This window comes from Aquarana catesbeiana, linkage group LG05 (genome assembly GCF_042186555.1).
Source record: "Aquarana catesbeiana isolate 2022-GZ linkage group LG05, ASM4218655v1, whole genome shotgun sequence".
NCBI classification, from domain to species: domain Eukaryota; kingdom Metazoa; phylum Chordata; class Amphibia; order Anura; family Ranidae; genus Aquarana; species Aquarana catesbeiana.
The window spans coordinates 339,471,173-339,543,261 of NC_133328.1; positions in this window are offsets into that span (position 1 = coordinate 339,471,173).

Genomic DNA, 72,089 nt, shown 5'->3' on the forward strand with positions numbered 1-72,089 from the left:
AAGACAAAAAAATGGTTAACAATAAAACACAGTAAACGGTAAAGTATAAAAAATTGCATACCTGAAAAGCAAACATGATAAAACATAATAACAATAAAACATTGCAGAATAGAATACAGTAAAAAAGAGCAGAACAGTAGAGAGAGAATAGAGAGAGAGAGAGCAATAAAACGACAGCTATTTTTTTATATATATATATATATATATATATTTTTTTTTTTTACACTTTTTTTTATAACTAACTTTTATAACTGTAACCGGTTCCAGGTTCGGGTCTCTCAAAATGCGATGGCATCTTGGGAGACCCTGTGAAAGTGTGCCTAGTTTGTGCAATGCTGTACCCTACGCTAATACTAGTGCATGGTAGCGTTCAAAACATTCACCAATGCAAAGACCAGGATTGTCAGGACAGGAGGGACAATAATAGCGGGTGTCACGCCTATATCCGCGCTTGCTGCAGACACAACATCTTTTTTGGTGGGGTTCGTTGGGTAGGGGTACTCGGGAGGACATAAAGAAAATGCCTCTCATGCAGCCGGCTTGGGTGGGTTCCCAATTATTACGATTGGCGAATGCAGCAGGAAGGGCATTATGGGCACGACGGGCCCGTGTTTTTTTTTATCTTCTTGGTGGCAGCGGGACACTACTTGTGCTTGCCACCTCACCAGCTTGAACTGCACTTATGGGTCTTGCCACATCATTACTGCAGTGCTGGTCTGACTACGACCGGGGTGCACTAGGCCGCTGGTGCTTACCAGTTCACCAAAACGCTACCAAAAAAACTGTAAAGCGATTGCAGGGATCAGGCCTGACTCTGTGAATGCTGCAGTTATGTGTTTAGTGTTTTGTAAGTGACAGTGATCAATCGATACTGTACTTGGGTGGGCTGGGCTGGGCTGGGCCGGGCCGGGCGGAGGGGCAAAATGCAGGTGCTAGCAGGTATCTGGGCTGTTCCCGCTAACACTGCGTTTTTGGGAACCCTAAACTGCTGGGGACGCTAGTATAGATCTGATCGGATCAGATATCGATCCGTTCCGATACTATACCACTAAGGGAGGTGTACAGTGCGTGCGTGGGTGTTAGCGGTACTGGTGCTAACCTGACGCTGCTTGGGGCTGGTGCTTGCCAGTTCACCAAAACGCTAACAAAAAACTGTTAGCGATCGCAGGGATCAGGCCTGACTCTGTGAACGCTGCAGTTATGTGTTTAGTGTTTTGTAAGTGACAGTGATCGATCGATACTGCACTTGGGTGCGCTGGGCTGGGCCGGGCGGAGGGGCAAAACGCAGGTGCTAGCAGGTATCTGGGCTGATCCCGCTAACACTGCATTTTTGGGAACCCTAAACTGCTGGGGATGCTAGTATAGATGTGATCGGATCAGATATTGATCCGATCAGATACTATACCACTAAGGGAGGTGTACGGTGCGTGCGTGGGTGTTAGCGGTACTGGCGCTAACCTGACGCTGCCTGGGGCTGGTGCTTGCCAGTTCACCAAAACGCTACCAGAAAAACTGTTAGCGATCGCAGGGATCAGGCCTGACTCTGCGAACACTGCAGTTATGCATTTAGTGTTTTGTAAGTGACAGTGATCGATCGATACTGCACTTGGGTGGGCTGGGCTGGGCGGAGGGGCAAAACGCAGGTGCTAGCAGGTATCTGGGCTGATCCCCCTAACACTGCGTTTTTGGGAACCCTAAACTGCTGGGGACGCTAGTATAGATCTAATCGGATCAGATATTGATCCGTTCAGATACTATACCACTAAGAGAGTCTTCCTCTTCCTGCCTCTGTTCTGCCTCAAGTGCCCTGTCCATTATTCCATGCAGCGTGTGCTCCAACAGGTGGACAAGGGGGACAGTGTCACTGATGCATGCACTGTCACTGCTCACCATCCTCGTGGCCTCCTCAAATGGTGACAGGACAGTGCATGCATCTCTGATCATGGCCCACTGGTGTGGGGAAAAAAAACAAGCTCCCCTGACCCTGTCCTGGTGCCATAGTCGCACAGGTACTCATTTATGGCCCTCTGCTGCGTGTGCAGCCGCTGCAGCATGGCCAACGTTGAGTTCCACCTGGTGGCATGTCACAGATTAGGCGGTTCTTGGGCAGGTTAAATTCCTTTTGGAGGTCAGCCAGCCGAGCACTGGCATTATATGACCGGCGGAAATGCACACAGACTTTCCTGGCCTGTCTCAGGACATCCTGTAAGCCTGAGTACCTGCCCAAGAACCGCTGCACCACCAAGTTAAGGACATGAGCCAAACAGGGCACATGGGTCAGTTGTCCCTGTCAAAGGGCGGAGAGGAGGTTGGTGCCATTGTCGCAAACCACCATTCCTGCCTTAAGCTGGCATGGCGTCAACCACCTCTGAACCTGCCCCTGCAGAGCTGACAGAATCTCTGCCCCATGTGGCTCCTGTCCCCCAAGCACACCAGCTCAAGCACCGCATGGCATCTTTTGGCCTGCGTACTTGCGTAAACCCTTGAATGTCTACGGCGCACCACTGGTTCCGAAGACAAAGCACAGGAAGAGGCCATGGAGGAAGAAGAAGAGGAGGGGGTGGAGGAGAGAGGTGTGTCAGAATCACCAGTAGTAGCATTTTGGAGGCATGGTGGCGTAACAACCTCCAGCACTACTGCACCTTGTCCTGCATCATTCCTAGTTGCCAGCAGAGTCACCCAATGCACCGTGAAAGATAGGTAATGTCCCTGTTTATGTCTGCTGGACCATGAGTCAGCGGTAATATGCACCTTACTGCTGACTGCCCTGTCCAGCGAGGCCAAGACATTGCCTTCTACATGCTGGTAGAGAGACGGAATCACCTTCCATGAGAAAAAGTGACGTTTGGGAACCTGCCACTGAGGAACCGCACATTCCACAAACTTAGGGGGCAGAGTCTACCAACTGAAAAGGTAGCAGTTGAAGTGCTAGCAATTTTGCCAAGCTAGTATTCAAACGCTGGTCATGTGGATGGCTGGGAGTGAACTTCTTTCTGTGGTGCAGCAGCTGGGGCAGGGAAATTTGCCTGGTACAATCTGACATCAGTGTACCGATAGCAGATTGCCCGCAAGTACTTGGCTGTGACACACCTAATTCTACACCTTCATTCCTCTCAGTGCAGGTCTCAGAGAGGACTGAAGGTATAGTAGGGTTGGAGATCCCAGCTGATTAGGAGCAAGGAGAGGTCCTCTTTGTTCTTTGGTGTGGGTCTTTTTCGTACGTTTGCCAAGGAACTGCTATTTGCAACATATGTCTGGTCAAGCATGTGGTATCCGAGCGGGAGATGTTTTGGCCACGCGAGATACGCTTGAGACATATGTTGCAAATAGCAGTGGTGCGATCTGATGCACTCGTCTCAAAAAAGGCCCACACCAAAGAACTTTTGGAATAATGCGCAGAGACAGCAGTGCCCTGCACATGCTGGAGCTCTGCAGTATGATGCAGTCAGTGTGCTGCCCTTAAGCTGGCCCCTGGAGGGCATCCTGCCTCGTTGGTGATGTGCCTCCTCCTCCTATCTTCTATCAGGCACCCACATGGAGTCAGTGACCTCATCATCCCCTCCCTTCTCATCACTGGAGCAAACCTGGCAGTATGCTGCAACAGGGGGGACATGACTGCCAGATTGCTGTCCTTCTTGGGCACCTCCTCTGTCTGGGCTCACGTTACTGCCTTCCTCTAGCTGAACACCATCATCGGAGCCTTCAAAATTATGGGAATCCTCCTGGAGCATGTACCCAACACTGTGGTCAAACAGTTCGGGGGACTCCTCGGGAGGACTTGGTGGGGCTAGGGAAGGAGTGACTGATGCCATTGAGCCGAAGGCAGGGGCCGCATTGGCAGCTGCTTTGCCAGACAAAGTACCCTGAGCCTGGGTGAGAGAGGATGAGGACAGCTTGGTCGTCCACTTGACCAAGTCTTCTGCATGTTGCGGCCCAACACGACCAGCTGCAAAAAAAAAGGCCAAGCGTGTCCCACGGCCACATGCTGATGAGGATGCACCGTGTTCACAACCAGCACTGTTGCCTCTAGACACAGAGCCTGCTTGCCATCTTTTATTGGCTTGCGACTGTCTGCCTCTCCTTGTTGGCCTTCCAGACATACTAATGGCCTGCAGTGAGATGTAGCTGCACAAAACTGGGATGTATATATATACCGATTGTACTGCAGCTAGCAGAATCAACTGCCTGCCTGTAGTATTAATAGTATGAGAACACCTGCACCTGTCTTCTGGTAGCTATACTGTAGGTGCAACTGTGCAGGGTACACAGTACACTAACTGGAAAAACTTCAAGAGCCTGCCTGTGGTATTAATAGAATCAGAAGAAGCACACAATCACTTGTCTTCAGGTAGCTATACTGTAGGTACAACTGTGCAGGGTACACAGTACACTAACTGTAAATACTTCAAGAGCCTGCCTGTGCTATTAATAGGATCAGAAGAAGCACACAAGCACCTGTCTTCAGGTAGCTATACTGTAGGTGCAACTGTGCAGGGTTACACAGTACACTAACTGGAAATACTTCAAGAGCCTGCCTGTGCTATTAATAGGATCATAAGAAGCACACAAGCACTTGTCTTCAGGTAGCTATACTGTAGGTACAACTGTGCAGGGTACACAGTACACTAATTGGAAATACTGTAAAAACACCTGCCTGCCTGTCCGTATATTAGGAAGAGAATAATAGGAACAGATCTGGCAAACTGAATACAGTGTATGTGTGTATATATATATATATATATATATATATATATATATATATATATATATAACACCTGGGATGCATATATATATACACAATACACTGTAAGTGCAGCTAACTGACTCAACCTGCCTACTCTATCTAACTTAAATCAAATGACACTGTCTCTCTGTCTATCTATCTCTCTCCACCGCAACACACTACACAAGGCCGCCACATAGGCGGCCTTATATAGTGTGGGGCATGTACTAAACCCCCTGAGCCATAATTGGCCAAAGCCTCCCTGGCTTTGGCCAATTATGGCTCTCTGTACACACGGCGCTGTGATTGGCCAAGCATGTGGGTCATAGTGCATGCTTGGCCAATCATCAGCCAGCAATGCACTGCGATGCCGCAGTGAATTATGGGCCATGACGCGCCACTTGAATTTGGCGCGAACAGCCCATAACATTCGTAATTCGTCGAATGGCTGAACACACGATGTTCAAGTCGAACATGCGTTGGACTCGAACACGAAGCTCATCCCTAGTCAGGACTTTGTTGAGCTTAACGTATTTTACTATGAAGTTTTTCACTATAAAATTTGAGAAACCCCCACTTTACAGTATGTATGTTATGTGTTCCAATTTACACAGCATTCCTAACTATATATATATATATATATATATATATATATATATATATATATATATATATATACATACAGTAGGGACGGAAAGTATTCAGACCCCCTTAAATTTTTTACTCTTTGTTATATTGCAGCCATTTGCTAAGATCATTTAAGATAATTTTTTTTCCTCATTAATGTACACACAGCACCCCATATTGACAAAAAAACACAGAATTGTTGACATTTTTGCAGATTTATTAACCACTTAAGGACCGCCTAACGCCGATTTACGTCGGCAAGGCGGCACGGGCAGGCAAAATCACGTACATGTACGTGATTTGCCTCTAGCGGGTGGGGGGTCCGATCGGACCCCCCCCGGTGCCCGAAGCGGTCCCGTTCTGTTCCCCGGCGATCCGAGATGAGGGGGAGGCCATCCGTTCGTGGCCCCCCCCTCGCGATCGCCGCCGGCCAATGGGAACACTCCTTTGCTGCTGTATGCTAAACAGCAGCAAAGGAAATGATGTCATCTCCCCTCGGCTCGGTAGTTTCCGTTCCAGCGCCGAGGGGAGAAGACATCAATGTGAGTGCACAACACTACACACACAGTAGAACATGCCAGGCATACAAAACACCCCGATCCCCCCCCCGATCGCCCCCCGATCCCCCCCCAATCATCCCCCCCCCCTGTCACAAACTGACACCAGCAGGTTTTTTTTTTTTTTTTTTTTTTTTTTTTTCTGATTACTGTATTGGTGTCAGTTTGTGACAGTTACAGTGTTGGGACAGTGAGTATTACCCCCCTTTAGGTCTAGGGTACCCCCCTAATAAAGTTTTAACCCCTTGATCACCCCCTGTCACCAGTGTCGCTAAGCGATCATTTTTCTGATCGCTGTATTAGTGTCGCTGGTGACGCTAGTTAGTGAGGTAAATATTTAGGTTCGCCGTCAGCGTTTTATAGTGACAGGGACCCCCATATACTATCTAATAAATGTTTTAACCCCTTGATTGCCCCCTAGTTAACCCTTTCACCACTGATCACCGTATAACTGTTACGGGTGACGCAGGTTAGTTCGTTTATTTTTTATAGTGTCAGGGCACCCGCCGTTTATTACCTAATAAAGGTTTAGCCCCCTGATCGCCCGGCGGTGATATGCGTCGCCCCAGGCAGCGTCAGATTAGCGCCAGTACCGCTAACACCCACGCACGCAGCATGCGCCTCCCTTAGTGGTATAGTATCTGTACGGATCAATATCTGATCTGATCAGATCTATACTAGCGTCCCCAGCAGTTTAGGGTTCCCAAAAACACAGTGTTAGCGGGATCAGCCCAGATACCCGCTAGCACCTGCGTTTTGCCCCTCCGCCCAGCCCACCCAAGTGCAGTATCGATCGATCACTGTCACTTACAAAACACTAAACGCATAACTGCAGCGTTCGCAGAGTCAGGCCTGATCCCTGCGATCGCTAACAGTTTTTTTGGTAGCATTTTGGTGAACTGGCAAGCAAGCACCAGGCAGCGTCAGGTTAGCGCCAGTACCGCTAACACCCACGCACGCACCGTACACCTCCCTTAGTGGTATAGTATCTGATCGGATCAATATCTGATCCGATCAGATCTATACTAGCGTCCCCAGCAGTTTAGGGTTCCCAAAAACGCAGTGTTAGCGGGATCAGCCCAGATACCTGCTAGCACCTGCGTTGTGCCCCTCCGCCCGGCCCAGCCCAGCCCACCCAAGTGCAGTATCGATCGATCACTGACACTTACAAGGCACTAAACGCATAACTGCAGCGTTCGCAGAGTCAGGCCTGATCCCTGCGATCGCTAACAGTTTTTTTGGTAGCATTTTGGTGAACTAGCAAGCACCGGCCCCAGGCAGCGTCAGGTTAGCGCCAGTACCGCTAACACCCACGCACGCACTGTACGCCTCCCTTAGTGGTATAGTATCTGAACGGATCAATATCTGATCCGATCAGATCTATACTAGCGTCCCTAGCAGTTTAGGGTTCCCAAAAACGCAGTGTTAGCGGGATCAACCCAGATACCTGCTAGCACCTGCGTTTTGCCCCTCCGCCCGGCCCAGTCCAGCCCACCCAAGTGCAGTATCGATCGATCACTGACACTTACAAAACACTAAACGCATAACTGCAGCGTTCGCAGAGTCAGGCCTGATCCCTGCGATCGCTAACAGTTTTTTTGGAAGCTTTTTATTGAACTGGCAAGCACCAGCGGCCTAGTATACCCCGGTCGTAGTCAAACCAGCGCTGCAGTAACACTTGGTGACGTGGCGAGTCCCATAAGTGCAGTTCAAGCTGGTGAGGTGGCAAGCACAAGTAGTGTCCCGCTGCCACCAAGAAGACAAACACAGGCCCGTCGTGCCCATAGTGCCCTTCCTGCTGCGTTCGCCAATCCTAATTGGGAACCCACCACTTCTGCAGCGCCCGTACTTCCCCCATTCACGTCCCCAACCAAATGCAGTCGGCTGCATGAGAGGCATTTTTATGTGCTCCCGAGTACCCCTACCCAACGAACCCCCCCAAAAAGATGTCGTGTCTGCAGCAAGCGCGGATATAGGCGTGACACCCGCTATTATTGTCCCTCCTGTCCTGACAATCCTGGTCTTTGCATTGGTGAATGTTTTGAACGCTACCATACACTAGTTGAGTATTAGCGTAGGGTACAGCATTGCACAGACTAGGCACACTTTCACAGGGTCTCTCCAGATGACATCGCATTTTGAGAGACCCGAACCTGGAACCGGTTACAGTTATAAAAGTTAGTTACAAAAAAAGTGTAAAAAAAAAAAATATATATATATAAAATAAAAAAAAATAGTTGTCGTTTTATTGTTCTCTCTCTCTATTCTCTCTCTCTATTGTTCTGCTCTTTTTTTACTGTATTCTATTCTGCAGTGTTTTATTGTTATTGTTATTGTTATTGTTATTATGTTTTATCATGTTTGTTTTTCAGGTATGTAATTATTTATACTTTACTGTTTACTGTGCTTTATTGTTAACCATTTTTTTGTCTTCAGGTACGCCATTCACAACTTTGAGTGGTTATACCAGAATGATGCCTGCAGGTTTAGGTATCATCTTGGTATCATTCTTTTCAGCCAGCGGTCGGCTTTCATGTAAAAGCAATCCTAGTGGCTAATTAGCCTCTAGACTGCCTTTACAAGCCGTGGGAGGGAATGCCCCCCCCCCCACCGTCTTCCGTGTTTTTCTCTGGCTCTCCTGTCTCAACAGGGAACCTGAGAATGCAGCCGGTGATTCAGCCAGCTGACCATAGAGCTGATCAGAGACAAGAGTGGCTCCAAACATCTCTATGGCCTAAGAAACCGGAAGCTACGAGCATTTTATGACTTAGATTTCGCCGGATGTAAATAGCGCCATTGGGAAATTGGGGAAGCATTTTATCACACCGATCTTGGTGTGGTCAGATGCTTTGAGGGCAGAGGAGAGATCTAGGGTCTAATAGACCCCAATTTTTTCAAAAAAGAGTACCTGTCACTACCTATTGCTATCATAGGGGATATTTACATTCCCCGAGATAACAATAAAAATGATTTAAAAAAAAAAAAAAATGAAAGGAACAGTTTAAAAATAAGATAAAAAAGCAAAAAAATAATAAAGAAAAAAAAAAAAAAAAAAAAAAGCACCCCTGTCGCCCCCTGCTCTTGCGCTAAGGCGAACGCAAGCGGCGGTCTGTCATCAAACGTAAACAGCAATTGCACCATGCATGTGAGGTATCGCCGCGAAGGTCAGATCGAGGGCAGTAATTTTTGCAGTAGACCTCCTCTGCAAATCTAAAGTGGTAACCTGTAAAGGCTTTTAAAGGCTTTTAAAAATGTATTTATTTTGTTGCCACTGCACGTTTGTGCGCAATTGTAAAGCATGTCATGTTTGGTATCCATGTACTCGGTCTAAGATCATCTTTTTTATTTCATCAAACATTTGGGCAATATAGTGTGTTTTAGTGCATTAAAATTTAAAAAAGTGTGTTTTTTCCCCAAAAAATGCGTTTGAAAAATCGCTGCGCAAATACTGTGTGAAAAAAAAAAATGAAACACCCACCATTTTAATCTGTAGGGCATTTGCTTTAAAAAAAATATATAATGTTTGGGGGTTCAAAGTAATTTTCTTGCAAAAAAAAAAAAACTTTTTCATGTAAAAAATAAGTGTCAGAAAGGGCTTTGTCTTCAAGTGGTTAGAAGAGTGGGTGATGTGTGACATAAGCTTCTAAATGTTGTGCATAAAATGCCAGGACAGTTCAAAACCCCCCCAAATGACCCCATTTTGGAAAGTAGACACCCCAAGCTATTTGCTGAGAGGCATGTCGAGTCCATGGAATATTTTATATTGCGACACAAGTTGCGGGAAAGAGACAAATTTTTTTTTTTTTTTTTTTTTTTTTGCACAAAGTTGTCACTAAATGATATATTGCTCAAACATGCCATGGGAATATGTGAAATTACACCCCAAAATACATTCTGCTGCTTCTCCTGAGTACGGGGATACCACATGTGTGAGACTTTTTGGGAGCCTAGCCGTGTACGGGACCCCGAAAACCAAGCACCGCCTTCAGGCTTTCTAAGGGGCGTGAATTTTTGATTTCACTCTTCACTGCCTATCACAGTTTCGGAGGCCATGGAATGCCCAGGTGGCACAAAACCCCCCCAAATGACCCCATTTTGGAAAGTAGACACCCCAAGCTATTTGCTGAGAGGTATAGTGAGTATTTTGCAGACCTCGCTTTTTGTCACAAAGTTTTGAAATTTGAAAAAAGAAAAAAAAAAAAAAGTTTTTTCTTGTCTTTCTTCATTTTCAAAAACAAATGAGAGCTGCAAAATACTCACCATGCCTCTCAGCAAATAGCTTGAGGTGTCTACTTTCCAAAATGGGGTCATTTGGGGGGGTTTTGTGCCACCTGGGCATTCCATGGCCTCCGAAACGGTGTTAGGCAGTGAAGAGTAAAATCAAAAATTCACGCCCTTAAAAACGCTGAAGGCAGTGATTGGTTTTCGGGGCCCCGTACGCGGCTAGGCTCCCAAAAAGTCCCACACATGTGGTATCCCTATACTCAGGAGAAGCAGCTAAATGTATTTTGGGGTGCAATTCCACATAGGCCCATGGCCTGTGTGAGCAATATATCATTTAGTGACAACTTTGTGCAAAAAAAAAAAAAAAAAAAAAAAAGTGTCACTTTCCCGCAACTTGTGTCAAAATATAAAATATTCCATGGACTCAATATGCCTCTCAGCAAATAGCTTGGGGTGTCTACTTTCCAAAATGGGGTCATTTGGGGGGGGGTTGTGCCACCTGGGCATTCCATGGCCTCCGAAACTGTGATAGGCAGTGAAGAGTGAAATCAAAAAGTTACACCCTTAGAAATCCTGAAGGCGGTGATTGGTTTTCGGGGTCCCATACGCGGCTAGGCTCCCAAAAAGTCCCACACATGTGGTATCCCCGTACTCAGGAGAAGTAGCTGAATATATTTTGGGGTGCAATTCCACATAGGCCCATGGCCTGTGTGAGCAATATATCATTTAGTGACAACTTTTTGTAAATATTTTTTTTTTTTTTTTTTTTTGTCATTATTCAATCACTTGGGACAAAAAAAATAAATATTCAATGGGTTCAACATGCCTATCAGCAATTTCCTTGGGGTGTCTACTTTCCAAAATGGGGTCATTTGGGGGGGGGTTTGTACTGCCCTGCCATTTTAGCACCTCAAGAAATGACATAGGCAGTCATAAACTAAAAGCTGTGTAAATTCCAGAAAATGTACCCTAGTTTGTAGACGCTATAACTTTTGCGCAAACCAATAAATATACGCTTATTGACATTTTTTTTACCAAAGACATGTGGCCGAATACATTTTGGCCTAAATGTATGACTAAAATTGAGTTTATTGGATTTTTTTTATAACAAAAAGTAGAAAATATCATTTTTTTTCAAAATTTTCGGTCTTTTTCCATTTATAGCGCAAAAAATAAAAACTGCAGAGGTGATCAAATACCATCAAAAGAAAGCTCTATTTGTGGGAAGAAAAGGACGCAAATTTCGTTTGGGTACAGCATTGCATAACTGCACAATTAGCAGTTAAAGCGACGCAGTGCCAAATTGGAAAAAGACCTCTGGTCCTTAGGCAGCATAATGGTCCGGGGCTCAAGTGGTTAAAAAAAGAAAAAATGAAATATCACATGGTCCTAAGTTTTCAGACCCTTTGCTGTGACACTCATATATTTAACTCAGGTGCTGTCCATTTCTTCTGATCATTCTTGAGATGGTTCTACACCTTCATTTGAGTCCAGCTGTGTTTTATTATACTGATTGGACTTGATTAGGAAAGCCACACACCTGCCTATATAAGACCTTACAGCTCACAGTGCATGTCAGAGCAAATGAGAATCATGAGGTCAAAGGAACTGCCTGAAGAGCTCAAGAACAGAATTGTGGCAAGGCACAGATCTGACCAAGGTTACAAAACAATTTCTGCTGCACTTAAGGTTCCTAAGAGCACAGTGGCCTCCATAATCCTTAAAGGGAAGATGTTTGGGATGATCAGAACCCTTCCTAGAGCTGTCCGTCCGGCCAAACTGAGCTATCGGGGGAGAAGAGCCTTGATGAGAGAGGTAAAGAAGAACCCAAAGATTACTGTGGCTGAGCTCCAGAGATGCAGTCGGGAGATGGGAGAAAGATGTAGAAAGTCAATCATCACTGCAGCCCTCCACCAGTCAGGGCTTTATAGCAGAGTGCCCTGATGGAAGCCTTTCCTCAGTGCAAGACACATGAAAGCCCACATGGAGTTTGCTAAAAAAACACCTGAAGGACTCCAAGATGGTGAGAAATAAGATTCTCTGGTCTGATTAGACCAAGATAGAACTTTTTGACCTTAATTCTAAGCGGTATGTGTGGAGAAAACCAGACACTGCCCATCACCTGTCCAATACAGTCCCAACAGTGAAGCATGGGGGTGGCAGCATCATGCTGTAGGGGTGTTTTTCAGCTGCAGGGACAGGACGACTGGTTGCAATCGAGGGAAAGATGAATGCGGCCAAGTACAGAGATATCCTGGATGAAAACCTTCTTCAGAGTGCTCAGGACCTCAGACTGGGCTGAAGGTTTACCTTCCAACAAGACAATGACCCTAAGCACACAGCTAAAATAATGAAGGAGTGGCTTCACAACAATTCTGTGACTGTTCTTGAATGGCCCAGCCAGAGCCCTGACTTAAACCCAATTGAGCATCTCTGGAGAAACCTAAAAATGGCTGTTTACCAACGTTTACCATCCAATCTGACAGAACTGGAGAGGATCTGCAAGGACGAATGGCAGAGGATCCTCAAATCCAGGTGTGAAAAACTGGTTGCATCTTTCCCAAAAAGACTCATGGCTGTATTAGATCAAAAGGGTGCTTCTATTAAATACCGTGCAAAGAGTCTGAATACTTAGGACCATGTGATATTTCAGTTTTTCTTTTTTAATAAATCTGCAAAAATGTCAACAATTCTGTGTTTTTTTGTCAATATGGAGTGTTGTGTGTACATTAATAAGGAAAAAAAATGAACTTAAATGATTTTAGCAAATGGCTGCAATATAACAAAATTTAAGGGGGTCTGAATACTTTCCGTGCCCACTGTATATATATATATATATATATATATATATATATATATATATATATATATATATATATATATATATAAAACCTTTCTTTTTTTGAAGCAGGCTTATACAGGACTGCAAGCTATTCTGAATAATTTCAGAGTGGGGACAGACGGGGATAAAAGGCATTGACATACAGTATCTCATGTTGTCATCTCATGATAATGACCCCAAACACACCTCCAAGATGACCACTGCCTTGCTAAAGAAGCTAAGGGCAAAGGTGATGGACTGGCCAAGCATGTCTCCAGACCTAAACCCTATTGAGTATCTGTGGGGCATCCTCAGATGGAAGGTGGAATAGCGCAAGGACTCTAACATCCACCAGCTCTGTGATGTCATCATGTAGGAGTGGAAGAAGACTCCAGTGGCAACCTGTGAAGCTCTGGTGAACTCCATGCCCAAGGGTTAAGGCAGTGCTGGAAAATAATGGTGGCCACACAAAATATTGACACTTTGGGCCCAATTTGGACATTTTCACTTAGGGGTGTAGTCACTTTTGTTGCCAGCAGTTTAGACATTAATGGCTGTGTGTTGAGTTATTTTGAGGGGACAGCAAATTGACACTGTTATACAAGCTGTACACTCACTACTTTACATAGTAGCAAAGTGTCATTTCTTCAGTGTTGTCACATGAAAAGATAGAATAAAATATTTACAAAAATGTCTCACTTTTGCGAGATACTGTACATTTTACCACCCCAACTGATTGTTTGGTCACACAGTGTTCAAATATAGTTTTCAACTGATAAAAGAGATCTGCCAGCACAATACAGACAGGGTTAATTATGTAAAACATTACTTACCATCCCCACCCTTAATATTACACAATAGGCAGGATTTTTAGCCAGGAAAAAAAACAAGTAAATAGTATAAAGTTATGCAGTGTGAATGGAAAATGGGAAAAAAATAAGTGTTATCCAAATTTCACAGCAAAATGGGAAACACACTTTTAAGGCTTACATCAAACATCTTTGATTTTTTTCTTACAATTATGCACTACCTGATTAAATATAATAGCAAATTCAGACAAATTCAGACAGATTTTAAAGCTATAATAAAAACATAAAAGGCAATTATTATCCACTTGCTGACCGGCTCACACCGATATACGTCGTCAGAAGGGCACAGACAGGCAGATTAACGTACCTGTACGTTGCCCTTTAAGAAGCGGTTTGCGGGTCCTGCTGCGACCTCCGTGAGTGTGATCGCGGGTCCCGCAGACTCAATGTCAGCGGGGATTCCAGCGATTATCTCACAGAGAGGAAGAACGGGGAAATGCTGATGTAAACAAGCATTTCCCCGTTCTGCCTAGTGACAGGACACTGATCACCGCTCCCTGTAATCGGGAGGGTGATCAGTGTCATGTCACATATAGCCACACCCCCCACAGTTAGAATCACTCCCTAGGACACACTTAACCCCTTCACTGCCCCCTAGTGGTTAACCCCTTCACTGCCAGTCACATTTACACACTAATCAATGCATTTTTATTTGCACTGATCGCTGTATAAATGTGAATGGTCCCAAAAATGTCCGATCTGTCTGCCATAATGTTGCAGTCACGATAAAAATTGCTGATCACCGCCATTGCTAGTTAAAAAAAAAAAATTAATAAAATGCCATAAAACTATCACCAATTTTGTAGACAATATAACTTTTGTGCAAACCAATCAATAAACGCTTATTACAATTTTTTTTACCAAAAATATGAAGGCCTAAACTGAGGAAAAAAAAAAATTTATATATTTTTTGGGGATATTTATTATAGCAAAATTAAAAAATAATGCATTTTTTTTCAAAATTGATGCTATTTTTTTATTTATAGTGCAAAAAAAAAAAAACCACAGAGGTGATCAAATACCACCAAAAGAAAGCTCTATTTGTGGGGAAAAAGGATGTCAACTTTGTTTGGGAGCCACGTCGCACGACCGCGCAATTGTCAGTTAAAATGATGCAGTGCCATATTGCAAAAAGTGCTCTGGTCTTTGGGCAGCCAAATGGTGGGGCTTAAGTGGTTAATGCAAATCTGTATTCATTAATACTTAATTAAATATATTTTTTTTTACATGAAAACAATTTCTGGAAAGCACCTGGAAATCTGCATCTTGCAGTTGAGTGGGAAAGTATAAACTGCACAAGCAACTAGTCAGTTCATGTGCTGATAAGTAGCATGAAGATAGAAGAAAAATTAAATTAGACATAGGAATTGCTGAGCTCTTCTTTTCACTGTCCAGTCACATGTCGGGGGGGTCCATAATAGCTTGGGCTCAGATGAAGTGGGTTCAACAATGCTGGACTGGAGACATCTAGAAAATAAAGTAATGTAGAGGACAATTCAGGATTGAAGGTGAATATTGCAGCCAAGCTGCTTTGTGTATTCCAATCTTTTTTTTTTTTTTTTTTTTTTATAGATTTTTTCTGAAGTTTTCAATAATACAACAGTAGAGACTGTAAATCATTCAATCATAAGTAGTGCGAGAATTGGTACAATTAGATAAACTTGTTATTACAATGTACGCACCAAAAAAGACATGCATGCTTAAAATGAACTGTGGTAAATGTTTAGGTAAGAAAGAAAAATAAAGGAGATAAAGGGAGATAAAGGAAAATAAAAGAAACAGAAATAAGAGTTAAAAGGAGGAGAGGGAAAGGGAAAGGAGAGAGCATCACTATAAATAAAGTTGTTGTAGTAATTCGAACCAAATGTACAGTAGTGTTGTCAAAAGGATGTTATTCAAGTTTTTTAGCATGCCATCATTCCCAGGGAAGCCATAGATTATGAAGTTAGAGTACGAGGGTTTTCCTCACAATCTTATAAATGCATACATGATAATGTGATTGAACCAATGTAACTACTTCTGACAAAGTTGGGGTAGTTTTTGTTCTCCAGCATCTAGCCATGAGTAACCTGGTTGCTAGGAGTATGTGTGTGATCACAAATCTAAAAGTTGGTGGTAGTGACTTTGTGATTATATTCAGGATAGCCATTTGCAGAGTAAGGTTGATAATGAAGTGACATATATCTTGGATTACACTTTCTACCTCTTTCCATAGATTTGTCAAGGCTGGGCATGACCACAAGATATGAAATAAGGTACCTGTTTGGTTACAATTTCTCCAGCAGATGGGTGAGGCATTTGATTGGAATCTGGCCAATGTCTGTGGTGTCAAGTACCATCTCAGTGTTATTTTGTGTGTCATTTCCCATAAGGAAGTGCAACAAGTAGCTTTATAGATTGACTTCAAGGCTGTTTGCCATTGCTGTCCAGAAAAGTGTGCTTGCAAATCCTCTTCCCAATCTTTAAAAGATTTAGATTTATGGAACACCAATTTTTCTTGTAGTGTACAGTAGATTAGTGAGATACCTTTGGTATCTATATTATTTGAGATATAGTAACTTCATATTCTGGCAATGCCCCTTCTAGGTGTGTGTGTGTGCTGAGAGACATTTTTGAATTCTATAGTATTTGAAATAATCTGTGATGGGTGCGCTCTATGTCATTTGAATTTGAGCAAAGGATTTGTGTATTATCTTGACCCTAAGTTCAGACGTGTAGGTTACCTGTTCTAATATCCAGTTGGATAAAATTAGGTCAGGTGGTGACATAAATGGGAGGGCGTAGAGCGGTATTGTTAGCTGGTTGGAAGTGTGGACCATTTAGTACAATGTAGTATTTTCCATGCTTTAACTGAGACTTGAATAGTCGGTGAGTACAGGTGTAGGTGTGGTAGATTGGTGGTGGTGCTGAACAACCAATGTTTAAGGTTGTTGCCCAGTGTCATGGTGTTTTTGATGTTTCCCCATAATGTGTTTCGGTGTGTATTTACCCAGTCTTTCATTTGGGACAGTATGGTGGCTAAGTAATAATTTCTCAAGTCAATGTACCCCATTCCTCCTGCTAGTCTATGTTTAATCATTTTTGAATGACTACATCTTAGTTTTTTGCGCTGCCATATGTACTTGTGTACAATAGATTGAAGAGATTTGATGTAAGAATTTGTAAGTGGTATAGGTATTGTACAAAATATATATAGTAGTCTAGGGAGTATGAGCATTTTAACCGGTTCAGTACAGGGCATTTTCACCCCCTTCCTTCCCAGACCAATTTTTAGTTTTCAGCGCTGTCGCACTTTAAATGACAATTGCGCGGTCATGCAACGTTGTACCCAAACAAAATTGACGTTATTTTTTCCCCCACAAATAGAGCTTTCTTTTGGTGGTATTTGATCACCTCTGCGGTTTCTATTTTTTGCGCTATAAATAAAAGAAGAGAGACAATTTTGAAAAAAACACAATATTTTTTTACTTTTGCTATAATAAATATCCCAATTTTTTTTAAAAAAATACATTTTTTCCTAAAGTTTAGGCCGATACGTATTCATCTACACATTTTTGGTAAAAGAAATCGCAAAAAGCGTATATTGATTGGTTTGCGCAAAAGTTATAGCGTCTACAAAATACGGGATAGATTTATGGCATTTTTTTAAAAAAAATATTTATTTTTTTTTTTTTACTAGTAATAGCGGCAATCTGTGACATTATGGTGGACACATCGGACACTTTTGACACATTTTTGGGACCATTCACATTTATACAACGATCAATGCTATAAAATTGCATTGATTACTGTATAAATGTGACAGGCAGGGAAGGGGTTAACCACTAGGGGGAGATGAGGGGTTGAATGTGTTTCCTAGGGGAGTGATTCTAACTGTAGGGGGAGGGGACTCACAAGGGGAGGAGACCGATCAGTGTTCCTCTGTACTGGGAACACAGATCGCTCTCCTCTCACCTGATAGGACGTGGATCTGTGTGTTTACACACACAGATCCACGGTCCTGCTCGGTTAACGGACAATCGTGGGTGCCCGGCGGACATCGCGAGCGCGCCCCCTAGTCGGCTGAGAAGCCCAGGACGTCATATGATGGCCACCAAGGATGGGAGATCCCATCTGTGGCCATCATATTACTATACGTGGGTACTGAAGTGGTTAAAGGCTGCCAGCCTACCAGACCATGAAAACTCATTTTTATAAAGTTTGGCTGTGTCTCTAATAAGCACTTGTTTAGCTTCAGTGTAGTTGTTACTGAATAGCCCTTTTCATAGATTTGGTAAGTGTAATGCCTAAATAAGATATTCCCGTGTCTGCCCAGGGGTAGGTATAGAGGTTGCGTAGTAGGTTGCTGGTTGTAGCATCTAATCAGAAATCTAGAATATAAGATTTATTGTTGTTAACTTTAAAATAGTAAATGGCATTGAATCTCTGTAACACAGATTAAACCGAAGCCAGGGAAGAGAGAGTGTTGGTGATCATCATTATCACATCATCAGCAAACAGATTGATTTTATGTTCTACAGTGCCAACTATGAAACCTGTGATTTTGTAATTTGAATGTTTGATCTGATGTGTTCCGCCAGAGGTTCCATTAATAGGCTGAAAATAAGTGGCAATAGGGGGCAGCCTTGGAGGGTACCATTAGTAATTGGGAATGATTTAGAGATCATCTCAGATGTGTATACTTGGGCCGATGGAGTTAAGTACAAAGCCATTGTGGCGGAGGGGATGTGGCCTTGGAATCCAAATTTTAGAAGTGACGCTTGACAATATGACCATATCAAACGCCTTCTCCGCGCCCAGGGATTAAAGTACACATAGATTCAGCATTGTGGATTATATTGATGAGTCTACGGGTTGCATCAAATGTTTGTCTTCCTTATCGTGAAGCCAGATTGATCATGGTGGATCAGTAAGGGCATAAAAGTTTACTAATCTGGTTGCTATAAGTTTGGCATAGATTTTTGTGTCTATATTGAAAAGTGAGATAGGTTGGAAGTTTTGTGGTGAGGTAGGTTCCTTACCTGGCTTTGGTCACATGATGCATTAAGCATTTCCTTTGGGAGAGAAGAGGAGGAGGCAGCTTCATTGCACATTTGTGATAAAAAGGGTGCTAGGACTGTGTGGAATTGTTTATAGTACTCCCCAGTGAGACCATCTGCAGGGGATTTGTTAGATGGTAAGGTTGAGATGACATCTAAAATTTCTAGTAGAGTAAATGGGGCATTCAGTTTAGAGAGTTGATCTTGGGATATTTTGGGTAGATTAATTTCTTGTAAGAAGGAATCTATGGATGGTTGGGTAGTAGGGATGAGCCGAACACCCCCCCGGTTCGGTTCGCACCAGAACCTGCGAACGGACCGAAAGTTCGCACGAACGTTAGAACCCCATTGACGTCTATGGGACTCGAACGTTCGAAATCAAAAGTGCTCATTTTAAAGGCTAATTTGCATGGTATTGTCCTAAAAAGGGTTTGGGGACCCGGGTCCTACCCCAGGGGACATGTATCAATGCAAAAAAAACTTTTAAAAACGGCCGTTTTTTCGGGAGCAGTGATTTTAATGATGCTTAAAGTAAAAAAAAAAAAAAAGTGAAATATTCCTTTAAATATCGTACCTGAGGGGTGTCTATAGTATGCCTGTAAAGTGACGCGTGTTTCCCGTGTTTAGAACAGTCCCTGCACCAAATGTCATTTTTAAAGGAAAAAATCTCATTTAAAACTGCTTGCGGGTTTAATGTAATGTCGGGTCCTGGCAATATGGATAAAAATCAGTGAGACAAACGGCATGGGTACCCCCCAGTCCATTACCAGGCCCTTTGGGTCTTGTATGGATATTAAGGGGAACCCCGCACCCAAATTAAAATAAGGAAAGGTGTGGGGCCACCAGGCCCTATATACTCTGAACAGCAGTATACAGGCTGTAGGTTTGTTGTTAAGTAGAATCTCTTTGTAATTTTGAACGGGTACATTTTTAACGTGTTTAGCTCCAGCCAAAAAATCTTTTTTAAGCTTTTTGGAAAACATAGGGAAGGGTTATCACCCCTGTGACATTTGTTTTGCTGTCTTTCCTCCTCTTCAGAAGATTTCACCTCACTTTTTGTCCCAATGGATTGGAAAGCATCAGTGGAAAGGAGAAATGTTTTTCCCATATTAACTCTTACAGGAGAGAATTTCCCTTCCTAGGGGTAGATTTATTCTCACTTCCTGTTGTCTCCTTCCGTTTGCAAGTAGGAGTTGTTTGTAAGTTAGTTGTTTGAAAGTAGGGTCCTGCCCTATATACTCAGCAGAAATTTGGGCCTTAGGTGTTGCTGTGGCCACAACACTGTAAGCCCTCACAGGGCTCTGCTGTGAAATATTAGATCAAGAATTGTAATTACATGCCCCTGTTGAACAGGAGCTGAAAAATTAGGCCTTAGGCACTGGTGCTGGTGCCACAACAATGCAACCCCTCACAGGCACTCTAGTTGGAATGCAGGAACGAGCCCTGCTGCAAAGTATTGCATCAAAAATTGTAATTACACGCCCCTGTTAAACAAGGGCTGAAAAATTGGGCCTTAGGCACTGGTGCTGGTGCCACAACACTGCAACCCCTCACAGACACTCTAGTTGGAATGCAGGAACGAGCCCTGCTGCAAAGTATTACATCAAAAATCGTAATTACACGCCCCTGTTAAACAGGGGCTGAAAAATTGTGCCTTAGGCACTGTTGGTGGCACCCAGAACCAAAAATGTTCTTACAAGCTATCAGCGTGATGATTGAGGAGGAAGAGGATAATTACTCAGGGATAGTCACTCAGCATCAGCATAGGCAGTCTTTGAAGGGATCTGAGATTTCAAAAAAAATTATTCGGTTACATCAGCTTTAGGTGCTTGGTAGCTGGTGGTGATCCAAGACTCATTCATTTTTATGAAGGTCAGTCGATCGACCGAGTCAGTGGACAGACGCACCCTGTGATCGGTTACCACGCCTCCAGCAGCACTGAATGTGCGTTCCGAAAGAACGCTGGATGCAGGACAGGCCAGTAGCTCAATTGCATACTGTGCAAGCTCTGGCCAGTGATCCATCCTCAAGACCCAGTAACCCAGAGGATTTTCGGTGGGAAAGGTGTCCAAGTCTGATCTTGCCCCTAGGTATTCCTGCACCATGTAAAACAGACGCTGGCGATGGTTGCTGGGACCAATCATACCTTGGGGCTGCGGACCAAAAAATTGTCTGAACGCATCGGTCAGACGGCCACCTTCTCCACCGCTCCTTCTTTGACTGACCGAAGCCTCAGCAACACGTTGTCTAGAAACAGGAGTTTGTAACCTCCCAGTCTCTGGGAACGCGTTGCACAGACCTTTCTGCAAGGCCTCCCGAAGATGTTTCATCCTCTGCTCCCTCTGCGATGGCAAGATAAGGTCCGCAACCTTACCCTTGTAACGTGGATCAAGGAGGGTTGCCAGCCAGTATTGGTCCTTCTCCTTGATACCACGAATACGAGGATCCTTACGCAGGCTTTGCAGGATCAGGGAGGCCATGCAGCGTAGGTTTGCTGAGGCATTCGGTCCGGAGTCCTCTGGGTCACTAAGGACGACATGGTCCGCAGCCACCTCCTCCCAGCCACGTACAAGTCCATGTGTTTCTTGGGACTGATCCCTTAAAGACTGCAGCTGATGCTGAGTGCCAGGCTCCACCTCCATACTGACACAATCTTCCTCCTCCTCCTCTTCCTCCTCGTCCTCTTCCTGTGTGATCGGCGGGCACGCAGGAACACTGTCTGGATAAAGGGGGCCTTGAGAGCTAAGGAAGTCCTCCTCTTCCTGCCTCTGTTCTGCCTCAAGTGCCCTGTCCATTATTCCACGCAGCGTGTGCTCCAACAGGTGGACAAGGGGGACAGTGTCACTGATGCATGCACTGTCACTGCTCACCATCCTCGTGGCCTCCTCAAATGGTGACAGGACAGTGCATGCATCCCTGATCATGGCCCACTGGCGTGGGGAAAAAAAACCAAGCTCCCCTGACCCTGTCCTGGTGCCATAGTCGCACAGGTACTCATTGATGGCCCTCTGCTGCGTGTGCAGCCGCTGCAGCATGGCCAACGTTGAGTTCCACCTGGTGGGCATGTCACAGATTAGGCGGTTCTTGGGCAGGTTAAACTCCTTTTGGAGGTCCGTCAGCCGAGCACTGGCATTATATGACTGGCGGAAATGCACACAGACTTTCCTGGCCTGCCTCAGGACATCCTGTAAGCCCGGGTACCTGCCCAAGAACCGCTGCACCACCAAGTTAAGGACGTGAGCCAAACAGGGCACATGGGTCATTTGTCCCTGTCGGAGGGCAGAGAGGAGGTTGGTGCCATTGTCGCAAACCACCATTCCTGCCTTAAGTTGGCGTGGCTTCAACCACCTCTGAACCTGCCCCTGCAGAGCTGACAGAACCTCTGCCCCAGTGTGGCTCCTGTCCCCCAAGCACACCAGCTCAAGCACCGCATGGCATCTTTTGGCCTGCGTACTTGCGTAGCCCCTTGAACGACTACGGAGCACCGCTGGTTCCGAGGAAGAGGCCATGGAGGAAGAAGAAGAGGAGGGGGTGGAGGAGAGAGGTGTGTCACAATCATTAGCATTTTGGAGGCGTGGTGGCGGAACAACCTCCAACACTACTGCACCTTGTCCTGCATCCTTCCCAGCTGCCAGCAGAGTCACCCAATGCGCCGTGAAACTTAGGTAACGTCCCTGTCCATGCCTGCTGGACCATGAGTCAGCGGTAATATGCACCTTACCGCTGACCGCCCTGTCCAGCGAGGCATGGACATTGCCTTCCACATGCTGGTAGAGAGCCGGAATCGCCTTCCGTGAGAAAAAGTGGCGTTTGGGTACTTGCCATTGAGGAACCGCACATTCCACAAACTCACGGAAGGGGGCAGAGTCTACCAACTGAAAAGGCAGCAGTTGAAGTGCTAGCAATTTTGCCAAGCTAGCATTCAACCGTTGGGCATGTGGATGGCTGGGAGCAAACTTCTTTCGGCGGTGCAGCAGCTGGGGCAGGGAAATTTGCCTGGTACAATCTGACGTCGGTGTACCAAAATCAGATTGCCCACAAGTACGTGGCTGTGACACACCTAATTCTACACCTTCATTCCTCTCAGTGCAGGTCTCAGAGAGGACTGAAGGTCTAGTGGGGTTGGAAATCTCAGCTGATGAGGAGCAAGCAGAGGTCCTCTTTGTTCTTTGGTGTGGGTCTTTTAGATACGCTTGCCAACGAACTGCATGGCAGGTCAACATATGTCTGGTCAAGCATGTGGTACCCAAGCGGGAGATGTTTTGGCCACGCGAGATACGCTTGAGACATATGTTGCAAATAGCAGCGGTGCGATCTGATGCACTCGTCTCAAAAAAGGCCCACACCAAAGAACTTTTTGAATAACGCGCAGAGACTGCAGCGCCCTGCACATGTGGAGCTTTGGGGTGTGATGCAGTCAATGTGCTGCCCTTAGGCTGGCCCCTGGAGGGCATCCTGCCTCGTTGGTGATGTGCCGCCTCCTCCTCCTCCTCCTCTCTCCTATCAGGCACCCACGTTGAGTCAGTGACCTCATCATCCCCTCCCTCCTCATCACTGGAGCAAACCTGGCAGTATGCTGCAGCAGGGGGAGCATGACTGCCAGATTGCTGTCCTTCTTGGGCACCCCCTCTGTCCGTGCTCGTGTTACTGACTTCATCGAGCTCAGTATCATCATCAGAGCCTTCCAAATGCTGGGCATCCTCCTGGAGCATGTACCCAACACTGTGGTCAAACAGTTCGAGGGACTCCTCAGGAGGACATGGTGGGGCTAGGGAAGGAGTCACTGATGACATTGAGCCGAGGGAAGAGGCCGCTGCTTTGCCAGACAAAGTACCCTGGGCATGGGTGAGAGAGGATGAGGAGGATGAGGACGGCTTGGTCATCCACTCGACCAAGTCTTCCGCATGTTGCGGCTCAACATGGCCAGCTGCCGAAAAAAAGGCCAAGCGTGTCCCATGGCCACGTGCTGATGAGGATGCACCGTCTCCACGACCAGCACTAGACACAGAGCCTGCTTGCCCTCTCTTATTGGCTTGTGACTGTCTGCCTCTCCTTCTTGGCCTTCCAGACATACTAATGGCCTGTAGCTGCACTAAGCTGGGATATATATATATATATATATATGTACTGATACTGCAGCTAGCAAAATCAACTGCCTGCCTGTAGTATGAGAACACCACCAACCTTCTACAGGTAGCTTTAGCTGAACACTGTGAGGTGGACGCACCCCACTAACTTGTAGGTTTAGCAGAACACTGTGAGCAGGACGCACTGCACTAACTGTAAATAGTCTAGCTGCCTGACTGTGGTACTAATAGGATCAAAAGAACACCAGCAATTTTCTTCAGGTAGCTGTATTTACTGTAACAAGACAAGCCTGCCTGTCAGTAAGAAGATAACAGAAACGGATCTAGCTGAACACTGTGAGCAGGACGCACCCCACTAGCTTGTAGGTTTAGCTGAACACTGTGAGGTGGACGCACCCCACTAACTTGTAGGTTTAGCTGAACACTGTGAGCAGGACGCACCCCACTAACTTGTAGGTTTAGCAGAACACTGTGAGCAGGACGCACTGCACTAACTGTAAATAGTCTAGCTGTCTGACTGTGGTACTAATAGGATCAAAAGAACATCAGTAATTTTCTTTAAAATACTGTAACAAGACAAGCCTGCCTGTCAGTAAGAAGATAACAGGAACGGATCTAGCTGAACACTGTGAGCAGAACGCACCCCACTAGCTTGTAGGTTTAGCTGAACACTGTGAGGTGGACGCACCCCACTAACTTGTAGGTTTAGCTGAACACTGTGAGCAGGACGCACCCCACTAACTTGTAGGTTTAGCAGAACACTGTGAGCAGGACGCACTGCACTAACTGTAAATAGTCTAGCTGCCTGACTGTGGTACTAATAGGATCAAAAGAACACCAGCAATTTTCTTCAGGTAGCTGTATTTACTGTAACAAGACAAGCCTGCCTGTCAGTAAGAAGATAACAGGAACGGATCTAGCTGAACACTGTGAGCAGGACGCACCCCACTAGCTTGTAGGTTTAGCTGAACACTGTGAGGTGGACGCACCCCACTAACTTGTAGGTTTAGCTGAACACTGTGAGCAGGACGCACCCCACTAACTTGTAGGTTTAGCAGAACACTGTGAGCAGGACGCACTGCACTAACTGTAAATAGTCTAGCTGCCTGACTGTGGTACTAATAGGATCAAAAGAACACCAGCAATTTTCTTCAGGTAGTTGTATTTACTGTAACAAGACAAGCCTGCCTGTCAGTAAGAAGATAACAGAAACGGATCTAGCTGAACACTGTGAGCAGGACGCACCCCACTAGCTTGTAGGTTTAGCTGAACACTGTGAGGTGGACGCACCCCACTAACTTGTAGGTTTAGCTGAACACTGTGAGCAGGACGCACCCCACTAACTTGTAGGTTTAGCAGAACACTGTGAGCAGGACGCACTGCACTAACTGTAAATAGTCTAGCTGCCTGACTGTGGTACTAATAGGATCAAAAGAACACCAGCAATTTTCTTCAGGTAGCTGTATTTACTGTAACAAGACAAGCCTGCCTGTCAGTAAGAAGATAACAGAAACGGATCTAGCTGAACACTGTGAGCAGGACGCACCCCACTAGCTTGTAGGTTTAGCTGAACACTGTGAGGTGGACGCACCCCACTAACTTGTAGGTTTAGCTGAACACTGTGAGCAGGACGCACCCCACTTACTTGTAGGTTTAGCAGAACACTGTGGGCAGGACGCACTGCACTAACTGTAAATAGTCTAGCTGCCTGACTGTGGTACTAATAGGATCAAAAGAACACCAGTAATTTTCTTTAAAATACTGTAACAAGACAAGCCTGCCTGTCAGTAAGAAGATAACAGATAGCTGAACACTGTGAGCAGGACGCACTGCACTAAATGTAAATAGTCTAGCTGCCTGACTGTGGTACTAATAGGATCAAAAGAACACCAGTAATTTTCTTCAAAATGCTATAACAAGACAAGCCTGCCTGTCAGTAGGAATATAACAGGAACGGATCTAGCTGAACACTGTGAGCAGGACGCACTGCACTAAATGTAAATAGTCTAGAAGATAACAGGAATGGATCTAGCTAAACTGAATACAGTGTATATATATATATATGCAACACCTGGGATGCATATATATACACAATACACTTTAAGTGCAGCTAACTGACTGACTGTCCTGCCTAATCTAGCTAACTCAAATGAAATGACACTGTCTCTCTCTCTCTCTAAGCACACCGGAACACACTGTACAGGGCCACCGTGCAGGCGGCCTTATATAGTGTGGGGCGTGTACTAAATCCCCTGAGCCATAATTGGCCAAAGCCTCCTTGGCTTTGGCCAATTATGGCTCTCTGTTAAGGCGGCGCTGTGATTGGCCAAGCATGCGGGTCATAGTGCATGCTTGGCCAATCATCAGCAAGCAATGCACTGCGATGCCGCAGTGAATTATGGGCCGTGACGCGCCACACGAATTTGGCGCGAACGGCCCATATCGTTCGCAATTCGACGAACGATCGAACAGCCGATGTTCGAGTCGAACATGGGTTCGACTCGAACACGAAGCTCATCCCTATTGGGTAGTGGTATATTCATATTTTAAGTTATATAGCATGTTGTAGTAATGACTAAATGCATCAGCTATGGCTTGAGGATCCACAAATTTTTGTTTTTTGGAAGGGTGGTATAGGTATGAGATTTTGGTTTTGATGTGGTGACCTTTGATTCTGAGTGCCATGACTTTCTCTGCTTTATTCCCTGTGGAATAATGTTTAGCTTTGAATAGTTTGTGGGCTTTGTTATACGACTCTAGTAATTCATTTCTTAGTTCTTGTCTGAGAAGTAAAAATGTTTCTTTCAGTTTCGGGTCAGGGTTTTTCTGGTTTTGATATTTTGCTATTTTCATTTTGGATGTGAGGGTGTCTATAAGCTGTGATCTCTTTTTCTTCTCTCTAGCACTTAACTGAATAATAATCCCTCAAATGAACGCTTTGTGGGTGTTCCAAAGAATGGTATTGTTAGATACTGTTCCTTTGTTGAGATCAAAGAATTCTTCCAGGTGTTTACAAATAGAGGGGGAGTGTTCAGGCGAGTGGAGGATTGAGGCGTTGGCTCTCCAGATCTTCATGCGAGGGGAAGGTGGTAAGTTGTCGATGGTTAATGATATGGGTGCATTGTCTGACCATGTAATTATGGCTACAGATGAATCTGAAATTTTGGGTAGTGTCCATTTGTCCACTAGAAAGTAGTCAATTCTGGTATACGAATTGTGCTGATGTGAAAAGAAAGAATAGTCCCGCTCAGTGGTGTGGTGGCATCTCTATACATTGTACAAGTCACTGTTTCTTATGAAAGTCCCCATAAGTGAAGTGAGTCTGGTATTGTGTCAATAGAATTGTCTGGTACAATATTGAAATCTCCACAAACAATGAGGTAACCTTTACAGAATTTGATGAGTTTTTTCATTAGTTTAGAAAGGAGCCTGATTTGTCTGGTGTTGGGTGCAAACACGTTAACAATAGTGTATCTGGTATTGTCTAGGGTACAGTCTAGGGCCAGATATCTACCGTCCGCATAAATCAAGCTGTTGTGAAGCGTGAAGACAATTGTATTTTTCATTGCGATCATAACCCCATTTTTCTAGGTGGGTCCTGTTCCTTGATAGATATGGGTAAAGTTTTTGTTGGTGCAGTGAGGTTCTGTAGAATTTTTAAAGTGTGTCTTTTGCACACATATGATGTCATAGTTAGATTCCTGAGCTGTACACCATAGGGAGGTTCTCTTTGTGGGATAATTCAGCACTTTGGCGTCGAGCGACAGGAATTTAGGCATCTTGTTGTGTGTTGTAAGATACCATATAAAGTAAGGTTTTTACTCACAGTTGTGTGGAAGTGAGCTTCTATTCAATATGATCAGATGGTTGATGTCCTCTATTCTTCGTATCAGTATTCTTCGAGTGCCCTCGGGGGTAGAAAAAAAATGTGGGTAAAAGGGAAAACAATAAGTTGAAGATGAGATAAGCAAATCAGTGAGAAAAAAGTAAGCAGGAACAAAGCAACAATTGACAGCAACCGATTGTAGCTGAGATTGCTGTGAAACTATGGGGTGTAAGTTCGTGGAGCAATTTTCAAGGAGCAAGGCATCCAACTGAAGGTATTGTTACGTGGATCTTGTTTGAGTCCACTAATCAGATAGGATTTAGTGCTTACCAGCATGGAGGATCGCGTTACAGGGTTGGGTGATCTCCCTGCAATTGGGTTGTGCTGACACAGGCGGGTCAGGAATGATACCCCAAATGTTTTAGAAGTTTGAGGCCCTCTTACATATGGAGATATTGTGTTTAACTCCATTTTAGTGACTATGATTTTAGTAGGAAAACCCCATTGGTAAGGGATTTTGTGGTTGTTGAATGGTTTGGTAATAGTGTTTGGTTGTCTTCTCAGTTGGTGTCTATGCTGCGAGAGATCCACGTATAGTTGGAGGTTAGCGTATGGCGCTGGGAGTTGGCCAAGATGTCTCGCCTTGAGTAGAAGTTGGTCTTTGGCGTGAAAAAATGTATTCTCATTAGAACATTGCGGGGAACTTCCGCGGAGAGTTGTGGTGCCTTGGGGAGGCCGTGAATACAATCTGTTATAATTTTCATGGATGAATCAGTGATCAGTCAATAGCATGAAAATTGGCTTTCTGGCATATGCATTAAGATCATGCGGCATGACGGTCTCAGGTACACCTCTGATCTTTACATTATTACGACATGACCTGTTATCGAGGTCCACCATTTTGGCTCTCATTCACTGGTGTTGTTCCTGGATATGGTCATGGGCATCTACTAGACCATTAGCCGTTTCAGTCATATCTCCTATTTGGCTTTCAATATGGTAAACTTTCTGCCCCATGTAGTGCATTTGTGATGAGAATTTGGTAAACATGGAGGTGATATCATTATGAAGTGAGTTCTGAAGAGAGATGAGCATCTCTTTCATGGTGGTGTCTAATACAGGCTGAATTTTGGTGGGGAAGGCTGCTATGTGAGATGGATGAGCTGGGATGAGATCTGATACAGGGCTCACCTCATGAGCGGTTGGATCTGAATCTAGTCGCAACCCACGATTTTGCTGGGCTGTTACTGGCAGATGATGATAGGGAGGAATGAAAGGCATCTAAGGAGTTATTCTGCGTGGATATTTCCAGTCCCTCTGCATCAGGAAGGTCTATGTAAGCCACTGCTGATCCATGTGCAGGGCTGCGGGTGCCATCTTGGATTCCTGTGTCCGGAGGCTGTGAGAAGAAATCTGTCAGTTTCTTTGACTGATGGTATTCTTTTCTCTTGCGGGTCAGGCTGGACATTCTGGGGGTGTAATTTGGTTCACTGGTGTGCTGAGTAGCCATGGTAAGCTATCTGAATAGCGGCAATGCTGTCTGGTAGTCCGGTCGGTGCAGGAACTGAGGAATCACACGTTAATCGTGCTCAGTGGTTAGCCATGCCCCCCTGTATGCCGATCTTTTAATGAACTATAATTTGTATCTTGTTATTGTTTGTTGGAGTTCTGCTTTAGGTAAATGTCTCTGCTCCAATGTGTCCAGGTTTAGATATAGATTTTGTTTCCTTTGGATATGGTTACATTTTTGTACCTTAATTCATCCTTTTTTCACTTCAATGTCTTGACTATCAAAATGTACACACTTTAAGGCAATGAAAAGGGTTATTGCAGCTGTGCATCTTTAGGCTAGAGCTATAGCAAAAATGTTATTGTTTGCTACTGAAAGATTTAACCACTTTTTGGCAATTATCCCATTAGCAGCGTATTTATTTCTGAGTACTATTAATGATGTGACTACCAACACATGGTTACATCAATCTGCAATAAAGAATTTTAATGACCCATACAGCTCTATGTTAAATTTGAAATTGACTTAGATTACCAACAAATGCATGTTAATATACACCTGTGAATACAGTATATGTTTTGTTTTGGAATTTTACATGGCATGTGTTAGGTACCTGGTAGTTGAGCCCGACTGGTAGAAGGAGACTTCTCTTAAGCGCTGGTTCAGGAGCCACTGGAGTGGGAACAGTGGTCTCCTGAGCACAGTGGGTAGGAGTGCCTGATGCAGGTCCTTGCGATGGCCAACACAGGAGCTGAGGAGACTTCCTCTGGAGTAGCAGTACTGCAGATGCAGGTAAGCTGAAGCGGATCCGTAAGCAGGCAGGTGGAGGATATTGCAGCGGCAGAACCTGGAGCTGGAAGAGCAGGTGGTGAGCAGCGTCACAGGACACAAGCAAAGCAGAGTCATACTGTCCATATTGGCAGGAGATCAGGCAGGTATATGACAGAAGGGATGATCACAGAATAGTCAGGCAGGCAGATGTTCGGCAACAGGTCACAAGATATCAGCAATGTCAGGCAGGCCGGGTAGGACAGGAGACAGTAGAATGGTCAGACGTAGCCGGGTCAGTAGCAAATAATCACAACAGGCAGGATACAGGAACTCAGGGTGCAGAGCTGCAGACGAACAGCACTTGATGGAAGTAACTGACACCCTTTTAAAGGGGGTTTGGCGCCAAACAGCGCTAGTGCGAACGGGCGCGCACGGGTGCGCACGGGCGCGCAAGCGCACTCGCGTACGGGTGCGCGCGGGAGCGCGCTAGCGCCCCCCAGTGGGGAATTCTGCCGAACAGCTCTGGAAAAGCCTCTCATGCACCTACGTGCACGCATGTTAGCCCGACGACCACCGACATGTCCCTGACATTGCCCCCTCCCAACGGGCAGCCTCTGGATGCCCAGATAACTCCTCTTTTCGGGATGAGCAGAGAAATAGGCATGGATCAAACATTTAGCGTGAATATTGCTATTAGGTTCCCATGAATTATTCTCCGGACCATACCCTTTCCATTTGATCAAAAACTGTACCTGCCCCAATCTCTTTCTGCAATCGAGGATGGCCTCCACCTCATATTCCTCGTTTCCGTCCACCAAGACAGGTTCAGGGACTCTGGTGCCTCTATTAGGGAAGGGGTCAGCTACAGCAGGCTTCAACAACGACACATGGAATACAGGATGGATTTTAAGTGAGTCAGGTAAACACAGTTCATAAGACACTTAGTTAATCTTCTTTTTCACCGGGAAGGGCCCAATAAACTTAGGAGCAAGCTTCTTGGAAGGACAAGCTAGTTTAATATTATTGGTAGACAGCCATACCTTATCACCAATCTGCAGATTTAGATCTCCTCTTCTCTTTTGATCAAAGATCCTCTTACTGTCTGCTTGTGCCTTGGATACCGCTTCCTGTAACATCTGGTTGTTGTGACTGAGGAACTGTACTGTGTCCTGGACCGCTGGAACTGGTGATTCTGGAAGAAAATCTGGTAAGAAAGATACATGAAAACCATAATTAGCAAAGAACGGGGACTGACCAGTGGCAGAGTGGCTAGCATTATTATAAGCAAATTCCGCCAGAGGCAGTAGAGACACCCAATCGTCTTGTACAAATGAGGTAAAACACCTAATGTATTGCTCTAGCGTCTGATTTGTCCTTTCAGTTTGCCCATTAGTTTGGGGGTGGTATGCTGAGGACAGGGCTAGTTTGATTTTCAAGATCTCACACAGGGCTTTCCAGAAGCGTGAAGTAAACTGCACCCCCCTATCGGACACTATATTTGCGGGAACTCCGTGCAGCCTGACGATCTCTTTGATGAACACACGGGCCGTCTCCACAGCAGAAGGTGTCCCCTTTAAGGGCAGGAAGTGGGCCATTTTAGACAGACGATCGACGACCACAAAGATCGCCGAACATCCTTCCGAGCATGGTAATTCAACTATAAAGTCCATTGCTATCATTCTCCAAGGCCTATCTGGTATGGGCAATTGCCTCAACAGTCCCCAAGCTCGGTTCCTGGAAGTTTTATTTTGAATGCAAACAGAACAAGAGCTGACGTACTTCCTGCAAAATTCCTTCAGGTTAGGCCACCAGAACGTGCGTTGCATGAGTTCAAGGGTCTTACGAACCCCAAAATGTCCTGCAAGTGGATGATCATGCAATAAAGTCAGCACCTTGACTCTGACGTTTTCTGGTACAAATATTTGACTTCCTCTCCACAATAACCCATCTCGAGGTGTTAAGGTAAGTCCTTGAAGACTTGAAGGTTCTGGCGATGCTTCTCTGATCAAGGACAGGAGGTCCGTCTGAAGGAGTAAGAAACTATTTGCTGGCAGAATGGTGTCGGGTACAGAAGGTTCTTTAGGATGATCAAACATGCGCGATAGCGCGTCTGGTTTTACGTTCTTAGTTCCTGGCCGGTAGGTGATATGGAAACAGAAACGTGTAAAAAACAGGGCCCACCGGGCTTGTCGGGGTTTCAGTCTCTTAGCAGATCTTAAATATTCGAGGTTCTTGTGATCAGTATATATTAGAACCGGATGAACTGCGCCCTCTAACAGATACCTCCACTCTTCTTGTGCTGCCTTGATGGCCAGTAATTCCCGATCACCCACATCATAATTTCGCTCAGCCGGTGAAAGTTTCCTGGAGAAAAAAACCCACGGGATGCATCAGATCCTTGTTACCCTGCCGTTGAGAGATGACTGCACCCACGGCCACTTCATAAACATCAACCTCCAGAATAAAAGGTAGGGATGGGTTAGGATGGCTGAGGATCAGAGCTGAAGTAAAACGCTTTTTCAATTCTTCAAAGGCCTCCTGAGCTTCCGAGCTCCAGCAAAAACGACAGTTCTGCTTGGTTAGCTGCGTGATGGGTGAAATGATGGCAGAGAATCCCTTAATAAACTTTCTATAGAAATTTGCGAATCCGATGAAGCTCTGCACGCCCTTCTTGTCCAGGGGAGCTGGCCAATCTAGCACAGCGGACACTTTTTGAGGATCCATTTTAATGCCGGTGGGGGAGATCACTAGCCCCAAGAACTGAATGTCTTTTTGTTCGAATTCGCACTTCTCCGCTTTAGCATACAGTCCGTGCAAATGAAGACAGCCCAAGACTTTGCGAACATGTTCCCGATGTTGGTTGAGTGAACTTGAGAAAATTAAAATATCGTCCAAGTAAACAATCACAAAGATGTCCAGGAAATCTCTGAACACATCGTTGACCAGATGCTGAAATGTGGCAGGGGCATTCTATAGGCCGAAGGGCATGACTAAGTACTCATAGTGTCCGAAACGGGTCCGGAAAGCCGTCTTCCATTCATCCCCGGCCCGAATGCGGACCAGGTTGTAGGCCCCTCTTAGATCCAACTTAGTAAAGATGATGGCAGACCTCAGCTTCTAAAATAATTCAGGTATCAGGGGCAACGGATAGCGGTTTTTAACCGTGACCTTGTTTAACTCCCGATAGTCCACACATGGACGAAGAGTCTGATCTTTCTTGGAAACAAAAAATATTCTGGCCCCAGCTGGGGAGGTAGAAGGTTGAATAAAGCCCTTTTTGAGGTTTTCATCAATGTATAGTTGAAGTGCCTCTTGTTCCTTCTCAGATAGCGGAAAGATGCGCCCGAAGGGGATCTCGGCCCCAGGGAGCAGCTCGATTGGGCAATCATAGGGATGGCAGGGAGTCTGCTCCCTTCTTGCTGAATACATCTGCAAATTCCCGATAAGCCTCTGGTATGGTTTGGAGCAGGTCTTGATCCACATCCATGCAAAGTAAAGTGGCAGTCGGTTTGGAGGGTTCAGGTAAACAATGTCTCTGGCAGTAGGGTGATAGAAACTTGACTTCACCAGTAGCCCAATTAACGTGGGGGTTATGGGCCTGAAGCCAGGGCATGCCCAAGATGATCGGGAACAGAGGAGAGGAGATGACGTCCAGAGTTAGGATCTCTTTATGCTGAGATAAACAGGTGGCAGACAGAGGAAGGGTTTCTTGATGTGGGGCCCATCGGCCAGGAAAACTGAGAGTTTGTGTGTCTTGTCTTTCAGGGGAAGATCTTGTTGAGCAGCAAAGGCAGAGTCAATAAAGCATCTGCAAGCCCCAGAGTCAATAATGGCGTTGACCTGGATTGTTCTTCCCTGGAGCTGTAACAAGAGAGGGAGAGCAAGTTGAGTTGCATTGGCGGTTAATGCGGAAAAACTGGCTGGAGTAGAAGAAACACACTTACGGGTCTTGGCCGGACAGTTGTTCACATAGTGGCCTGCCCCACCACAGTAGAGGCAGAGGTTTAGCTGGCGTCTGCATGCCCGCTCTTCCGGGGGTAGAGTAGAACGCATTAATCCCAGCTGCATCGGTTCAGGAAGATCAGGTGTTGGAGTGGCCAGGTTGGAGCAGGTAGAAGGTAGGTATCGGGAGGGAGGCGCCGAAACTCTTGCAGTCATCCACATGGGGCGCGTTTGCTGGGAGGAACGTTCAGACCGGCGTTCACGAAGGCGTCGGTCGATCTGAATTGTTAAAGCAATGAGTTCTTCAAGGGTATCAGGCATTCCTACCCGGGCGAGCTCATCCTTGAGACCTTCTGATGACCCCATGTGAAATTGATGGCGTAAAGCTGCATTGTTCCATTGTGTGTCCGCGCTCCAGCGTTGAAAGTCCGTGACATAGTCCTCGGCCAGTCTGCGGCCTTGCTGGAGCACGAACAAAGCTGACTCAGCGGTGGCAGTCCGCTGGGGATCCTCATACAACTGAGCCATGGCCTCGAAGAAGGAGGGTAAGGACTGGATCTGCACAGAATTAGTTTCAAGCAGGCGGTGGGCCCAGGTTTGAGGTTCCCCTTGTAGGAGGGATATGACAAATCCCACTTTAGTAGCCTCTAAAGAAAAGTCCGTGGCTGTAGGGCGAAGTGTAACTGACAGGCACTGCGGAAGGCCAGGAACTTAGTTCAGTCACCAGAAAACCTCTCAGGAATGGGGACCCTTGGTTCGGGTGGAAGCATAACCACAGAGGGAGGTACAGCAGCTTGTACTGGAGCCGCTGCTGAGGCAGCAGACGCACCTCCTGGGCCACTGAGGTTCAGGACTTGACCCTCCAGTCTGGTGTAACTATCTTGCAAAGTCTTTACGGCTTGTGTGAGTGCCGCTAAGTGCGTGCAGATCTCCTTGATGGGAGAGGTCTCTCCTGCGGGCTCAGTCATGGCTGTTCATACTGTTAGATACCTGGTAGTTGAGCCCGACTGGTAGAAGGAGACTTCTCTTAAGCGCTGGAGCCACTGGAGTGGGAACAGTGGTCTCCTGAGCACAGTGGGTAGGAGTGCCTGATGCAGGTCCTTGCGATGGCCAACACAGGAGCTGAGGAGACTTCCTCTGGAGTAGCAGTACTGCGGATGCAGGTAAGCTGAAGCGGATCCGTAAGCAGGCAGGTGGAGGATATTGCAGTGGCAGAACCTGGAGCTGGAAGAGCAGGTGGTGAGCAGCGTCACAGGACACAAGCAAAGCAGAGTCAAACAGTCCGTATTGGCAGGAGATCAGGCAGGTATATGACAGAAGGGATGATCACAGAATAGTCAGGCAGGCAGGTGTTCGGCAACAGGTCACAAGATATCAGCAAGGTCAGGCAGGCCGGGTAGGACAGGAGACAGTAGAATGGTCAGACGTAGCCGGGTCAGTAGCAAATAATCACAACAGGCAGGATACAGGATCTCAGGGTGCAGAGCTGCAGATGAACAGCACTTGATGGAAGTAACTGACACCCTTTTAAAGGGGGTTTGGCGCCAAACAGCGCTAGCGCTAACGGGCGCGCGCGGGAGCGCGGGAGCGCCCCCCCAGTGGGGAATTCAGCCGAACTGCTCTGGAAAAGCCTCTCGCGCACCTACGTGCACGCATGTTAGCCCAACGACCACCGACATGTCCCTAACAGCATGGATTATATGCATTTACTTTAAATATTAAATTATAATATATGGTGCATGAATAATATATTAAACGATAAAGACACACAGATAGGATAACCCTTTAATCACTCACATCACTGAATTTATTCACATCTATCGGAATTTTGTTAAAAATTCTGAAATAAGGGGGCGTGGCCGGGATGTGAAGCTGAGCTGCTGTGTCTCGGGAATGCTTCGATCACCCTCTCGCTATCCTGCAGTGTCTGAGGTCCTGTAGCCGCCGTTACCACTTAAAGCTTGGGAACACTCACCCACCTTTCCAGTTTGCGCTGATGCCAGCCAAGCTCTGCTCTTGCAAGAAGAGCCCTGTGTCCACTCGACCTTGTGGCTCTTCCATCTTGCCTGCTCCCCCCTCACACTCCATGGGCACTGGCACTGCTCCTGTAGCAAGGTCTGTCTCCTATAGAAGCTCAGTCATGTCGCTCTCACAGAGCAGACCAGGCATGTCAGCCCCACATAGCAGCCCAGACGTGACTGTTTTCCACAGCCGCTCTGAACCTCTGCCTGCAGGCTCATTCTCTGACTCCACCAACACAGAAGTAATTCTGCAAGCTATAGCCTCCTGTAAAACTCTTACGGAGTGCATAGATCATTTGGCCACAGAGTGCAACCTAATCCACCATGATTTTGACAAATTCTGCACCCGCCTAACTAAAGCTGAGGAGCGGGTTTCGGCAGTTGAAGATACCAAGCCCCTACCGATCACTATAGAGGAATTACAATGCCAGGTTCAGCAGCTTTCTGATCGGGTAGAGGACGCTGAGAACAGCTTGCAGAGAAATAATATGAGGGTGTTGGGCCTCCCGGAGGGTGCTGAGGGGGCTCACCCTGAAATGTTCTTGAATTATCGAGACCGAGATCACATCTTGACTACAGCTCGGAACAAGCCAAAACTTGGATTTGAGAACACACAGTGATGCTGTTTCCAGACTAATTTGTGGAGATCTAGCACCACAGGAGAACCTCCCAGGAAGTTCGGAAACGTCTACGAGTGAATGGTATCACCTACAACTTGCTTTAGGTGGAGCTTTCCCCACAATTCTTTGAAACCCCAGATGACGGGGGTGGAGCCAGCAGCCAGAGCGTATGGTCATGGTGTGAGAGAGCTCCGAGGCACAAGGAGGCACTAAAGCAACTCACAGCGGTGGAAAACAAGTACCGAAAAAAACAGGGGGTCGGCCAGACAGAGGAGAACCAACGCGTCATTATGGGCAAGAGAAAGGACCGTGATGGCCCAAAAAAGATAACACAGCCAAGATGGCGCCGGCGCCATGCGCCCTGCAAGACCAGCAGCAGTGGCCAGAGGACTCCCACAGTGACACTGCCTTGGAAGAGGCATTGAACAAAGGTAATCACAATCCCTCATCAGCACTTAATAGCCAAATCAAGCAAAAGAGAAGGCTAACATTAGAAGGGGATCAGACAGCTGAGAATTGTCAGTCAGGGGAAGACATTGAGAAGGAGCAAACAGAAGAACAGCTAGATGCATTCCCCACGTCAGGACAGCCTGTACTGGACACCACATTAAAAGACATGCTACTATCCCTTAGAGGTGCGCTGCAACAAATAGAGGGGGTAGTTGGCTTGATAGAGAGTGGAGTAGGAGGGGTTAAATGTACTCCTAGGTATTTAAGAGAGAGAGTACCAGTGAAAAGGGAAGTTCTGCTGTAAAGTGGTAAGGAGAGAGAAGGGAATATGTATAGGTAAGGCTTCTGTCTTGGCTGGGTTAAACTTATAGCTTGAAAGTAGATCAAAAGTTGTCAATAAATGATGAAGGTTTGAGAGAGAGGTATGGGGTCTGGTCAGTGTCAAAAGGATATTGTCCGCAAAAAGGGACAGTTTATACTCCCTCTGTCCTAAAAAAGACCCCCCTAATGTCCAAGTGTGAATGAATAGCCTCAGCTAAGGGCTCTAAACATAAACTAAAGAACAGGGGAGACAAGGGGCACCCCTGCCTGGTACCGTTGCTCAGGGGGAATGGTGGCAACAGAAAAGAGGACAACTGCACCTGAAAAGAGGGATGGGAATACAAGGCATGAAGAGCTTAAATAAATGGACCAGTACATCCATAGTGTGAAAGAGTGGCAAACATATAGGGCCATCTAAGCCTATCAAAGGCTTTCTGAGAGTCTAAAGCGTAGAATAAGGACTGGGCGAGTGGTCTGGTTAAGTAGGTCTATGAGATGGTGCATCTTGTGTTGTCACCGGTATGTATGGTAGGCCAAAACCTACCTGGTCTTGTTATGTATATGTCTAGAGAGTGTGTGGGTAAGTCTATAGGCTAAGATTTTGGTGAATTTTTTATAGTCAGAATTAAGTAGAGCTATGGGCCTATAATTGGCAGGGAGGAGTGGGGTTTTTCCAGGTTTCAGGATGACTGTAATATGAGCATGTAAAAACTGTGAATGCACATTTTGAGGTGGAAGATAAGCTTGCGGCCCTAAAGCTAAAGGTGGCTGACCTGGAGGATAGATCTTGGAGAAACAATATAAAAATCTGAATCTGTAAAACCTGCAGACCACCGCCTATTTCTACAAAAGCTGGATGTTCTCCCCTCACTATCCTCCAGTCACTATTGACATGGCACCTTCCACAACTGCACGCCCATACAGGGGCAACACCAATAGAACTCCTAGGGACTCTGAATCTAACTCCTCGTTAAGTTCTTCTGTTTCATCTTCTTCTCATAACAGACAAAGGAATCGCAAACCACGAAAAAATAAGAGACCACCATCTGGAGATGACCCTACGTATACTAAGAAAAGAATGACAGATACACCCAGCACTTCCTCTACTACTAATCTTTTTCCTCCTGGTAAAGGTAACTCACGGGGTGTAAACCAACTTTCCTCAACAGGACCTATTGGTGCAGGCTCTATCACATCCACCTCTATGGGTGACACTTCTCTATCATCAATTACTACCACACTTCTTCGTTCTGATCAAGATTTTTTAGCTCACTAAACGGAGACCCGGTCTCTGCATTCACTAAGCCACCACCTTCTCTGCCACTTAACACTTTAAATATTGTTAACCTTTCCAACCATTCACTCACACAAGCTGAGAATGACCTACTACATAAGGGCCTGAGTTTCTGCCCAGACACAGACTTAGACCCGTTCGAAGTCATTAAAGATCTACACCTCTTTGCAAGAAAATTGTACTATAAAAGCACCTTTTCCAAAGAGAAAAACAAAGATATCTCACAAATAGATACCAAAAAAACAGATGAGGCACTTGAGGACCTCCTGACCCTACTTGAGGAACAGGACCCCAGCGACCTCATCGATACAATAGATATCGAAAATCTTCTAGAGGAACATATCAAAAAAGAAGGCCCATCCTGCCCAGACAAACAAGGAAAATTTAAGAAAAAAATCAGACAAAGTTCCACCATTTTCAACTAATCCTAATCTAGCTGCATTCATAGCATCCACCACATCAGAAGTTAAAAAATTGAAAAGTAGAAAATTACAAGTTTCCCAAGGCAATCTTTCTAATGACGAACTATTGGCCCTAGAATCCCTAAAGAAGGAGCACTCACTCACAATCAAGCCATCAGACAAAGGTGGCAACATTGCCAATATGACTAACGAACAGTACAAAGACATGTGCCTAAAGGTTGTAACCAACCTATCATGGTATAAACCCATCTCAAAAAGCACTGTAGACAAATTTCATGCTGCCTTCTATGATTTGGTTGATAAGGCATTCTGTAATGGAACCATCGACAAAGACATTTGGGAATACATAAGAACCCCATATCCACGTACTCCCACATTATACTGTCTTCCCAAAATACATAAAAACAAAGAAACCCCTCCCGGACATCCCATCATCTCTGGAAATGGGTCCTTAACTGAAAATCTTAGCAAATTTGTAGATAGCCACCTCAGACCTTACATTGCAGGTCTGTTTTCATACATCAAGGACACCATCCATCTGTTGCAAAATCTGGAAGAACTACATACACTACCACACTCGCTCTTAGTAGCCATTGACGTTGAGGCACTATACAGCTCTATTCCACATGATGCAGGACTCTCAGCCATTAGACATATTTTGTCGCAGTCTCACAAAGATGATCGCAAATTCAATTTTTTCCTTTTGGAATCTCTTGATTTCATTTTAACACAAATTTTTTCACATTTGACGGCTCCCACTACCTCCAGGTGCAGGGGGTTGCGATGGGGACTTGCTGTGCCCCATCGTATGCCAACCTGTACCTGGGGGAGTGGGAGCGGTCGCTTTTGTCAGATGATAACCTTTCGCTATATACCACCCATGTAGCAGCATGGTTCAGGTATATAGACGATATTTTCATGATATGGAATGGTACTTCTGAGGCTTTACATTCGTTCATACAAGTTATGAACTCAAATAACTCTAACCTATTTTTCACTATGACGTTCAGTCATACCTCAATCAATTTTCTAGACCTTAGTATAACCAAATCCACAGATGGGTCCCTTTCCAGCGGTCTCTATCGGAAAGAGACTGCTGGAAATACTATTCTACATGCATCAAGCTCACATCCCAAATCATTAGTTGGATCTATACCTTATGGGCAATACTTAAGACTCAGACGTAACTGCTCAAAAGAAGCTGATTTCGTTAGAGAAGCTAATAAATTAAGAGAGAGACTCCTCGAACGTGGATATTCGTCCACCTGCCTAAAAAAAGCATTCAAAAGAGCCCGAGGACAACTAAGGCATAACATCTTGTTCTCCAAGAAAGCCACTTCTACCCCTCAACCAGCTACTAGAATAATTACCACCTTTAATAGGCAGCATGGGATCCTCAAAAGTATCCTACAAAAATACTGGCATCTACTACTAATAGACCCCAATCTAAAACCACACATATCTGCTACACCTACCATTACATTTAGGAAGGTCCGCTCATTAGGGGATTGCCTTGTAAAAAGTGAATATAAAGGCACCTTTCCTTCAGATATATGCAAACGACTAGGAACTTTTACATGTGGTGGATGCTCATGTTGCCGCTACATGAACACACAAAACAAATTTAAACTACCTAACGGAAGAATGTACAGGCCAAGACATTTCTCCAATTGCAAGACCCCTGGAGTTGTTTATTTACTAACTTGCCAATGCAAATGCTTCTACGTTGGCAAAACCAAATTAGAGTTCCATAAAAGGGCAGCACGACACATCACCAGCATGAGGCAGGCGGACCCGGACCTTCCTCTGGGGCGACACGTGTGAGACCACCACATGGGAAAGCTTCCCCACTTCCATTTCACCATCCTCGATCGTGTCCATCCGGACACGAGGGGTGGTGATTGGAACAAGGTCTTGCTCCAGAGGGAGGCCCGTTGGATCGCAAGCCTCAGTGCAACACAATTCCCAGGTTTAAATACCCAGATGAGTTTTCGTCCCTTTTTAGAGGGCTTTGTCTCAGGGGGGTGTGAAAAAGAATGAAAGTTTAATACTGCACACTGAAAAAATATACCCAGCATGTATTTGTTTACTCAATATGCATATAACTCTCATAACCTTTGCCATTTTGCCATTTGTTTTGATGTATACAATATAAAATATATCACATACATGTATTACATCCATCTGCCTTGCATGTTTATCCATTTCACTGCATGCCCAGCTATGTCCACAATGCCTGATTTACCAGAGTTATGTGGTTTTAATAATCACTTCATTTGGAGATGATTTGAAGGATTTGAAAAGGGCCTTTGTTTAGTGGCAAAGAGCTTTTTTGCCCAGTCTATACACTCCCCTTTTTTTTTTTTTTTTTTCCTTGGTTGCTCGGCTTTGGATCTGCCCTCGCCCGGCGCATGTGGGCCACGTCGAACCATCTGTGATGACGGCGTGGCACCCTTTTACACTGCAGACTCGTCCACTGTTGGGCTTGTCATGGTGGTGTTTTCGTGCGTCGGTGGGGTGGACCTGCATGACGCTCCCCCAGCACTTCGGCTCTGGGTGGGCGCCGTGCAGACCCTCCCCTGGGGCCCCACTTTTTGGACACCCCGGGTCTCCCCCGCGTTCTGCTTCTCAAACAGGAAATGAAGGGAAATCAGTTGGGTGATTTCCACTTCATTCTTTATCAATTTCTCATTAAATTTCTCCTATATAATTCCCTCTTTACACGGTCGCCAGAATATTTTCTTCATTTGCCTTTTTCTTCCCCCTTTTTTCTTTCCTCTTCCCTCCATTCCTTTATTCTCCCTCTCTCTTCTCGTTTTTCCCTTTCTTTCACATGATCGTGTTCCTCTCTGCCATAACACTGTTTGTCTCCTCTCCTTGCATGGGCTCGATTCCATGCAATCACACAACACTAGCCTATCAGTATGCGGCTGTGCCCCGCGTCGTGCGCAGTGACGTCATTCTCGGCGACGGCGTGACTCCGGGATTTCCTTCCTTTTAGGATCCCCGGCGCCCGCCCTGCCGAGATGCGTCATTCCGTCCGACGCATGTGCACTCTGTAGAGTGGTTTTCCTCCTCTGCTGACACTTCTGTTATGGATCTCACTGCGCAGGCGCCGGCGGCTATTTAAGCCACTCTGGACGTCCTGCTCAGTGTGCTATCCCATCATTCAGGCTACAAGGCGCTTTTTGCTTCAGCTGCCCATTCACCATCTCTGCTTCCAAAAAGTGAGTACTCCTAAACCTCTTTCCCCCTTACTATGGATGATACACCTCCCTGTAAGATACACTTTATGAAAGACAGAAACAAGCAAATCGCCTTGTCTCTCTATGAGAGACAAAAATAAGTAAACTTCCTTATGGGTTTCTTTTATTTATTTCCCTTCCAACTCGTTTGGTAATACGGCTCAGCTGCCTAATAATTGTTCCATTCCTATCTACAGGTAGAAAGGCTTTCTTTCTCCTTCTCTTTCTTTCTTCCTTTTTTCCTTTTTTTTTTTTTTTTTTTTTCTTTCTTTCTCTCTTCTTTGGTATCAGACGGAGGCACTGTTAATCTCTTAACTTTAATAGGTTTTCTAAATGTTTTTTCCTTAATACTTGAAGTCTTCTAAAGACAGTATGATCTTGTACCATATGAAATACTGGTCCTGCCTATGTATGTGCATGTGTGTATGCATGTATATATATACATATATATATATGTGTACATGTATGTAGGCGTATATATATATATGTATATTGCGTATATTTTTTGCTTAAGAATAAATGAGAGAGCGAGTCTGTTATGGTATATAGGTTATAAAATATTTGTACAAATAAATGAGTTTTGAGTGAATTACTCAGAAGTCTTTCTCTTTCCCCTTTCAAGGTTAATTTGGGACCCACCGGGGCTGTCCTCCCACTTGGGGGCCTTTGGGAGGTCATTTCCTGAAGCCGAGGGATAACCATTACTTTATACTGGTTGGTCAACCGACAGCCAGTGTTTTTTACCTAAAAGATATAAATTACCGCTCCATCCAAAATTGGATGTCTGTGCACAGTTATGCATATATTTTTCTTTTTTGAATAACTTCTCACTGGTAGGTATGATGGACACCGTGGCATGCTGGGCTGCTAAACCTTCTTTCATTCATTTTGTCATATTGTGCAAATCATTCTCATTTGTTGTTTCAGAATGTATCTCCTATATACACGTTTTTTTCTCTCTGCAATACGCCTCTGAAGAAGGGACATCGTCCTGAAACATGTCAGGCCTTTAGAGAAAATATCCTATTATAAATGGAAGTATACAAAATTGTTATGTGAAAGTGAATTATACTGTATAAGTACTATCTTTGAGATTTATGTCCAATGTATTTTGTTTTCTTGTTTTTATGCTTTTTCAAATAAATAAAATAATTTTTAACTATTCTAATCACATGGTTCGCCTACAAAGTCCCACTATACTGGGGGGTATATAAGTCCCCTAATCGAAGGGTCTTATTTTCTATACTTCTCTGTAAAAAGCCCTGGAGCTTCTTCGCTCATGGGGCCTACTGGTTAATAATGATGATGACAACCTGGGTGCTTATCCACATAACAGAAGTACAGTGCAGAGGTGCACTACCTGAAAGAACAGCCTAGGTCAAGGCAATCTCCAAAGAGCTCTTTTGCCATAAGTACAAGAGAATTCTCTTTGAAGATTGCCTGGCAATGTGTGAATAGTAATCTCTATAGGTTACGTGCCTCCCAATGTTCAGTTGAACTTTTGTTATCTCCCTCCATGTTGATTTATGGGGGAACACTGTATCCAGTTTCTTCCACATATCTCACTGGATCAGTCTTGTTTTGAGTTCTGTTCTACAAATTCTAGCTGAACAAATCCAGTCCCTCAGCAACTTGTTTTCATGGAACCCATCCGATTCTGAGGATTGTGTCTTCAACATAAGATGGCTGTAGAGCACATTCTTCCCTTCCTATGTCACTTAAGGTGTTATCCTTCAATTTAAAAGGTTTGAACAGTCCTTTCAAGTGTAGAGCACTTTGGAAGGAAGCCAGATCTCATCAATGTGACATTCTTTGTGTCCAGGAGATGCATTTTGTCAAACTCAAGGCCCCTAAATGCTCCCATCCAAGGTTCCCCACCATATGTGTTGCTAATGCACCAACCAAACAAAATGGGGTTTTAATAGCAATTAAAGACTCTGTGGCTTTCACCTTATTGGACAAACGTATAGATGAGAAAGGCAGATATATCATCCTAACAGCTGAAATTAACAATACAAAGTACACTCTGATGAACTTATATGCTCCCAACAAATGACCTGTAAAGATTATCCCCAGTGTCCTGAAATTATCAAAACAAATGCAGCAGGGTAACCTGATTCTATGTAGTGACTATAATATATTGTTGAATGCATGTATGGACACCTCTTCTAGTGCTATGAGGTGGTGCCAAGATCTAGGGCCACTATGTTCTAATGACGATCTCTATGATTCATGACGCTGCTTACATACCATGAAGAAGGACTTCACCTTTTACTCTGCGGTACCTGATATTTATTCTAGAATTGATTTTTTTCTAGTGGACAAATATTTATAAACAGCGTGTGTCTAAAGTGTGCATTCACAATATCACGTGGTCTGACCATGTTACGATAACACTAGATATTGTGGACAATACAGTTCTGTGGTGCAACACCTTTCTGTTATCTAACCCTGATCACAGGTCAACTCTAGAAAGTAAACGTACAGAGTACTTCACCATTAACAAAGATGACAATAGCACTTCAGCCTTGGTATGGTGTGCTCATAAGGCTTACATGAGAGGCATACTCATCCAGCTTGCCTCTAGAGAAAGGAAAAGTAAAATACTAAAATCCATGAAGCTCCTTAAAGCAATAGCAGACTTAGAGGTGCAACATAGGAAAGCTCCCCCTAATTCCACAAACCTTCTTCAAAAGATCATGATATGTAGAGAGGATTTAAGACTAAATTTATTATCAGATTATGACAATTAGTTCAAACAATTGAAGCTGTCCTACTACTCCCAAAGCAATAAAACATGTAAGGTTCTAGCTGCCCAAGTAAGACAACAAACAGGTAAAAGTCAAATTAGACTCCCTAAACACTATAAAACAAACTCCATTTTCCACAACCCACAAGAAATTACAAATGCCTTTGGGGGATACTATGAGTCCCTATATAATTTAAAAAGAGATATAGATACCTGCCAGCCATCAGATCAGGATATTATGACGTTTCTCTCTATGTTTTCCCACCGTGGATAACGAGGCCCGCCAAAGGCTTAATAAGCCAATTAGCAATGAGGTTGTAATCGAGGAGATGCCACTACACAAATCCCCAGGAATTAATGGCTTTTCCGCCAAATATTATAAGACCTTTGCTGAGTCCCTTACCCCTGACCTAACAGCACTCTTCAATGGAGCAACAAAAAAGGGGTACTTCCACAAGGAAATGCTCCAAGCAGTGATAGTAACACCTCCAAAACCTGTGAAGAATTCCTATATCCTGCAAAATTTTGTTATTGAACATGGATCTAAACACAGATTTAACATTTTTTGCCAAAATACTTGCAAATAGAATGATGGAAGTTACTCCTATGTTATTGGGTTTAGACCAGGTAGGTTTCGTGAAGGGCCGACTGGCACAGGACGGGACCAGAAGAATCTGATTATGTATGCAGAATTATCAGGTAAGCCCCATGTCTTTCTAGCCTTAGGCACTGAAAAAGCATTTGGCAGGGTGCACTGGGGTTATCTTTCCAAAACCTTGTCAAAATTTGGGCTAAAGGGCTTTATACACTCAGCAATTATGCCCCCTTTTGCCCATAACCTTCTCCCTGTCTATCAAGCCTCTGGCATATTTGATCCCATACTTCCATATCAGCAAATATGCAAAGCTTTCTATGTGGGTAAAACCGTCATGGATCTGAGATAGCGTATTGGGGATCACCTGTACAGTAAACTCACTACCATTGGCCGCCACATTGGTCTTTACCATAGGTTTAACCCCTGGCAGTTAAATTTCTAGCTTTGGAAGTGGTACCCCAAGATCCTAGAGGGGGTGATCGCGACAAGGCTCTTTTGCAATGCAAAACTCTATGGATCGAGAGGCTCAATTCCACCGTTCCACCAGGTTGCTTCCTTTAAGCCATTTCTGTAAAATAATAGCAATGTGTTTACAGTGCCTTGCCAATTCTGCACCTATGGCTCGATCCACTGTCAGTATTGACAGCATGTTTAAGTGTAACTTCCTTACCTATTTACTATCCTCTGTATTTATTTGACGTTTTTTCATATATTGATAGCCTTTAACAGACTTGTGCCTTTTTGACATCCAATGTGGGTTTTGTTACTTCTAGGGTTTATGGCTAAATGTGGTATTTCTTCACTAACACAAATTTAAGTTGGTTTCTAATAATTTTCTCTGTGTACAATGTTTGTATTTATCTTATATACTCAATTTACACATACGTATTTTTTTGTCAAATGTTTCTTAGTGCCTTGTTATCTGCCTGTCCTTTCCCTTGACTGACATCAGGTGTCATCTTTGCCATTATTTGTTCCTCTCGGCGGTTATGTGATCTCCCTCGTGTGGAGGCAAGATCTGATGTGCTTTGGTACCACCCTCCTCACTTTTGCGACTTCTACATTTGGCTGACCACAAGTAAGTGTATATATTGCCACCCCTACATTTTATACCATGATCTCAAATGTTGACTGGACATTGATCTCCTGCTTTTCGGAACCATGTCCAGCTTAGTGTCAGATGGCTGACCTGCATTTTATCCTTTTTGATTTCTCTCACTATTTACAATGCAGGTCTCAAGATATCAGGGATTTCTTTCCATATCAGCTTACCAGCCCCATACCCCAACTGAGGCATATAATTTTGATGGTTTTGATTCCTACCAAATTTAACTCCCTCCCCTGGATCCAGAGTACTGTTGTTGGACAAGAACATGAAAAATCAAAAGTGCTCATTTTAAAGGCTTATATGCAAGTTATTGCCATAAAAAGTGTATGGGGACCCAGGTATGCCCCAGGGGACATGTATCAATGCAAAAAAAAAGTTTTTAAATCAACCGTTTTTTCAGGAGCAGTGATTTTAATAATGCTTAAAGTGAAACAATAAAAATGATATATTCCTTTAAATATAATGCCTGAGGGGTCCCCTTAGTCTGCCTGTAAAGTAGCACATCTGGGTGATGTTTTTTACAGTGGCGCAGCAAAATGAAATTTCTAAAGAAAAAAATTTCATTGAAAATTGCCCTTACCCATGGGGGTCCCCTTATTAAAGGGGGCTTCCAGATTCTGATAAGCCCCCTTCCTGCAGACCCCCACAACCACCAGGCCAGAGTTATGTGGACGAGGCCCTTGTCTCCATCAACATGGGGACAAGGTGCTTTTGGGGGGCAAGCGGCCTGGTATAGTTCAGGAGGGGAGGCACTCGCTCGTCTCCCATCCCCCTTTTCCTGGCCTGCCAGGATGCTTGCTCAGATAAGGGCCTGGTATGGTTTTGGGAGGACCCCATGCTGTTTTTTTTTAAATGTTGATGTTGAGTTCCCCTTAAACTCCATACCAGACCCAAAGGGCCTGATTTGGACTGGGGGGGGGGGACCCATGCTGTTTTTTTCCTTCTTTTTTTTCTGTCATAATGTTCCCTTTAACCACTTCAATACACTGTATTATATCGTGTACACTGACTGCACTGTGTATATATATATATATATATATATATATATATATATATATATACAGTGGGGTCGGAAAGTATTAAGATCCCCTTAAATTTTTCACTGTTTGTTATATTGCTGCAATTTGCTAAAATCATTTAAGTTCGTTTTTCTTCCTCATTAATGTACACACAGCACCCCATATTGACAGAAAAACACAGAATTGTTGATATTTTTGCAGATTTATTAAAAAAGAAAAACTGAAATGTCACATGGTCCTAAGTATTCAGACCCTTTGCTCAGTATTTAGTAGAAGCATCCTTTTGATCTAATACAGCCATGAGTCTTTTTGGGAAAGATGCAACAAGTTTTTCACACTTGGATTTGGGGATCCTATGCCATTCCTCCTTGCAGATCCTCTCCAGTTCTGTCAGGTTGGATGGTAAACATTGGTGGACAGCCATTTTTAGGTCTCCCCAGTGATGCTCAATTGGGTTTAAGTCAGGGCTCTGGCTGGACCATTTAAGAACAGCCACAGAGTTGTTGTGAAGCCACTCCTTCGTTATTTTAGCTGTGTGCTTAGGGTCATTGTCATGTTGGAAGGTAAACCTTCGGCCCAGTCTGAGGTCCTGAGCACTCTGGAGAAGGTTTTTGTTCAGGATATCCCTGTACTTGGCCACATTCATCTTTCCCTTGATTGCAACCAGTCATCCTGTCCCTGCAGTTGAAAAACACCCCCACAGCATGATGCTGCCACCACCATGCTTCACTGTTGGGACTGTATTGGACAGGTGATGAGCAGTGCCTGGTTTTCTCCACACATACCGCTTAGCATTAAGGCCAAAAAGTTCTATCTTGGTCTCATCAGACCAGAGAATCTTATTTCTCACCATCTTGGAGTCCTTCAGGTGTTTTTTAGCAAACTCCATGCAGGCTTTCATGTGTCTTCCACTGAGGAGATGCTTCCATCGGGCCACTCTGCCATAAAACCCCAACTGGTGGAGGGATGCAGTGATGGTTGACTCTCTACAACTTTCTCCCATCTCCCGACTGCATCTCTGGAGCTCACTCACAGTGATCTTTGGGTTCTTCTTTACCTCTCTCACCAAGGCTCTTCTCCCCTGATAGCTCAGTTTGGCTGGATGGCCAGCTCTAGGAAGGGTTCTGGTCGTCCCAAACGTCTTCCATTTAAGGATTATGGAGGCCACTGTGCTCCTAGGAACCTTAAGTGCAGCAGAATTTTTTTGTAACCTTGGCCAGATCTGTGCCTTGCCACAATTCTGTCTCTGAGCTCTTCAAGCAGTTCCTTTGACCTCATGATTCTCATTTGCTCTGACATGCACTGTGAGCTGTAAGGTCTTATATAGACAGGTGTGTGGCTTTCCTAATCAAGTCCAGTCAGTATAATCAAACACAGCTGGACTCAAATGAAGGTGTAGAACCATCTCAAGGATGATCAGAAGAAAAGGACAGCACTTGAGTTAAATATATGAGTGTCACAACAAAGGGTCTGAATACTTAGGACCATGTGATATTTCAGTTTTTCTTTTTTAACAAATGTGCAAAAATGTCAACAATTCTGTGTTTTTCTGTCAATATGGGGTGCTGTGTACATTAATGAGGAAAAAAATGAACTTAAACGATTTTAGCAAATGGCTGCAATATAACAAAGAGTGAAGAATTTAAGGGGGTCTGAATATTTTCTGTCCCCACTGTATATCTGCCATAAAAGTAATTAAAACAGAAACCAGAAATCTATAAGACAGACGTCAGAAATTGCAAACCGGGTTTATAACATGTCAATCTTATGTAAAAATATAAAGATAAGATAAGGGGAATAATATGATTTATTCCACAAATGCCCCTACTGAAATCCAGTCAGCTCTTTAAAGTAGGTGACATAACTGTTTAATAGTGATAAGGGATCTGGGTTTCTTTAGCTGGTCTACAGTTTACACCGGATCATGCCATTCTATGATAAGAGAATGCAAAGTATATTTTACTATACAATATGGTGTAAATGTGTCAGGTGTTTGTGAAAAAGTGCAGTAAAGCAGAAATTATTTTAAAAAGAACGCCTTGAATAGTTTTCAGTAAAAGAAACCAGTCAAATCAGATAAAGAACATACTACCATTTTTCTGCATCCCAGTCCTAGTTTTTTCATGCCTAGGTAAACACATTGGCTCTGTTTAAGAAGAATGGCTTTTGGTCATAAATCTACTATGAAGATCAGTTCTCATAAGATTTCTTCAGATTGTGGATGGATATACCAGGGTCCCACCGTGGCTTCTTTCAGTTCTGGGCTGATAGCAGTGCTAAACATCTTCTGGTTTTCAAGGAAATCACAGGACCCAGAAAAAATTGGAAAGGGATAAAGAGAAAAAAGACTAGGTGGGATCCTGATTTTATGAAATAATTACAGATTGATAATAATGCAGGAATTAAAAAAAAAAGCTATACATTTGACAGTGTCAGCCACTTGGATGTATAGGCTTTCTGCTATTTCATCACCTGGGCAATAATAATGGAAGTGTTCTTTCTCCAAAGCACATCAGAAGTAAACTACCTTCAAAATTGAAGTGGACCTTGACTCAATTGAAGTGGAGTCAAAATGTACACCAACCATCATTCTCCCTCTCCCTGTTACACATTTGAAGGTAACTTTTTTGCTGTTACTTGCTCCCACTTCCTTATTCCTAGGCAAGGAATGTGTAGGCTCTTGGGATTCACATCACATGTCCAAAGAGGCTTCAGGATAGTCTCATTGCAGTCTGTGAACTTGCATATGTGCAGTGGTGTGCCAGTTAGGACTAATTAGGAAGTGAAAGGTCTCTTTTGAGTTCAAGATGGCAGTGCAGGAAGAAAAAGTGGCAAAGACTTTGTGAGCAAAGAAGACACTCTGGGGGACATGTCTAGTGCATGCTTGGGAATGGCCACTTAGATCCTGAACTCCGGCCACCCACGTAGGCAATTGGCTCCTTACAGCTCAAGCAGGCTTTGTTTTCAGCCCAAATAGCAGCGATCCAGCCCCCAACTGCTGCAGCAACATGACCCACAAAAGAAAAGAAGATAGCCAACCGAAAAAGTTGATGGCCTTTATTTATCAGGCGGGCAAGGGGACTCGACAAGATGTAGAAGCAGAAACTCATTTTCTTCAGCTTATTCCGGGGGCTCTTCTGCTTGTGGATCTCTACAGACCCCATCTTCACCAGCATTCTCTACCCCTCTGATGGGCATTCCTGCCAAGTCTAAAATCAGGCTGGAAGACAATAGTGCCACGCTGGGTGAGAGCCCCCAGATTCTATCCCTGCATTTCTCACATCTAACCAGCCTGTCATGGACACTACCATGAAAGACATGTTAAAGGGGTTGTAAACCCTTGTATTTTTTCACCTTAATGCATCCTATGCATTAAGGTGAAAAAACACCTAGCAGTGACTGGCCCCCAGCCCCCCATTTTACTTACCTGAGCCCCGTATTTCCCTCGGCAGAGACGGGCTGTCCCTCTCTCCATGGGGTCTCAGCTCTTGATTGGAAAGATTGATAGCAGTGCAGCCATTGGCTCGCACTGCTGTCAATCAAATCCAATGACGCAGGTGCCGGAGGGCGGGGCCGAGTCTGGCGTCCATGTCTATGGATGGAAATACTGTACTCAGGAGCTCGCCCACAAGGTAACCCCCTGGGAGAGTGCTTCTCCTAGGGGGTTATCTGATGCAGGGAGGAGCCGCGAGAGCCGCAGGAGGACCCCAGAAATGGACGATCAGGGCCACTCTGTGCAAAATGATCTGCACAGTGGAGGTAAATATAATATGTTTGTTATTTAAAATAAAAATAAAAAACGAGCCTTTACAATCACTTTAATATCATTCAGAAGTTCCATGCATGCTGATATTATGCACATTACCAAACAATTCAAGGAAGAACCTCAGACAGGGGGCTCGCCGGTTGAGCATATAAAAACAAAATGGATGAATTAACACATACTATCAAAGACCTTGTGGATGCCCATGATGAGCACACATGGATGAAGGCCAAGCTCGCTGATTTAAAGGATCACTCTAGGCGGAATAACCTTAAGATTAGGGGCATCCCAGAATCAGTGCAAACGCATGAACCCCGCCATTATACCTTTGACCTCTTTAAAATGCTACTACCTGAAGTGCCTGTATCTGAACTGATTATAGATAGGATCCATCGGCTACCAAAACCCCCTTTTCTCCTCGAGGAAATCCCAATGGATGTGCTGATGCATATCCATTTCTTTCATGTGAAGGACCAGCTAATTACTAGATCTTGCTCTGCAGAGCCAATGCCTTCACTGTATGCTACCTTTTAATTTTACGCTGACCTGTCGCTATATACCATGCAACTTAGAAAGGAGATTGAATACAATCACCAAGGCCCTACTAACCATAAAATTGTGTATAAATAGGGCAACCCGTCCAAGCTTTTGATCTTCAAAAATTGCACCATCCATTGCTCAATGGAAAAAGGGCTGCAACTCTTCAGAACATAGGCAATCGTGGCTGACCCCTCTCCTACCAGTAAACGGGATCACCCTTCCTCATATTCAGCATCTAATGGTCACTATGCAAGACCATTTACTCATCTCCAAGATGAAAACCCTGCCTGAGCAATTTCATATCTGTACATATATATCCTCCTGATATATCAGCGCCTTCCACAAAAACTCACCCCCCAGATGCTCACATAGCAGCTTTCGCATACCTTCTCTGCATCTGTATAAACAAAAAAGAGGCATATTTTTCTCTCAATCTGGGACACAGTAGCATTTATTCTAAATGAGGAACTTAAAGCGGAAGTGAACCCATTGATTTAACTGTTTCAAAAAACAGTTAAATTTCCAGCACATGCTGGTAACTGATCACATGTGTAGCATCATGACAATTGAAGATTAAACAGAGGCCAAGATGGCAGCTTCCTTGGCTGAAAATAATAGGAGGGTTTACTTCCACTTTAACCACTTCCCGACCGCTGCACGACGATATACGTCAGCAGAATGGCACGGGTGGGCAAAAAGGCGTACAGTTACGTCCCCTTTAAGAAGCGGCGCCGCATTCTCCGTGACCGTGGGTCCTGCAGACTCGATGTCCGCCGGGTGCCCGCGATTGTGTCACAAAGAGGTAGAATGGGGAGATGCCTTTGTAAACAAGGCATTTCTCTGTTCTGCCTTGTGACATGACAGAGATCACTGCTCCCTGTCATCGGGAGCCGTGATCACTGTCATGTATGTTGAAGCCCATTCCCCCTACAGTTAGAATCACTCCCTAGGACACACTTAACCCCTTCATCGCCCCTAGTGGTTAACCCCTTCACTGCCATTGTCATTTACACAGTAGTCAGTGCATTTTTATAGCACTGATCGCTGTATAAATGACAATGGCCCAATAAAAATCGCATTACTAATAAAAAAAAATTTAAAAAATGCCATAAACCCCCCCCCCCCCTATTTTGTAGATGCTATACATTTTGCGCAAACCAATATATGCTTATTGCTATTTCTTTTTACCAAAAATATGTAGAAGAATACATATCGGCCTAAACTGAGGAAACTATTTTCTTCTATATATTTTTGGGGGATATTTATTATAGCAAAAATTTTAAAATATTGCCTTTTTTTTTACATTGTCACTCTTTTTTGTTTATAGCGCAAAAAACTAAAAAATGCAGAGGTGATCAAATACCACCAAAAGAAAGCTCTATTTGTGGGGAAAAAAAGGACGTCAATTTTGTTTGGGTACAACGTCGCATGAGTGCGCAATTGTCAGTTAAAGCAACGCAGTGCCGAATCGCAAAAAGTGCTCTGGTCAGGAAGGGGGCAAATCTTTCTGGGGCAGAAGTGGTTAATGACTCTGTGGGCGGATATCTTATCTTAGTCTGCGAGTTAAATTCTACTAAATATACAGCAGTTAATGTTTATGCCCCTTCATTTATTAACCACTTCCCGCCCGGCCTATAGCAGATTGATGGCTGGGCGGTGGTTCAGTAATCCTGACTGGGCGTCATATGACACACCGCTACATCGATCTTGGTAAAGAGCCTCCGGCGGAGGCTCTTTAACATGTGATCAGCCGTGTCCAATCACGGCTGATCACGATGTCAATAGGAAGAGCCATTGATCGGCTTTTCATCACTCACGTCTGACAGACGCGAGTAGAGGAGAGCCGATCCGCGGCTCTCCAGACAGGGGGGGTCTGCGCTGATTGTTTATCAGAGCAGCCCCCCTTCAGATGACCACACTGGACCACCAGGGATCGCCACTAGGACCACCAGGGAAGGGGCAAGATGTGGATGGCCAGGTATGTACCCCATGGCCATCCACATGTGCCCAATGTGCCAAATCTGTGCCAATCAATGCCCACAAATGGGCACTGATTGGCACCATTATGTTTCAGTTCTTCCCAGCAATGCCACCAATCAGTTTTATCAGTGCCACCAATCAGTGTCATCAGTGCCACCTGTCAGTGCCCATCGGTGCCACCTGTAAGTGCCCATCTGTGCCCATCAGTGCCCACCTATCAGTGCCCATCAGTGCCACCTATCAGTGCCACCCATAAGTACCAATCAGTGCCACCCATAAGTACCAATTAATGCCACCTACGAGTGCCCATCGCTGCCACCTATGAGTGCCCATCAGTGCCGCATACCAGTGCCACCTATCAGTGCCCATCAGTGCCACCTATCAGTGCCCATCAGTGCCGCCTATCAGTGCCCATCATCAGTGCCCGTCAGTGCCACCTCATCAGTGCCACCTCATTGGTTCCACCTCATCGGTGCCCATCAGTGCCGCCATATCAGTGCCCGTCGGTGCAGCCATATCAGTGCCTGTCATTGAAGAAGAAAACGTACTTATTTACAAAAAATTTTAACAGAAACAAAGAAAAACATGTTTTTTTTCTAAATTTTTGGTCTTTTTTTATTTGTTGCGCAAAAAATAAAAACCGCAGAGCTGATCAAATACCACCAAAAGAAAGCTTTATTTGTGGGAACAAAATGATAAAAAATTGTTTGGGTACAGTGTAGCATGACCGCGCAATTGTCATTCAAGTTGAGACAGTGCTGAAAGCTGAAAATTGGCCTGGGCTGGAAGGTGTCTAAGTGCCTGGTATTGAAGTGGTTAATGTTTATGCCCCTAAGAAGACAGCTCTGGTTTGCATTCTTCAACAAAGTAATTAAATGTGTTGTAAAAGTTGCAAACCTGCAAAAAGTTGCAGGTTTGCAACTGGTCTATCATAAAATTGCATTTCATATAATAAATGTGTCATACAATTTTGTGCTCATTGTTTTGTCACATGGGGGGGTTACTAAAACTGGAAGTGCAGAATCTGATGCGGCTTTGCATAGAAACCATTCAGCTTCTAGGTTTTATTGTTAAAGCTTAATTGAACAAGCTGAAGTTAGAAGCTGATTGGCTACCGTGCACAGCTGAACCAGATTCTGAGTGCACCAGTTTTAGTAAGTCCCCCCATTATATAGAAGTGTGGCAGATTTGTCACAGATGTTCTAACTTGTTGAAATTAACCTGAAAGATAAATATAAAAACAGCAGACAGTAATTACATAAAAAACAGATAATTGCATATAAAATCTTGTGAAATAAAGTGGTGTAAAAATGTTTTGAATAATTAACAATAGCTGCTATCACTAACAAGTGTTCTCACTTCACTTAAAAGTTGCAAATAATCAATAAACAGTGCTGCGCTATAAAAAATATCAATAATAATAAAAGTGCAACTAAAATGGTAATCAATAAACATATATTGCTGAAAAGTTCATATATAGCAGGGCTCACATTTTCAAGTCCTGAGCTACTAGCCAGACCTTAAGGGTTACTCTCCACCAGTTGCCCCACACAATCCCTACCCTGCCCCACCCCTAATTCCTCCCCTAAACATGCCCTCATAAATTATCTCATGAAATGACACTTAAATGTTTTATGCAGAATTAAGTTATAAAAATAAATATTAACAACAACTTTATCAGTGCAATCAATACAGCCTCACCGGTGCCCATCAATGCAGCCTCAGCTGTGCCCATCAATGCAGCCTCAACTGTGCCCATCATTGCAGCCTCATCTGTACCAAAAATTGCAGTCTCACCTGTGCCCATCATTGCAGCCTCACCTGTGCCCCTCAATGCAGCCTCAACTGTGCCCATCATTGCAGCCTCACCTGTGCCCATCAGTGCAGCCTCACCTGTGCCCATCAGTGCAGCCTCACCTGTGCCCATCAATGCAGCCTCACTTGTGCCCATCAATGCAGCCTAACCTGTGCCCATCAATGCAGACTCACCTGTGCCCATCAATGCAGCCTCCCCTGTGCCCATCATTGCAGCCTCAGCTGTGCCCATCAATGCAGCCTCATCTGTGCCCATCGATGCAGCATGACCAGTGCCCATTAATGCAGCCTCACCTGTGCTCATTAATGCAGCCTCACCTGTGCCCATAATTGCAGCCTCAGCTGTGCCCATCAATGCAGCCTCACCTGTGCTCATCAATGCAGCGTGACCAGTGCCCATTAATGCAGCCTCACCTGTGCTCGTTAATGCAGCCTCACCCGTGCCCATCAGTGCAGCCCCATCTTTACCCATCAATGCAGCCTCACCTGTGCCCATCAATGCAGCCTCACTTGTGCCCATCTATGAAGCCTTACCTGTGCCCATCAGTGCAGCCTCATCTGTGCCCATCTATGCAGCCTAATCTGTGCACATCTATGCAGCATGACCTGTGCCCATCTATGCAGCATGATCTGTGACCGCCAATGCAGCCTCACCTGTGCCCATCATTGCAACGTGACCATTTCTCACCATTGCAGCCTCACCTGTGCCCATCATTGCAGTGTGATCAGTGCCCAGCAATGCAGCCTCACATGTGCCCATCATTGCAGCATGACCTGTGCCCACCAATGCAACCTCACCTGTGCCCATCATTGCAGTGTGACCAGTTCTCACCAGTGCAGCCTCACCTGTGCCCATCATTGCAGTGTGACCTGTGCACACCAATGCAGCCTCATCTGTGCCCATCATTGCAGCGTTACCTGTACCCATCATTTCAGTGTGACCAGTTCTCACCAATGCAGCCTCACCTGTGCTCATCATTGCAGCATGACCAGTGCAGAGGAAATAAGAGAGAGGCCATATCATCTTGCCGGCAGGCTGATGCACAAGTGATTCTGATCTCTATCATATGAGATCCTACAAATCTAGTAAGCAGTTTGTGATTTTACATCTTAAATCAGAATGTTGGAACACTCTATCAGTTGAAGAACAGATGCTTCTTTGGAACTCAGAGATGAACATATGGACTTTTTATGGTTTATGGTTTAATACACTTGTTTATAGACTTTTTATGGTCTAACACATTTTTCATATATTTTTTAATTTTCACATTATTTATATATTTTCATATATGCGTTTTTTGTTTGAGTGCTCTTTTTTCTTTTTCCACCTGTGACAGACAGAACACATCCCGATGTTCTGTCTGTCACAGGCACTGGGTCAGGAGGTGGGGCTGTGTGTGACGGCGGATGGCAATTCTAATGTATGCTGTTACAGTGGACTATCCCCGCTCTGTGATGATCCAGCCAGCTCCTCTCTTCCTCCATGCTCTTTTCCCCCTGGGCGATCGCTGGGAGAACAGCTCATATTCAACCTGTCTGCTGGTTGCTCCCCCTCCCAGGCAGCCCGCTCGCAAAATGTGAATAGGCGAGTGAAAAATTTGAGAGCTGATATATAGTATCTGCAACTGATTGAAGTGAATTTGAAAAATAATTACATCAACGGTGCAAGCATCCAAAGTGCTTGTGCTTTCCTCCACCAGTCTCACAGGCTGTTCACCTCACATATGAATAAAATCAGCAGTGTTCCCCTCTGGGGATAATAGAGAAGGCTGGCGTGGTGCTGGTAATCACTTTCCTCCTTTAAAGCTTTCTAGCAGCAGGGCAGCTGTCCATGCTGGGCAGCTGAAGTAATCAGAAGGCTCCAGTAAGCAAGTGAGCTGGAAGGCAGCAGACTGAGACAGGCTGGCACAGGTCACAGTGGGAAGCTGAGACGGTTGCTGGTAGCAGATAGTGGGTCAGCTGGAACAGCAGGGTGGTAGGTGAGTACCGATGACAACAGGCAAAATAGCAGGGTCACGCTGGGTCATACACAGGCAGGATGGATTGGGTACAGGGCACAGGCAGAAGCATGGTCAGGAAACAAGCTGGGTATGGAACCGATCAGAGAAGCAGGAGCCAATGGAGCAGACAAAAGCGAAGGTCAGGGGACAAGCCAAGGTCAGTGCATGTGAAGTTCAGAGAGTGGTCAAGACAAGCCAGGTCAACAACTTGAATCAGGATACAGAATCACAGGAACACAGGAGGTGGAAGACAAAGCAGCACTGATCCTGAGCACTGGCCCAGTTTAAATAGCCCATGCAGCTTCAACAATTGTCACAAGGGCCGTGAGCACTGGTGTGCATGGGAATGCGCACTTGCACAAGTGTGCAAGCAGTTGTATTAGCAAGTGCCCAATTTCTCAGAGCACAAATGGGAACGTGTATTAGTCTGTGCACAGAAGTTTGTCCAGAGGAGCCATCTTGTGTATTGGCATGCCGTTTCTTACAGATTTCTTCTCACTACCTGTTTTGGATATCTCTCCTGTGGGACACAGATCACAAAAAAACTGACAGGGGTTACAATCCTTCCTTACTCAAAATGGGAAAAAAAACATTGTCTTAAGTTACACTTTAAAAATGGTTCACATCACTTCTTGTTTCAAAGATTTTCTTGAGATTTAACAGTTACATACGATCAAGGTATGACATGCGTTTAGAGAAAAACATAACATTTAATAACATCAACGTGGTCTGCCAGCGCCGGAGATGGCCGCTTAGACACTGAGCTCCTCAGCCTGGGGAGAGTAAAGACACAGGCCTGATCCAGCAATAGATCCACAGCCATCTTGCCTCTTTGTCAGCCGGAGACCTCAGAGAACCATGTCCCGCAAGAGGATGAACGACTATCGCCCTCAAAAGCTCATGGCCTTCTTCCACAAACCTCCTCCTAATGTCAGTCAGACCCAAGATGGCGCCGATACATGAGGCCTATACTGATCTCCCTGAGGAGAGTCAGGGAGATCAAGTACCCCAATCCACATCCCTGGCACATAGCGACAGATCAGAGGCAAATCCCATCACAGGCAGCCCTGCAAAGGCCCACATGCGGATGGAATCACAGCCGCCAGACCCGCAAATTGAAGCCCAGGCTTTTCACCCCTTCCAATCTAACCAGGCCTTGCAATCCTCCATGGCTTCCTTTCCTACCACAGGGCAACCTGGGATAGACACCATTCTAAAGGACATGTTACTCTCCCTCCAGTCCTCTCTAATGACTGACTTATCATCCTTATTTACCAAGATAGCCACAGATCTGCATGTAATGGATGAAAGAGTATCACACATTGAAAATAGCATGGAGGAATGCACCACAACTGTTAATGATATCATCGACACTTATGATGAAATAAAAGAAGAGCAATCCTGGGCAAGGGCCAAATTGGCAGATTTAGAGGACAGATCCAGGAGGAATAACATAAAACTGAGAGGTATTTCTGAATCCATCCCTCCACCTGATCTCCCTAAATTTTCCAAGGAGCTAATAAACACGACCCTCCCAGATACCTCGCCAAGGGACCTTGTAATTGATCGGATACATAGAATTTCCAAACCCTCACATCTTGCAGCCTCTGTTCCCAGGGATGTGCTGATGAGAGTATATTTCTTCCATATCAATGAGAAAATACTTACTGCAGCCAGAAATGGCCCACGGCTCCCAATGCCATACAAAAACATCCTGTTTTTTCCTGAACTATCCAAGTATACCTTACAATTACGGAGACAACTAAATCTTGTTACCAAAGGCCTCCATAACCACAAGATATTATACAAATGGAAATATCCAGCAACACTACTTGTGGCACACAATGGATCGCCACACACGATCAACAACCTTAAAAGTGGCATGCGGCTACTGCACACTTGAGGAATCATCCCTGACCCTCCACATGATCCCAACCCACAGCTGGAACAACATGGTCCCCACAAATCCTCACACCATACCCATGGGAAACACACCACTTGATAAAACCCGCAAGTCCTGATCTCAATGGGCCTATATCCACTCTCCGAAGAACCTCTCCCCGCTATCAGCTGTATGACTAATTGTCACCAAAGCTCTTGACTCTTGTTACCCCCTATAGTGGTTTAGTTGAACCACCAGATTCGCTACTCCACCTATCCCCCTCACACATGATAAAATCACCCACATCCACCCCCCTACAAGTTACATTTGATCTTGTTCAGTTTTTCTTCTACTGACTTTGTTGTTTTGCAGTTCTTGTTCTACCTTCTTCCAGTGACCATCAACGAAGAATCAAGACCACCAGAAACCACAGAAGATACATCGCCTGTTACTACACCACAGCTTCCATAAAATTGCAACTAACTGTAAGTGCCTGTGACTGCTTGAGTCACACCCAACACACCGCAAATGACAGTCACAATTCTGTCCCTCAATGCAAATTAGCTTAATCACCTAGCCAAAAGACACTCACTCTGGAAAACAGCCCAAGACACTAAATGCAACATCCTTTGTGTACAGGAGATGCATTTTGACTCTTCAACTACACCAATATGCAAAAATATCAATTTCCCACATATTTACACCACATCTTTCACTTCAAAGAAAAGAGGTGTACTGATAGCAGTTAAGGACACAGTCACCTTCCAACTGAAACAAGTTATCTCAGACCCTGACAGGCGATATCTCATCCTGGTCTGCACCATTAACAAAACAGACTATACACTAGTCAACTTATATGCTCCAAATGTCTGCCAAATTCAGTTTCTCTATAAACTTATGAAACAAAAATCCAGCCTCTACAGTGCGGCCACTTAATTCTGTGTGGAGACTTCAACCTAGTTCCAGATGTCCAAATGGATTCCAACTCTGCAGCAAAGCGTAGAGAATCTCGACTGAAATCTTTCATTAGTACTCAAGATCTGTTTGATGTTTGGCGTTGCCAACATGGAACGGAGAGAGATTATACTTTCCTCTCTCTGCTCCATAAAACCTACTCTAGAATCAACCTCTTCTGTACAGACAAATGGTTATTGCAAACAATTAGCGCATCTGTGATTCACACCTTGGTCGGACCATGCCTCCATCACCATTTCTATCTCAGATTCCAGATTCCCTGCAACAAAAAAACACCTTTCTGTGGAGAACGAATAATTACATTATTCAACACCCACAGTACTCCCAAGATATAACTAAACAACTAGCAGGATACTTTGAAAATAATGCAGGCTCTGTGTCCGATCCAGGAGTGGGGTGGAACGCGCACAAGGCATTTATTCGAGGTGTACTGATAAAACTGAGCTCCCAATTCAAGAAGAAAAGGACACAACATATAGACACTCTCACGTCACAAATAAACAGTTTGGAAAACCAAATCAAATCAAACCCCCACCCTTCACTCTCGCACAGCTACTATCCCTCTGACAAGACCTTAGATTACACCTTTTGCAGTCATTTGAAAATGCACAAAGAAAACTAAAAGCCACATACTAATCCACCTCCATCAGAGCAGGTAAAGCCCTTGCTAACCGCATTAAAAATAGGAGAATCAAACATAAAATAGAACACTTAGGAAAAATTGAGAAACCCCCAAACAATAGCAGATGCCTTTAGCATGTACTACAGTAACTTATACAACCTCAAACAAGACCCAGATACATATCAACCTACACTTAATGAAATTAATACATTCCTGAGCCAAATCAACCTCCCAACTCTAACAATAGACCAACTAACCCGACTAAATGAACCTTTCTCGGCACAGGAAATCACAACCACTATCAAATCCCTCCCTCCAAATAAAGCACCGGATCCTGATGGACTCACAGGAGCATACTTTAAACAATTCTCTCAACACCTAGTACCACATCTAACCAACATGTTTAACAATGTGGCCTCCTCTGCAAAGTTTCCCAATGAATCCCTAAAAGCACTAATTATACAGTAACTCTACCAAAACCAGGAAAAGACCCAGTGACACCCCAAAACTTCTGCCCAATCTCGCTCCTAAATTTAGATCTCAAAATTTATGCGAAAACGATAGCCACACGACTACTCAATATCATGCCTAACTTAATACACAAAGATCAATCCGGCTTCACTACCGGACGTCAGGCATCAGATGCAACTAGAAGAATGATAGATATTATTCACTATGCTGAGTACAGCGGAACGCCTTCTCTGCTTCTATCACTGGACGCAGAGAAGGTGTTTGACAGGATCCATTGCACATACCTACAGCAAACTCTCCAAAAATATGGCTTTAAAGGACACATTCTGAATGCCATATTAGCATTATACTCCACCCCCTCTCCCCAGGTTTTCTCGGTTGACATGCTATCCCAAACATTTCACATATCCAATGGTACGAGGCAGGTGTGCCCATTATCCCCACTTATCTTTGACTTACTAATAGAACCCCTGTCAAAACACATCAGACAAAACCCCAAAATATCAGGATTTGAGATAAGCAAGACATCCCATTAAAATTAGCTTGTTTGCAGACAACGTAATCCTCATGCTTACCAACCCGACTTCCTCATTACCAGAAGTTCAAAAAGTCCTGCAACAGTTCAGCAAGGTGTCCTACTACAAAGTCAATATGACAAAATCATATATCCTAGATCTCGGTATAGACGCCACGACCAGGTATCTACTCCAAACATGCTATACATACACTTGGGCTGAAAATTACATAACCTACTTAGGAGTTCAATTAACGAAATCAATGAAAAGTCTCTTTAATTACAATTTTAAACCCTTCCTTACCAAACTCCAAAAAGAAATACAACACCTAGCTAAACATGAACTATTGTGGTCAGGTAGATTGGCTGCTTTCAAGATGTTACACCTACCTTAACTTTCATATCTTTTTAGAACCATCTTTATCCCATTTCCAACATCATACTTCAAAGACCTCCAGTCCATGCTTAACAAATTCCTCTGGAAAGGGAAAAAACCTAGATGTGCACACTCTAAATTATTTAAGCACAAACTAGCAGGAGGGGTGGGATCTATCAACTTTGAAGATTACCATTGGTCATCTATCCTAACCCAACTATGAGATTGGTTCCAACCACAACCTAAAACCTTATGGGGCCATATAGAATCAGCAACCTTCAAACATACATCTCTGCAACTTCTCCCACATCGAATGCCTCGGCTCTGGCTTGGAAGAAACTAAGTAAAATAGACATACTCCAACACAACACATTCTACCCACCTCTCTCAATAGATATACTTCATCAATTCTCACCAGACCTATCTCTAGCTCACTGGGCAACAAAAGGCATTACAAAGATACAAAACCTATTTCAAGGACCCAAGTTATTGATGTTCCCTCAACAACCAAAAAAAGTTTAATCTTCCTACAACTGAATACTTCAACTACCTGCGAGTGAGACTGTATTTCCCACTTACCTTCTCCAACATACACATTACCTCCCAAAATATGGACATACCTAAACAACCCCGATGAGAGAGTGAAAGGTATCTCCCTTTTCTATAACACCTTCCATCAAAAACAAATATTTACTAAATCAAACTCACACCTACACTGGGAATCCGATCTAGCACACAATTTCTCAGATGCACAATGGCAGACAGCACTGCGTTCTATCTACAAATCCACCCAATGCTCCACACTTTGGGAACTCACACAAAAAATATCCCTATGCTGGTACCTGACACCCACAAGAATAGCGTCCTTTAACAAGACTACTCCAGACACAGGCTGGAGATGCAATAAGTCGAAAGGTGACCTTCTCCATATATTGTGGGCATGCCTGGCCATACATAACTTTTGGACGTCCATATTCCATATATTGTCAGATGTCACACAGCACAAGATACTCCCGTCACCAGCCTTGGGACTACTAAATCTAACAAAAGAAAACATACCCTTACATCTCAGAAAAGTGACCACTCACATCCTCCTAGCGGCTAGGCTAAGTATAACCAGGCTCTGGAAAAACAACCAGGCACCGGCCATATAAAACTCTCTAGACCTGGTTAATTTACACTATAGCTATGAATTGATGTTAGCCTCCAGCAAAGGCAAACTTACTAAAGCCAGATTAGAATGGCTCCCTTGGTCTCACTGATCCAGAGCAGCGGCTTACCTATGAAGCCTTCAACATGTAAGGTAAGTTCTACCGGACATAATAGGTTATAGTCACTCCTGATCTGCTCTTGGAAATGTACTACATATTACTATGTTAAACTGAACTATTTGTACTCATTTTGAGATTTAATCAACTTGGAATATGTTCTTTACCGTTTACATGTAACATATGTGAAAACCTAATAAAAATTATTGTTAAAAAAAAAAAATCACATCAACGAGGAAGGCACTCAGGTTGTTACAGTAGATGTACCTAACAACAAGGCATATATGTTATCCAGCATATAGAGACAAACAAAAACACTGGTCAACATTAATCAGATATAGAAGGCTAGGTAAGTTTTGCCCTGAAAACTGTCTACATCAATCTATGACATACCTTGGAGATAATAGGGGTACGGGGAGAAGGGGGAGGAAGTTGTTAAGGATATAGGGGGTAGTGTTGGGTTTTCTATAGTCAAAAAGTATTATATGGGTTTTAGAAGGGTGGGTGTGTGAAGGTTAGGCTCTGAAGAGAGAGAAGGAAAAGTGATAAGGGAGTATCATCGATATCTGTTCCCTTTTTAAAAAAAAAAAATACACTTTCACTCTTTCTCTGTTCTCTAGGGTCACACTCCTACTGGTTATTAATATTGGTATTGTTCAGTATTCTGGCGTATTCTGCTGAATCTGCTAAATGTAGCCAACGGGCTCATGTTTTACTGAGATGAGGTAAGAGGCAGGGGTCTCTCTAGCCTGATGGATTAGTTCCCCCATTTCCGCAATTTTCTTAATGTGCTGAAGCCATTTTTTGCCAGTGCATGGGGATGCATCATTTTGCCACATTAATTATACACAGTCATACATGTTAACATATAGTTCACAACAAAGAGTCATACATGAGTGCGCCAAAACCATTAAAGTTATCACTGCCAAATATCTGCTTGCTATACCATATCAATAACTAATAGAATAATAAAAAGAAAAAAGGGGGTATCTGAGCCCCCTCATCCCCATGACACCCCTACTGGAATCAATCTGTGTCATGAGGCGAAGGGCCACCCAGGCCACCCACCAAGGGCTCTCAAAGGAAATCACATGCTTTGGTATTATTGGCTCCTGAGGATAATTCCTAAGAGAGATCTTATTCTATGGTATAAGCAAATCAACCTTAAAAATTGACCATATAATTGGTCACAAGAACATTATGGCGATAAACTAAGTTCTTGGAGTACCAAGTCAAACAAATTCAGTGGAAGGCAGAGAATAAGTTGTAAACAGAAGAGAAATATCCTATATTAATTATTACTGTGTGATACCCATGTCAGATCCTTGAGAGAGTTGTGTAGCAATGGTAGCTATCTTGGGAAGAATCCTATAGATTCCATTTCCTAGTAATTTTTCTCAGATAATTATAGTAGGTACCCCATCTATCGGAGAGGACCATGAGAATGGTCCGAGTTCTCATAGAGGAAGCCCAAGGTCAGGAATAAAGTAACACCAGCTCAAGCGAGAGATGTGACAGGAAGAGGAAAGGAAAAGAAAGGAAACAAAAGATAGGAGGAGAGAAAAGATAGAAAAGGAAAAGTAGTGACCTGAATAGTCTCACACCAGTCTGCGATCTATAGCCAGATCAGGGTGTGAGCCCCAACCATAAATATCGTATCCAGGGTTCCCAGACGGCTTTGTATTTCTCTGTAGTATCTGGAAGTGTGCTTACCATCTTTTCCTGGGCCATAATCCAGGAGACTTTCTTTTTAACTAGATTGAAGGAGACGTGGGGTTGTTTCCAGGCTCACACAATGGTTAATTTTGTCCCAATTAGTATGAATATAATGAGACGGCTTACTAGTTTGGGTGCGTTCGGGATAGGGAAATTGAGCAATGTTATGTGAGCAGATTTTTGTATAGGGAGACCTTTTCGGAACATCTGGAAAATTTTATTCCAGAATCCCCTGATCTTGGGGCAGTCCCACCATGTGTGTATCATGAATCCTACATGATTGCAATTTTGGAAGCATAGGGATGAGGATGTGGGATAAATCCTGGACAGTTTTAGTGGGACCAAGTACCATCTCATCATTAGCACCTTCAGATTCGCCTCAGTGAGTGCCGTATAAATAATTTCCTTAACTGCAGACTGTGAAGACCTTGGCCAAGTGGCCAGGCTCCAGGATTGTCCCAGGTCCCTTTCCCATTCTAGCATAAAGAGGGTCTTGAAGATTTTCTTGGCCAATTACCTATATATCACTGAAATCCCACCCCTTTGCTCCGTGGCTTGCCCCACTAAAGTTCATATTCAGTGAGTGTTAAAGGGTCAGGTGTGGAGGACCATAATTTGTGGAGAAAATTCCTTAACTGGCGTAGTCCGTAATGTTCATCTGGGAGCATATCTAGTTTGCTTATACAATAAGCCTGAGTGAAGGATCCAGAGGGGTGGATGAAGTGTCCTATTCTATACATCCCCTTGTTGAGCCACCAGCTAAAGGCCTTGATATCCATACCAGGGGGAAAAAGAGGATTTTAAAATATGTGTGATGGGTAGTGCCATTTGGAAATCAAGTGTAGGTTAGATTTGAGGGTATCCCAGATGACAAGGGAATGTGATAGAGTGGGTACCATGACTGCAGGTCTGGCCTTGGGGGAGCACCAAAAGAGAAAATCTGGTGTGTAATGGGGGTAGCTTGATGTTCCATATGGACCCAGTCAGGGTGAGAATCTTTGGAGTATATGACTGAGAGTTGGGAAAGTTGGGTAGCTTGGTAATACCAAAGTAGGTTTGGAAGTCCCACTCCTCCCTTATCTCTAGCACGGTAGAGGGTTTCCTTGGCTACCCTGTGACCTTTTGTTCTTTTTGAAACTGTCATAAGTGTCGTAAGTCGTCTTTGAGGAGTGGGATGGGAGGCTCCTAAATAGATATAAGATTCTTGGTAGTAGGGTCATTTTTATGGAGTTGACCCTCTCTAACCATGAGAGCCCTAATTTGTCGCAACTTTTGAGGTCAGCTTCTAATTTACGGTACGTTGGTGGGAAATTCACTGTGTAGAGATGATCCACAGAGGCTGCCAGACTTACTCTAAGATAGGGAATCGTCCCATCGCACCAGGTGAACAGGAATTGTGGTTTTAAGCTCTCCACCAGATGTACCTTCAAATTTATGTTTAGAGCCATTGATTTTGAGAAGTTGACTTTCAAGCCAGATACTGTGCCAAAACTGTCCAGCAATATACAGATATTAGGGAGCAATATGAGTGGTTAGGAGACAAAAAGCAAAATGTCATCCGTAAAAAGTGTGCATTTGTGCATATGTGGCCCGCATCATACCCCGTGTATATCTGGGCAGTCTCTTATAGCTATGGCAATTGTCTTGATAATAATGGCAAAGATCAGGGGTGATAAGGGGCAGCCCTGTCTAGTGCCTTTTAAGATTGGGAAGGGTTCAGAATGGTAACCTTGCAGATGGATTTTTGCTTCTGGGTTAGAATACAGGGCACCTATGACATTCATGAAGCTATTGCCAAAGCCCCAGTATTTCAAAATATGTATAAGAAATGACTAGGAGTCAAAGGCCTTATTGAAATCCAGCGAAAACAGAAGGCCCATTTGAGGAGGTCCATCATCCCAGCTGGACTTGAGCAGGGAAATTATATCAATTAGACTAGTGTGTGTGTGTCACCGGCGCAAAACCAAAAACAAAATCTCCTAATTACTTTACTTGTAATTGCCTTAGCTGCTGCATCCAAAAAAACTTCTCATAGAGATATACTACAGGTGCTGTGTGTGTGGATGCGCTGCTTCCATCTAAATACGCTTATATCCTGTCTATAAAGTGCAAACTTATTCCATATACAACCTAAGATCATATGCAATCAATAAAGATTTTTTTACATATCAAAAATTATAAAATTTATAAAAGTTCAATAATTCAATAATGTGTGTCACATAATAGCAAAGTCTCCCAGTGATGCGTTCAAATCTTCTGTCAATTGCCGTGATTGGCGTGCGCTTGTAATAATACAATGTGCTAGTGACTTAGTGCTCCACCTCCACCTGTGAGATTGGCCACTCACCGGATATTCCTTTAAAACTACACCTTTGGTTCATTCATGGGGATAACCACTCCACTCAAAGGGAACTTCTTCAACAGATATAATTGGACCATAATGTTCCTCATGAAACATGAATAAAAACGATCATCGCGCAATACCGTTAATACTGTTTATTATAAACACAAAATAAAAACTGTGCACTCACATTTATGTGTGCCCCCCAGCCGGCACAAAGCTATTCCAACAGTTAGGGACGGGTAGGTATAGCCACCTAGTTCGCCTATGCGTGCTGTGCGACCTCCGTTCCTCCCCTCTTGCCTGTTCGCGTCCTCACCAATCCCGTTCGTATTGGATCACGTGGGTATGTGTTTCCCAGCAGGCTGCTGGGAAACACATACCCACGTGATCCAATACGAACGGGATTGGTGAGGACGCGAACAGGCAAGAGGGGAGGAACGGAGGTCGCACAGCACGCATAGGCGAACTAGGTGGCTATACCTACCCGTCCCTAACTGTTGGAATAGCTTTGTGCCGGCTGGGGGGCACACATAAATGTGAGTGCACAGTTTTTATTTTGTGTTTATAATAAACAGTATTAACGGTATTGCGCGATGATCGTTTTTATTCATGTTTCATGAGGAACATTATGGTCCAATTATATCTGTTGAAGAAGTTCCCTTTGAGTGGAGTGGTTATCCCCATGAATGAACCAAAGGTGTAGTTTTAAAGGAATATCCGGTGAGTGGCCAATCTCACAGGTGGAGGTGGAGCACTAAGTCACTAGCACATTGTATTATTACAAGCGCACGCCAATCACGGCAATTGACAGAAGATTTGAACGCATCACTGGGAGACTTTGCTATTATGTGACACACATTATTGAATTATTGAACTTTTATAAATTTTATAATTTTTGATATGTAAAAAAATCTTTATTGATTGCATATGATCTTAGGTTGTATATGGAATAAGTTTGCACTTTATAGACAGGATATAAGCGTATTTAGCTAAATTATATCAATTGCCCTTCTAATTTGATCTGGCCCCTGTCTTCCGGGTATGAACCCGACCTGGTCCTTATGGACATAGAGTCCATTAAAGGCAGAAATACTGTCTGCTAGGATCTTCTTTAGAATTTTAAGGCCCTTATTTATTAAAGATATGAGGCGAAAGTTGGCGACTGAGCCTAAGTCCTTGCTGGGTTTACCGAGATAAAGGCAGAATTCAGGGATTGTCTAATGGGGTCCCTTGTCATAGTTCGTTGAAGAAGCAGGCCAAGTAAGGTGCTATTGTGGTAGTAAAGTGTTTGTAATAGGGGACAGAAAAGCCGTCTGGACCCAGGGCAGAGTGACTTTTCAAGTTTTTTATTACCCTGGAGACCTCCACTGCCGATATTGGTGCTTCAAGTTCATCAATGGGATTACTTTTGAGAGTAGGGAGCTTAACAGTACTGAAAAAGGAATCCAAGAAAGCATCTGGGGCCTCTTTCTTGGCACTATACAGCTTTCTATAGAATACATGGAAAGCTTCCATGATTTTTGGGGGTTTGTGATAGAGTGCCGCCTCCAATTTTGATTTTGGGTAAGGTGTGAGACCGGAGTCTAGGGGTCAGCCTGGTAGCCAGCACAGAGCTTGACCTGTCCCTCAGATGGTAAAAATGGGCCCCGCTCCAACGTAAACTCTTTTCCGCTATGGCAGTAAAGGCCAAGTTTAATGCCACGCGGCAGCATCCGATTTGTCAGACGACATTGATGATGGGTTACATTTATGCTGTTTACTAAGGAGTAGGAATTCATGTTATAGCTGTTCAATATCTGCTCTGCGTGCTTTCCGTAGTCGTGAGGCCATTTGAATGAGTTTCCCTCTGATTGTGGCCTTATGTGCTGCCCATAAAGTGGTTATAGTTGTATTTCCTACGTCATTCAGAAGGAAATATTCCTTAATGGACTTTTCTATTTCGTTCGCATGAGCCGGATTGCTGAGGATGGAGGCATTCAGTCTCAAGTTACCTCTATGTTTTTGCTTCACAGGATGTCCCAGAACTAAGTATAGCATTGAGTGGTCTGACCAGACAGAGTCCCTTATGAAAGACTTTGTCACCCAGGAGATGGCATCTACACCTTATAAAAAAATTGATTCTAACAAAGAAGTTGTGCAGACTGGAGAAGTGAGTGTAGTCCCGCAAAGTTGGGTTCACCTCTCTCCAAATATCTACCAATCCCTGTTGGTAAATCTGTCTGGCTACATTGAGACTCTGTCTGGTGGGATGAATGAGTCCTCTCCCAGCTGGGATTTATCAAGCCCCATATCAAAAGTTAAATTGGAGTCCCCCCGTAAATGACCATCCCTTCCGTAAGTGGCTGTAGGAATCTAAACATAGAGAGGAAAAATTTGGCTTGGCCTTTGTTAGGGGCAAGTAAGAGATCAGAGTGTATAGGTGGTTGTCTATGAGGCCCTTAACTAGTAAAAATCTGCCCTCTGGGTCTTTAAATTCTGAGGTCAATGTAAATTTGCAGTTACGTGAGAATAGAATGGCTACCCCTTTTGTTTCAGTGTTCGCATTAGTGAGGTAAAAGTTGGGGAATTTGGGGTGGAGAAAAGCAGGGGGATAAGAGCCGGGGAAGCGTCTCTTGTAAGAACAGAACATCTATTTTCTGGGTATGCTAGTATTGGAAAATGTTTCTGCATTTAAGCCTTGCACATTGTGAGAGGCAAAGCACAAGGAAGTGTTATGTGCAGCTGGGTCAGCCATGAAGCAGAGCGAGCTGTTGTCACTTACCCTTCATAAGATTTCAAGATCCATGAGAGGAACCCTAATATCAGCCGGGAATTCAGGAATGGTCAATGGTATGAGGCTATGCAGGTCACTGAAACAAGAAGTTAGTGTGAAGGAAAGAGTAGAGAATTGAGATCCAGAAAAAACGGAACATAAAAGAGCACACAGGGCAGGAGGGGGGATCTACCCCTCGTGTCCTAAGTCACTAAACAACCACACTCCAAAAGAGAGGGGGGAGCCCGACCAGGCATGGGAAAAAAAACCTCAGTACCTAGTACGGGGGGAGGCGCAGGAGTACCCCTCAGACCGCAGCACCCCGAAATTAGCAACATCAACTATTAAATAAGAAAAAAATTGCGAACATCTGCAACAACACCTGTAGATTGAGGGTAGGTGAGGGGATGAGGGTAGGTAGGTGCAGGTAGGCAAAAAAGGGGGGTGGAAAGTGGGTGTCAGATTAGGGGAGGAGTCCCCGGAGCCTACTGTATCACAGCCTAATGACTCTGGAACGTACAAGCGTAAACTATGCTGTAGGAGCAATAACACACGTTAGGGAAAAAGCTCAGAAGAGGAGTCAATCTTCATGTGCTGAATGGGGATGGGAGTCTACCAGTCTTCAAAGGTGGTACCGCCATAGTCCAGGTTTGTGGGTGTGCTTGGTCGAGGTATCGAGTTTCTGGCCGGGATACACTTTGCAAGCCAGATCTAGTATACCATGTGGTCCCATCGACCGAGTCATATTAGGACAGGAGGAAAGTAGCTCTAAAAACCGAGGGGGGACAGAGTTCAGAGAAGAGAGTAGGGGAATCTTCGTTGTAGGACATAACCCTGGGGGCCTCAGGGGGTTTAGTCCTACCACAAGGAAGTCCAGTGGGGATACAGAAAAAAGAGCTCCCTTGGGATGGAGGGATGATTGGTCAGAATTGCCAGAGTTAATTTTCATGGAGGTAAACCTTCTTGGTTTTTCTTGCTCTCCTTGGCTTTTTTGGTTTTGCCATATGGAAGTGAGAGGGCTAGAGGGAGGGTTTTCTGTAAGTGCAGGTTTCCAGGTGATCCATGGAGATGATGCCCAGCTTCAGCAGTAGGTGTTCCCCTTCAGGAAAGGGAGAAAATCAGAAAGATTTGTTGTTAATTTAAAATTTGAGGGCGAAAGGGAAAAGCCACCAGTATTTGATATTCTTCTGTTGGAGGGCTGAAAGTAAAGGTTTAAGTGTCCGTCTCCTCT